The sequence below is a fragment of the Phocoena phocoena genome, chromosome 1 (genome assembly GCF_963924675.1).
Source record: "Phocoena phocoena chromosome 1, mPhoPho1.1, whole genome shotgun sequence".
In the NCBI taxonomy this organism is placed as follows: domain Eukaryota; kingdom Metazoa; phylum Chordata; class Mammalia; order Artiodactyla; family Phocoenidae; genus Phocoena; species Phocoena phocoena.
This window is the reverse complement of record NC_089219.1, coordinates 103,637,575-103,709,207: the sequence shown is the minus strand read 5'-3', so window position 1 is coordinate 103,709,207 and position 71,633 is coordinate 103,637,575. Positions and strand designations below refer to the sequence as shown.

Sequence of the window (71,633 nt, the reverse complement as noted above, 5' to 3'; positions counted from 1 at the left end):
AGAGAGCTCAGAAATAAACCCACACAACTACAGTCAATTAATCTTCAACAAAGGAGGCAAGAATACACAATGGAAAAAAGTCTCTTCAGCAAGTGGTGTTGGGAAAGTTGGAGAGCCGCATGAAAATAATGAAGTTAGAACATACACCATATATAAAAATAAACTCAAAATGGCTTAAAGACTTAAAAATAAGATATGAAACCTTAAAACTCCTAGAAGAGATCATAGGCAAAATATTCTCCGACAAAAATCATACCAACGTTTTCTTAGGTCAGTCTCCCAAGGCAACAGAAATAAAAACAAAAATAAACAAATGAGACCTAGTCAAACTTATAAGCTTTTGCACAGCAAAGGAAACCATCAACAAAATGAAAAGACAACCTACGGAATGGGAGAAAACATTTGCAGATGATGCAACAGACAAGAGATTTCCAAATCTCTGTAATTTCCAAAGTATACAAACAGCTCATACAACTCAACAACAAAAAAAACCAAACAAAAGATGGGCAGAAGACCTAAATAAACATTTCTCCAAAGAAGAAATACAAATGGCCAATAGACACATGAAAAGATATTCAACACTGCTAATTATTAGAGAAACGCAAATCAAAACTACAATGAGGTACCACCTCACACTGGTCAGAATGGCCATTGTTAAAAAGTCTACAAATAACAAATGTTGAAGAGGGTGTGGAGAAAAGAGAACGCTCTTACACTGTTGGTGGAAATGTAAGTTGGTGCAGCCATTATAGAAAAACAGAATGGAGGTTCCTCAAAAAACTAAAAATAGAATTACCATATGATCCAGTAATCCTACTCCTGGGCATATATCCAGACAAAACTATAATGCAAAAAGATACACACACCCCTATGTTCACAGCAGCACTATTCACAATAACCAAGCATGGAAACAACCTAAATGTCCACTGACAGATGAATGGATAAAGAAGATGCAGTACATGTATATAATACAATGGAATACTACTCAGCCATAAAAAAGAATGAAATAATGCCATTTGCAGCAACATGGATGGAACTAGAGATTATCATACTAAGTGAAGTAAGTCAGAGAGAGAAAGACAAATACCATATGATATCACTTATATGTGTAATCTAAAATATGACACAAATGAAACCTGTCTACGAAACACAAACAGACTCACAGACATAAAGAACAGACTTGTGGTTGCCAAGGGGGAGGATAGGTTGGGGAGGGATGGGGAGGGATGGAGTGGGAGGCTGAGGTTAGCAGATGTAAGCTATTATATACAGAATGGATAAACAACAAGGTCCTACTGTATAACACAGGGAACTATATTCAATATCCTGTGATAAACCATAATGGAAAAGAATGTATATACATGTATAACTGAATCACTTTGCTCTACAGCAGAAGTTAACACAACGTTGTAAAACAACTATACTTCAATTAAAAAAAAAGAAAAAGTCAATTAAAAAAAAGAAGTGGGAGGAATTGGGAGATGGGGATCGACATATATACACTAATGATACTATGTATAAAATAGATAACTAATGAGAACCTACTGTACAGCACACGGAACTCTACTCGATGCTCTGTGGTGACCTAAATGGGAAAGCCGAAAAAGAGGGGATATACGTATAAGTATAGCTGATTCACTTTGCTGTACAGTAGAAACTAACACAACACTGTAAAGCAACTATACTCCAATAAAAATTAATTTAAAAAAAAAGAAAAAGAGAAGGTGTGTTTAAATAATAAAGGTGGAAGAATTCTGAAGACAAAATTGGATAAGGCCAAGAAGTGTTCTTGGCAATGTTTAGGTAAACTAAAAGGCAAGTTTTATGGATCTATTAAGGAATCCAGATTTTATCCTATGGGGATTGGGAGCTACTGAAGCTTTTAGAATGAAGACTGATTTGTATCATATTTTTACAATTAATTTGGAAAAACTGTATAAATTCAACTGAGTAAAAATGGAGGGCAGGAATAATTCAGAGACTAGTCTAATACTTGAAGTAAGGGTGATAATGTCCTTATCATCAGAAAATTCTACACAGTAAGGTATTGGCAGTGGGGATGGAAAAGGTATCTGCCTGGATATGGAAAAAGAGAAAGGAGGCCAAGAGCACTATAAGGTTTCAAGCTGGAGGGAAGGGAGAAGGATGATATCCTTGAGAGAATAAAATTGGAAAATTCAAAGAGCACAGTTTGGTGAATAAAGAAGCTCAATGAAGTTTAAGATATGCAGGGCTTAAGGTGATGGGGCCACATTTGAGCACAGGTTTATAACAGATGGCTGTGACCAAAGCTCAGGAGAGAGGTCAGTACTGAAAAGTGTGAATCTGAGGATCATCTGTATAAGAAGAAAAGGTAAAGTGGAGGAAGGGGAACTAGTGAGGAAGAACGTGAGAAGCAGTCCAGGAGACAAGAAGGCCAGGAGAGTATTTCAGAAGGCAAGGGGGAAAGCAAGTTTTAAGGATGAAGAAGTACATACAATGGTGAATACTAAAGAGACTGTAGTGAGAAAAGGCCAGTGACATGGTCACTTGTGATCCACAAGAGAAGTCTCAACAGGAAAGAGCAGTTAGTTTATTTGGGGGAGGAAAAAAATGGGTGGCGATGGTGATAATGAGAAGACCATGATGAAAGCAGAAAGTGAGATTACTCTTCTGAAATGTAGTGGTGAGAGTCACAAAGGTCAGTAAGTTGACAGGCAGCCTAGTCAAGGGAGGATTTGGTAGAAGAACACACTAGTAAAGGACTGACTGAAAATGTAGGAATAGCAAGGTTTTGAGAAGGCAGGAAAGGTTGGAATCAAGAGCAAAAGTCCTGGGGGGTTAAACTTGGAAGAGAAGAAAAGCAGTCAGGAGAGGTCTGAAAGGAGGTGTGATGAATCATAGATTTTTTTAGTAAAAAGTGAGGGAAATGGAATATTACTCAGCCATAAAAAGAAACGAAATTGAACTATTTGTAATGAGGTGGATAGACCTAGAGTCTGTCATACAGGGTGAAGTAAGTCAGAAAGAGAAAGACAAATACCGTATGCTAACACATATATATGGAATTTAAGGGAAAAAATGTCATGAAGAACCTAGGAGTAAGACAGGAATAAAGACACAGACCTACTAGAGAATGGACTTGAGGATATGGGGAGGGGGAAGGGTAAGCTGTGACAAAGCGACAGAGAGGCATGGACATATATACACTACCAAACGTAAGGTAGATAGCTAGTGGGAAGCAGCCGCATAGCACAGGGAGATCAGCTCGGTGCTTTGTGACAGCCTGGAGGGGTGGGATAGGGAGGGTGGGAGGGAGGGAGACGCAAGAGAGAAGAGATATGGGAACATATGTATATGTACAACTGATTCACTTTGTTATAAAGCAGAAACTAACACACCATTGTAAAGCAATTATACCCCAATAAAGATGTTAAAAAAAAAAAGTGAAGGAGTTGCTTTTCTTACTCAATTAAAGGCAGTTACCTGCTGAGTATATAAAGGATTCAACGCTTAAGAAGCTGGGAAAAGAAAGGGTAAGAGAGGTGGTTGGGCTAGAATCTTAAACGTGGCGTCATGAGACAGAGTTCAAGTCTCAGATGTGTTACCTTGGGCTGGCCACCAAACTTGAGACTTTTCTCAGAGAGTTGTTAAAAGATTAAGTAAGATAATAAACATGTAAATTATAAAGCACTTCTTAAACAAGAGAAGCTTGGAACATCTACCATGGGAAATATGATAGAGCATAAATAAGAGATGAAGCAAAGCATGACCAGGCATCAGGGAGGGTTGAGATGGAGTTCAGAGCAAGAATATATAGCAAACCCAAGTCTGCACAGTTTTTGTGACTCACCCCAGCATACTGGAGAGGAGAAAGCAGATTCTGAGCCAGTAGGTATGGAGAAGGACAAGAAGCTGAAGAAATCTAGGTAAGGACTATTTTAAGACCTTTGTAGGCATGCGTACTTTGGGAAATAACATGTAATTTACATATAAAAGCGGCATTTGACTCACTGACATGTTATATTTTGGATATGGCCAAACATTTCAATTTTTATTTTATAGTTTCTTTTCCTATTTCAGAGTCAAGTTTTTGTTCGTTTGTTTCAGATTCCATTATTTCTCAAAGCTTAGGCTGCAGGCTCTGTGTCTACAGCACGAAATGGATAATGAAGACATCAATGAGACAGTTGCCCATTGGGTCCAAATCAAGTAGGGAAAGTCATTAACAAAGCAAGCAGTGAGACAGATAATCAGACATCCTACACGTGGTTAAGATAAGGAGAACAAGTGGAGGGTAAGGAGCCAGAGTGTTACCGTTTCTGTAATTCTAGAGATACAGGTCCTAGATCCCAGGTGTAGCAAATCCCCCATAAGGCCAAATCAGGAGACTCCTCGTAAGGACACTATAAGAAGACAAAGAAACTGTGAAGGAAAGAGTGCCTGGTGTGTTCATCTTCCCATTAGTTTGTGAGCCCACAAAGGACTTATCCCTCTTTGACATCTTCCACTATCCCACTGCGACCGGTCACGGGCCGCCCCTGATTGATAAAAACAGCGGACAAACTTGCCCTGCTTCTCTTACACAAACTGTAGAATTCTGGACGAAAAACAACCCCTTAGTCATCTGCACCTCTGGCCCCGACGGACGAAACAACGGCTTCTCCAGCCCCAGGGAATCTGGAGTCGAGCTCCCGGGCGCTGGCCTAACGAAGGCAACGCTAGACCTGGGTCCAACGGTCTCCCTGACGCGTCCTCAGAACCAGTCTGGCCCGGAAAATGCCAGGAGCCGGCAAGCCGCTTCTAGAAGCTCTGGTAACCAGCACGCTAGGCCTCGAGGACTCCTTAACTAAAATAAGCTGGGAGGCCCAAAGGGGAACTCGCAGGCTCTCAGCCGCGCCGAGGGAAAAACGCCAGTCGCTGGGCCCGAGGGCTCGGGAACCAGGAACTCTCCTCCTGCTTCAACTCCCAGCAAGCCCTAGGGCAGAGCTCGGGACCACATGACAGCGCCACCCACCAATGAGAGGGCGCAGGCTGGGTTGGTGGGACCAATCCGAGGGCGCAAAGGAGGCCGTACCCGTGGCACATCAGCGCGGCTTTTTAAGTGGTACTCTAGCTTCTCTGGTAGCCACAGCCGTAGAGAGGGAGACAGTCGCCGTGAAATGGTGACTATGGCTATACTATGCCGCTCACTCCCAGCTTTACTCTTTTTCTCCTCCGAGCCCCAAGCCCTCAGGCCGCCCCGCCTCCCGCCCTTAGTTTGATCCCGCCCCTCCCCGGAGAGGACAAGCGAAGATGTGCAATTTCCAAAGCTTATTGGATGCAGATGGTGTTACTCTGGAGGGTGGCGGGGCCTGCAGCGGCAAGGGCCGCCCCTCTCGGACGGTGATTGGGCTCGCCTGAGTAGCCCCGGGCTGGGATTGGTGCGAGGAGGGGCCAGGGTCGTCGGGCAACTTGGACCTAAGGGTGGGGAGGCGGTGGCAACCGAGGAGCCGGTGGGGTCTCGTAGGTCCCTCGTCCGCCGCGTGCCTTCCGCGGAGGGCCCAGTCGAGGGAAGGAGTGGGAGGCGCCCCTACCTCATCACGCGGGGGCGGGGGTGGCACTTGTCGTGTGTCGGGCGCGGGACTAGTGGGGCGGGCGGTGGGAGGGGGCTGGTAGTGGAGGGTAATGGAGGTGCAGGGGTTCTCGACAGCAGGACTAGCTGGAGACCTAAATCTGTAAGCGCTTCCGGGGAGGAGGACTTGGGGAGACAGAGGAGGGCGTGGGCGTGTCTGGTATGGGATGCCTTGCAAAGGAGGGGGCCTTGCTGAGATCTGTGGGTGGTTCCTTTGAGGAATCCTTTTCTTCCTTTTTGCCCTTTGATTTGCCAAAGGGAGAGTCCCCGTGGCCTCCGTTCAAGTTTTGGAAACTTTCACTTTGGGTGGGCCTAATCACATACTACTTCATTATAGAAGTGCCCAGAGCCTTTTCTGATACTGAGCACAAACGTAGGGAATATGGCAGAAAAAAGGAAGCCGCTGCTGGGCTTCGTGGGCAAACTCCCCAGTGGGACCACACCTGGAAACTCAGGCAAGACTCGCTGCCCTTTGTGCATGGGGCTTTTCAAAGCCCCCAGGCTCTTGCCTTGTTTGCACACAGTTTGCACCACCTGTCTGGAGCAGCTGGAACCCTTCTCAGTAGTGGACATCCGAGGGGGAGACTCTGACACAAGCTCTGAGGGGTCAGTATTCCAGGAACTCAAGCCACGCACTCTGCAGCCGCAAATTGGCATCCTCTGTCCGGTATGTGATGCTCAGGTGGACCTGCCCATGGGTGGAGTGAAGGCTTTAACCATAGACCACCTGGCCATGAATGATGTGATGCTGGAGAGTCTGCGTGGGGAAGGCCAGGGCCTGGTGTGTGACCTGTGCAGCGACAGGGAAGTGGAGAAGAGGTGTCAGACCTGCAAAGCCAATCTCTGCCACTTCTGCTGCCAGGCTCATAGGTAAAGATGGGATACCCCACCTGGTGTGGCTTAAGAACGGAGTACAAAGAGGTGTCAAGACAGAGAAATAACCTTGGTGAGCAGATGGCAAAGAAAGCTTGAATTCCATGGAAGGTCAGAGAGCAATATACAGTGTGATTCCAGATATTCCAGAACAGTAGTTAACTCCTGCAGCCTTTATATAATACCCATGATAATTATAGCATCAAAGGTTTGCAGAGTCCTTTTCAGTTTACAAAGCACATTTACCCTTTCCTTGGATCATCAATCATTTGTATAGTGAATAATTGTACTGGGTGCTAGAGAAAGTGAATGAGTATAATGACAAAGCCCCTGCCCTCGATCTCATTGGATCCTTGCAACTCATAGAAAAGCAGGCAATGTTTTCATCCCTATTTATTATTTGAGGAAACTGAAGCTCAGTAGCATGTGATTTGCCAAGGTCCCATAGCTGGTAAGTAGTGTCTAACAGAACTGAATTTAAAATCCAGATCTTCCGACTGCCTTCTATGCTCTCGCTACTAATTTCTGCTGCCTTCCCAGTATAAGGTGCTGGTTAGTGGGGCACAACCTCAGCCTTTGCCTTGTACCCTAGTGTTACTCTGGAACTTGGTGAGGTGGGCTGGTAGGTGCGTATTGGGGTGCAGATTATGTCTTTTAGGGTGTGTGGTGAACAGTTTGTCACATAAATCACTTTGTCCCCTTCAGACCCCCTTCCCCCATTCCAGAACATCACAGTGTAAGATGGCCAAGGTTTTAGGATTAGCCTACCGTGGTTTTTAAGTTCTGCCTTCCATGTGTTTTCTTGGCCTCACCAACAGAACAAGTTAGTAGTCTTCGGTCTTTCTATTTTTAACTTGTATTTTGACTACTTTGCTGCCTGCTAAACAGCTGGCCCTATTTTGTCTACAACCACTCTTCTGGTGCCGGAATAGGCATGTAAGCTTGATGTTGCTATAATGCTAACGGGGAAAATCTGAACAGTTACCATGGTTTCTAGGGATTTCCCTGAATCTCTAGAGGGCTACAGAAAAGGGGAATTAGAGGTTTGATTTTACTGACCACTGACCACTCTCTCTAATAATGTTGATGACTCTTGTTGAGGAAGATTCTAGCTTGCTGCTTTGGGTGATGTAGGCGCTAGTCAAAGGAAATGCTTTACCAGAGTGTTAGGTGGAAGCTGAGGGAGACCGTCGTTGCCAGCTAGCTGCTTTTTAATTGCCTGAGGCTTATTGCTGTGCCATCTGGCACAGGTCTGGTCTCTTGCTGCTGGGTCTCCACTGTGCTCTCCCCTCTAGCTTGCTGCAGGAGTAGGCTGAGGGTCTTGCCTAAACTTGACAAATTAATTCTTTGGGGAAAGTTCCAGGATGTAGCCTTAGCATTGGAACCTCTGGCAAAGTCAGGTGCCCAGTCAGAGAGCCCTAGCCTACTGTCATTTAATCCTATACAACAGCCCTTTCAGGTAGGTATTATCCCCAGGGTACGGAAGAGGAACTGGAATCCTAGAGGGTCATGTGGTTAGTAAGAGGTTAGAATGAGGAACCGAACCCAGATTTGCTGGACTTCAGAGCCCGTGCTCTTAAAACTGCCGGACTGTTTCCCAAGTAGAGTTGTCCCCTCATTTCCCGTCCCTGACTCTGTTTGCCCCTAGGCGGCAGAAGAAGACGACTTACCACACCATGGTGGACCTGAAAGACTTGAAAGGCTACAGCCAGATTGGGAAACCCATTCTGTGTCCCGCTCACCCTGCGGAGGAGCTGAGGCTGTTCTGTGAGCTCTGCGACCAGCCCGTGTGCAGGGAATGCATGGTGGGGGGGCACCGGGAGCACCCCTGCGACCTCGTCAGCAACGTTGTCCACAAGCACGGGGACTCCATGCGGGAGCTCCTCAAAGGCACCCAGCCCCACGTGGAGGCCCTGGAGAAGGCGCTGGCACAGATCAAAGGGACCAACCGCGCCCTGCAGGAACGGGTGGAGGCCGTGGCCGCCGACGTCCGCGGCTTCTCCGAGGGCTACATCAAGGCCATCGAGGAGCATCGGGACAAGCTGCTGAAGCAGCTGGAAGCCATCCGGATCCAGAAGGAGAACTCCCTGCAGCTGCAGAAGGCACAGCTGGAGCAGCTGCTGGCAGACATGCGGACCGGAGTGGAGTTCACCGAGCACTTGCTGACCAGTGGCTCCGACCTGGAGATCCTCATCACCAAAGGGGTGGTCATGGAACGGCTCACAAAGTTGAACAAAGTGGCATACAGTGCCCGTCCTGGAGTGAACGAGAAGATCACCTTCTCTCCTAAGGAGAAAGCGGGCCTGTGCCGTGGCTATGAAGTTTATGGGGCCATCAATACCAAAGAGGTTGATCCAGCCAAATGTGTCCTTCAAGGGGAAGGTAGGAAGGCATTTCCCACTGGCATTGAGAGGACAGTGGACAGGACATGGTGTTAAAGACATGTGGCTTTTTCAGCCATGGCCTTCATTTAGCTAGGGAGAGAGACATATGGGTCCGATGGATGGTCACCCCACCCTTGTCCTTTTCTTTCTGATTTGTTCTGGTCAGGGTACAGTTAAGATCCCTACAGGGGTGAAGCTTGACCCTTTTCCAGTGGAGAAAAGTAGTAACTACCAAGGAACTCAAGGATCATGCTGTTTCTCTCAGATGACAGGACAGAGGCAATGCCCATAGGAGATAACAGCATAGACCTCAGGGCAGGGCAGAATCCTGCCTGTTCAGAGAGGATGGCTTGGACCAAGTTCTGAAGAGAGTTTCTGAGGAGTGAGGATGACAGGATTATGGTTTGCTTTCTTCTATGCCCTTTTTGGTTCATGTAAGCCACATGTTGGCATTTGAAGGAAAACGGTAGGCATTTCAGTCAGTAGAGGGGAAAAACAATTTCTTTTGACCACATTGATCAAACATGTATTTCACAGATCAGTCCTCACAGGAAGACTCTACTGTAGAGTCATCCTAACTGGCACAGGAATTCTTACCTTTTCGGGGGTCACAGATCCCTTTGAGAATGATCTCTCCCCAAGAAACACCCATTAATTTGGGCATACAATTTCAGGAGATTCTTAGACCCTTCATAAGGCCTCATAGTAGTTCACGAACCCCAGGTTAAGAAGCCTGTTTCATCTGACTTCCGGACCAGAGGCTGTAGCTATTGAATATGCCCTCAACACCCTGGCACAGCTACCACGCTGTGGAGGACTTCACAGCATGAAGAGTCCCAGGTGGTCACCCTGTACCCCCTGCCTCTTCCAGCAGGATCTGCAGCTCAGAGAGGGTAGTTTGGGGTTACCAGCCTCTCTCACGGTGTCCAGAGGTTTTTTTCTCTGAATACATACATCAAACCTGAGTATTTTCAAAGCTTCCTTAAGGCTGAAATTAAGGTCCAGGATCCTATATGATCCAAGAGCAACTGCTGGCTGAGACAGAAGCAGGCTCACCGGGAGCGACTCCCAAGAGGTATGCCTGGGAGAAAAGAAAGGGAGGAAACTGGAAACACAACCTTTTGTTCTAAAGAGAAAAGGCAAGATGGTGTTTGATCTGGGGATACAGTCACAGCAGTTGGCCTTTGAGGTGAGGATGGAGTGTTTTTCTTCCGCAGATCTCCACAGAGCCCGCGAGAAACAGACCGCCTCTTTCACCGTCGTTTGTAAGGATGCAGCAGGAGAGAGCATGGGCAGGGGAGGAGAGAACATTCAAGTCGCAGTAGTCCCTAAAGATAAGAAAGACAGGTTTGTATTATACACTCAGGCGTCACAGGTAATGAGCGGTGATGCGACTGGAAACCCGAGGTCCTTTGCAGTAGTGGGGCTGTAACTGCAGTAGTTCCAGCCTACCTCCCCATGATGCCATTGAAAAGTGCAACAGGACCAAGTGGACCAGATGTGTTTCCTTGTGTGGGTTTTAGGCTTGTATTCAATTCTCTCCCAAAGGTCTGATCTGCCCCTCAGACTGTCTTCATCCCAAGCTTCAAATAGACTGAAAAATATTCCGTGTTAGACTGAATGGCGCCCTTCTCAAAATTCAGCCTCACTTTGCCACTAAACTGTTCTGGGAGCAAAGTTATACGTCTCTGGAATTAGAGGAGGGAGGAGGGAGGACGAAGGGCAGGAGGGTACAACAGAAGCTGAGGGGAGAGAACACAGTGACGCTTTCAAGGAATTCGTCAGAACATCAGATTAAATCAGCATTTATGTTGCTTACCTTCTGTTGTAAAATTAATTTCCGAGACAAGTAGAAGATACACCCTGCTTGGGGGACATTTAAAATTAATACTGGATTTATGGTGTAGAGCAGGGGTCTGCAGCCCCGTTAGGAACCGGGCCGCACAGCAGGAGGTGAGCGGCGGGTGAGCAAGCGAAACTTCATCTGCTGCTCCCCATCGCTCGCATTACCGCCCGAACCATCCCCCCATCCGTGGAAAAATTGTCTTCCACGAAACCAGTCCCTGGTGCCAAAAAGGTTGGGGACCGCTGGTGTAGAGTTTACATCCTAAAATAGTGGGCAACTGAAGCAGGCTTGTGAGAATGAGTGATATTTTTGAACTCTCACCTCCATCCAGTCCAGTCAAAACGATGGTCCACGATAACAAGGATGGGACATACTACGTTTCCTACTCCCCCAAGGAACCTGGCATCTATACTGTGTTCGTCTGTGTCAAGGAACAACACGTGCAGGTGAGTGAGACCTTACCTGTGCTTCCCTGACCTCCTTTCACCCTGGCCCCCCTGGGTTTTGTCATCTTAGGATGTGGAGACTTTTCTCACAGGATCAGCTGTATAGAGGCCTTGAACAGGATTCTCTTCTTTATTTCATCTCACTTTAGAAATGGCCCAGATTTTGCAGCTCTTATTCTTACGAGAGGATGCTGGTGACGATTAAGAACTCTCTATCCCTACTTTACCTCCCGGCAGTGGTGCTTGTATTTTATCATTCTCCCAGTTTGTTGGAATTCTTAATTTGGGAAAGCTGCCTTGATCAGAGGGGCCAATCTACCAGCGGACAAGCGTACACACGTTCGAGCGATATAATCTAGCTCAGGATATTCCAGCTTTTTCAGACTATGACCAGACATGGACTTACTGGAACACCATTGGGAGAGTTATGCCCTCTCTTCTTGACTGACCAGTCATCTCTCTGCCTAACCACCTGCCCAGATAATTCTCCACTCTGTTTATATGTATATGCTTGTCTGTTACCTCCACAGATACATGTAACACTTTCTGGTGTAGAGATTATGAATTTTTAAAAATTGGGTAATACTCAACACGTCCAGCAGAATCTCTGCTGACATTCGAGCTGTCAGATGTTTCCCCCAACCAGCAATCAACACTGACAAGGACAATAAAGCACCATAGAGCGTCACGATGTGTTAGGCTTGTGGGCTGTGCCCTAGGAAGACTCATATTCAATAGCCACTTGCTGCTTGCCTAATGACAGGATGTCAGACGGGTTAGGTGTTTTTTTTTTTTAATTTATTAATTGTTTATTTGTAAATTTATTTAATCTATTTATTTTGGCTGCATTGGGTCCTCATTGCTCCGCACGGTCTTTCTCTAGTTGTGGTGAGTGGGGGCTACCCCTCATTGTGGTACGCGGGCCTCTTATCGCAGTGGCTTCTCCCATTGCAGAGCATGGGCTCTAGGCACACGGGCTTTGATAGCCGTGGCGCGCAGGCTCAGTATTTGTGGTGCACGGACTCAGTAGTTGCGGCACATGGGCCCAGCCGCTGCACGGCATGTGAGATCCTCCCGGACCAGGGCTCGAACCCGTGTCCCCTGCATTGGCGGGTGGACTCCCAACCGCTGTGCCACCAGGGAAGCCCGGGTTAGGTGTTTTTACAAACACTATTTCACTTTTCCTCCAAATCACTGAGGCATAAGGATCATCATCCAACTGGACCGAGAAAACCAACTTGCCACAATACACAGTACCTGTGTGGCAAAATCATAATTTGAACCCATAGCTTTGAACTCCAGGTTGTTTTTAAGATAGATTGTAAACTCTTTAAAGGAAGAGAGATTTAACATTTGAAAGGCTTCTAAGGTGCCAGGCTCTCTGCTTTGTGCTTTTGCAGAACGTGTGGTTCTCATGCAGGGATAGGCACATAACAACAGTTATTAAATATTTACTGTTTAACATAGGGTAGAAATTGGAGAATGGAAGTTATCCTTGAAGGAAAAGAGGCAGGAGAGTTTCTAATCTGAGATTTTTATTTTATTTTATTTTATTTTTGCAATATGCGGGCCTCTCACTGCCGTGGCCTCTCCTATTGCAGAGCACAGGCCTCTCCTATTGCGGAGCACAGACTCTGACAGCTCGAATGTCAGCAGAGACATTGCGGAGCACAGGCTGTTGGCAGGCCCAACAGCCATGGCTCACGGGCCCAGCCGCTCCACGGCACGTGGGATCCTCCCAGACCGGGGCACAAACCCGCGTCCCCTGCATCAGCAGGCAGACTCCCAACCACTGTGCCACCAGGGAAGCCCGATCTGAGAATTATTAACCACAGGCTTTTAACCTTCCTCCCTTCCATCTATCTTCACCAACCCAGAGTAAAGGGGATGGAGGGATGGAAGGAGAGGAGCTGGCTCAGTGTGTGAGGGGAGGGTGTGTGTGGCCGAGACACTGGAGAAAGGACCACAGATGTCCTCACCTTGTGGTTGTGTGCTCTATAGTTACCCAAGCTTGCTCAGAAATGGAGGAGATAGAGACCAAGGTCAGTGACGTGAAAGCACAGTTGGGTTTCCTAGTGCATCAGGTGGTATGCATGCTGGGAGAGCAGCACGGATTCCTTGACTCCCCCTCTCACTGCATTTGTATCTGGCCCTGTCCAGCTCAGCGCCCAGCTGGTTGCCGTCCCCCAGTCGCTGTTTCCCTCCTGCTGTCCTCGTCTCTCCAGGGACAGGCCCTGCGACTTACACTCCGTTTAGTATGTGTGATGCTCAGCACACCCCTGTTGACTCACAAGGTGCTGTTCTTTGCTCTTGGTCTGAACATTGAAGGGCTCACCATTCACTGTGACCGTGAGGAAACGGCACCGCTCACACCCAGGCGTGTTTCACTGCTGCACGTTCTGCTCCAGCGGAGGCCAGAAGACTGCTCGCTGCGCATGTGGAGGCACCATGCCGGGTAAGGAGAACCAGTCGCTCCTGAAAGCCCTCGCTCTCCCTCTGCTGCTGTCTCCCGGCGGCGGGATCAACTACCACAGCGACCAGCTTCGGGGTGTTCAGACTTAGGCTTTGTTTCTAGAAATGCAGTCTGTGCCTATATCACAGTTCTAAAAGTTTCATTTAAAGCTTCTTGTTCTGGAAACTGAAATAGCAAGCTGCGCAGTTCTGAGTTTTTTAGTTTTGATACAGTTCACTAATCCTAGGAGCCCTGTGCTTCTCCTAGAATGCTCCATTTCAGCCTGTACCCTTTCCAACAGCCTGAGCAGTGTCAAAGATGTAAACCCGCTCCGTTCCTTTTAAAACCTTAGAGAAATTCCAAACAAGGCAGGGATGGGAGAACAGATGAATAAATTAACTGAACCAGGTCTGGCTCTTTTCTTGGGGGCAGGGTGGGTGGGCAAGAGGGTCAGCTCAGGCAAGAGATCTAATTATTTTCAGTATTCTGTGGTATCCATACTCCAATGGTGGGCCTTAAGATAGGCTCTTGTAAACTTTCATATAAACACTTCAGGATCTATTTTGTTTATTTCCACCACTCTGCACTTCCCTTTCATCTAGATTATGTTACAGTTAAAATCCAAACCAGTTCTTCTCCTTGAGTTAGCAGTGTTAAAATAACACTCTTCTTAGAACTTCAGCTAACCTTAATTGATTTGCTGTCATCAGTCTTGAGAGTTCTCCTGACTACAGAGGCACCGAATAGCTTGTTCCTCTCTCCGGGTTTTTATTAGACGTTTTCACGTCCATGAGTCTGAATGTCGCCAGGAGCATTAATTTCCGTGGTAACTGCTGGACTTTCCTCTAATGGTGGTTCTCCTCTCTCCTCTTTGAACCATGCAGGTGGGTACCTAGGCTGTGGCCACGGACACAAAGGCCACCCGGGGCGCCCCCACTGGTCGTGCTGTGGGAAGTTTACCGAGAAGTCAGAATGCGCATGGGCAGGTGGGCAGAGCGCAGCGAGGAGTGTACTGAGGACGGTGGCCCTCTGACGGCTTCCTGGGTCTGTGGTCATAGCTGCGGCCAGCAAGGCTTCAGATCACCAGAGAACCCCGACCTTAATTCTGAAGAAACTGACGGAATTAAAAACAAAGTGCCTTATGTTATACCCTCGAGTCCAAGTACCTTTTTGTGAGTTACTCACTGATTGTACGTCCAGGTGGTCGAGCACCAGAGACCACGCTACGTTTCTCTTCTTCGTGGCCTAAGGTCTCTGGGGGAGGGGAGGCAGTCAGCTGTCTGGTTAAAGTTAATACCAGATGGTGCCCCTCATTAGTGTCCTTTTAAAACATATATACTGTAGTCCAGTAGGAGAGCGACTGTACAAAATGGCTAAAATAGATTCGAGAATCATACAGTGTCTATCTTAGTTCATCTTCAAAAGCAGACAGATCTTTGAAACTAGCAGTTGTTAATCAAAGCTGGCTTTATAGGAGGAGTATAATGTATGCATTACTGTTTTAAAACAGTGTCAGTATGTGCATGCTTTTGTATGACTGAGCCCATTCATTGTAAGTCTAATAAACTTGTTAGAAAAACTGTACTCATGTAGACTAGCAATATAGTATGTAGATGTGATCTCAGTTGTAAACAGAAAAATCTAATTGAATAAACTTTGTATCACCCCCTCAAAAAAAAAAAAAAGTCCTTTCTGTACCAAGGAGGCTCCTTTCTGTTTTGTACAGACATGGAGGTACCCATGCCATTGGAATTTAGCGCTCACGGGGGTAATTTAGTTCCTCACTTTTTGAAGTATAACTTTCTTATTTCTCCCTGAGCTACGTGTTAGATATTTCCCTCAGAGAATAAAAACCTCCTTTCCTCGTATCCACTTGTTGCTAGCACACTTTAAATGGATTATAATGTGATATTGCTGTTTAGGTGGAGGTCCGCCACTTCCCCTCTACACCACGTTCATCTCGTAACCCCAGAGCCTAGAAGATTACTGTGTGGTCAGGGACAGACACGTAGTTGGTAAATAAAGGGGAATGCTGCTGAAATAGGACCTCATAAATTCATTGCAGATGTACTCATGCCAGGCGATCCAGATACCTTCCTCGTCCTCACATCTCTCACCCTCTTTGTCTTTTAAAGAACCGTCTTCAGTTTTGTCTGTATACCTAGGACGTTAACTAGAAGCTTTGACTCCTAGAGCATGCCTGCTTAACTGAAGAGGATTCTTGGGAGAGGAAGTACACAGCACTGGTGCCCCAGCCCTGCCATGGTCTTCACTGTATATAGTTTGTGTGTTCTTCTGGGACACTTGATTTCTTATATAGTAAAAACTCAGAATGTATTAAATATAATTATTGAAATCTGCAATGTAAGATCCATTAAGAAGTAACTCATTGGAATGGTGAATTGGGTCAGGCAAAGGAAGTGAAATAATTAGACAAAACACACTGTCAGGTCATCCTGGAAACATTTCCTCCTTAAGGCTGATAGACGTGAGCTACATTGTAGCTGTAAATATGAAGATATTTACTTATATTTTCTGGAAAGATTCCCTTCAGCCCTCTCTCTGACCAAAATCTGATATTCCCAGAAGACCCTGATGGCCCTGTAACCCTCTGAAATTATTATTTGCTCTTCCCCACTCCTCATAATCACTGGGCCCAGAGGTCAGGTAGGAGTCCTTTAGCTCAGCACTGCTGCTTATAAGATCAGTGGTTATCAACTGATGTGACTTTGTCCCCCAAGGATGTTTAGTAAAGTCTCAGGCATTTTTCCTTGCCACAGCTGGGGGCAGACTGCCACTAGCATCTCGTGGGTAGAAGTCAGAAATGCAGCTTATGCTCAGTTCTGGCCAGCTTCCCACAATGAAGAATTATTCAGTCCGAAGTGTTAAATAGCGCTGCTGTCGAGAAATCCCGTTCTAGACCATTATTCCGCCTCCTTTAAAAACGGCCAGCCTTGGGCTTCCCTGGTGGCGCAGTGGTTGAGAGTCCGCCTGCCGATGCAGGGGACACGGGTTCGTGCCCCGGTCTGGGAAGATCCCACATGCCGCGGAGCGGCTGGGCCCGTGAGCCATGGCCGCTGAGCCTGCGCGTCCGGAGCCTGTGCTCCGCAACGGGAGAGGCCACAGCAGTGAGAGGCCCGCGTACCGCAAAAAAAAAAAAAAAAAAAGGCCAGCCTTGAAGCTCAGGCCTTTATGCAAGCTGTTACCCCTACGTGGTTCAGCCATCCACAGAGCCCCGAGTCATTCCCCCTTTTTCCTTGAAGATTTTAGCACCTAACTTGCTGCTACTCCAGTACTACTCCTCATCAGTCTTAGAATAATTCAATATCCACGAAGACATCTTAACTCTAATGTTCTTTCTTCCCTCACGCAGCAGTCATACCCTAGACCTCGATTCCAGCTGCTCCCTCTGCATAATCTCAATTTCAAGCATCCTGCAACCACGACCTCCCATCTTTCCAGCTCACCCACCTGACTCTACTAATTCTCCTACCTCCCTAGAATCCCCAGTGCAGTGACCACCTTCCCACTATTACCCTCCTCAGCCTCATGTCCTTTCCTTCATCCTCACTCAGTTTAGACTCTACAGAGCACCATCACACTCTTGCATGTAGTCTCCCCCTGTCCTTTTTGCCTGGCAAAACCCCAGATTAGATCCAGATCTCCATCTAACCCAACTGAATGATCCTGGAGAAGAACACGAATGTACGATGACTAGTCTCCCTTTAAATCTATGACCACTGATCTTGATGGGCTCTTAGCATTGCCCGGTAGTCTGACATGTCTCTAGTCCATTTATTCTCCACTCTTCTAGGCAATTGTATTTCCTACTTTCTTCTCCTCAAATTGCAATTTGTACTGCACTTCCCCTCTCCACTTACGATCTTGCTTCCTATTTCACCAAGAAAACAGAAGAATTCAGAAGAGAATTTCCTGACCTTCCCACCATATCTACAAATCTACCTATATGCCTATCAAAAGCAAACTTTTATATGAGCTCTCATTCCATCTCTACAACCCAGGAACGTTGCTCCAGTAATTTCCCCCTCTACTGGATTGCTAATTTCAGAAAATAAACATGCTACAATATTCCCTATCTTAAAAAACAAATTTCCCTTGATTTTTGTATGAGACTTCTAGGGCTGCCATATAGAATACCACAGACTGGGTGGTTTGAACAACAGAAATTTCTTTTCTCACAGTTCTGAAGGCTGGAAGTCCAAGGTGCCAGCGGGGTTAGTTTCTCCTGAGGCCTCTCCCTGGCTTGCAGATGGCCACCTTCTCCTGTGTCACCACGTGGCCTTTTTTCTGCACATGCATCCCTGATGTCTCTCCCTCTTCTTATTGACACCAATCCTACTGAATTAGGGTTCACCCATATGATCTCATTTAACCTTAATTATCTCCTCTCTTCTTATTGACACCAATCCTACTGAATTAGGGTTCACCCATATGATCTCACTTAACCTGAATTATCTCCTTAAAGGCCCTGTCTCCAAATACAGTCACATTGGGGGCTAGGACTTCAATCTATGAGTTTGCAGGGAACACAGATCAGTTCATAAGAATTTTTTCATCCCCCTTTGACAGCTGCTCCGTTTTTCTGCTTCCCTTTAAAAAGACCTCAAAAAAAATTTGTTTGCTATCTCTACTTCCCCTCCTTGAATTCTCTTGGATCTAACCCAGTCTTTAATCCTCACCACTCCACTGAAACAGCTCTTGTAAAGGTCACCTGTAATATCCATGTTATGGAATCCAATGGTCAGTTCTTGATCTTTATCCTCTTTGACCTATCAACAGCATTTAACACAGGTGATCACTTTCCCCTCCAAGAAAGATCTTCTTTACTTGGTTTATCTGGCATCACTCTTCTTCGTTAAAAAATTTATTATTTATGTATGTATGTATGTATGTATGTATGGCTGCGTTGGGTCTTTGTTGCCGTGCACGGGCTTTCTCTAGTTGCGCAGAGCGGTGGCTACTCTTTGTTGCAGTGCGCGAGCTTCTCATTGCGGTGGCTTCTTTTGTTGTGGTTGTGGAGCACAGGTTCTAGGTGTGTGGGCTTCAGTAGTTGTGGCACAAGGGCTCAGTAGTTGTGGTTCGCGGGATCTAGAGCACAGGCTCAGTAGTTGTGGTGCACGGGCTTAGCTGCTCCGTGGCACGTGGGATCTTCCCAGACCAGGGATTGAACCTGTGTCCCCTGCACTGGCAGACAGATTCTTATTCACTGCAACACCAGGGAAGTCCCGCATCACTCTTTTTAATCACTTATCTCATTGACTTCCTTTCTCTAGTTCCTCATCTCTCCAGTCTCTACACATTTAAGAGCTCCAAGGATTAGTTCCTGCATTTTTATCTTCCCCCCCAACTTCCTAGGTGATTTCATCCTCTCATGAGTTTAAGTACCTTTTATATACCGATGACTCTTAAATTTATCTCCAGCTCCAAACTCCATATGATTATATCCAAGAGCTTACTTAACATCTCCACTTGGATGTATCATAGGCACCTCATCTTTAAGATGTCCAAAACAGAACTCTCAATTTCCAGTTCTCACTGCCCAACTGACCAACAGCACCAAAGTGTTTTTCCTGCAGTCTTCTCCATCTCTTTGAAAGGAATGTCCAAATCCACTCTTACAGGGGGTGGAGCCAGTCACCTTGGAAACATCCTTGACTCCCCTCTCAGGCATTAGGTCCAATCCACTGGCAAATCCTCTCTGCCATCCCTTCAAAATACATCTGCTGAGCACTGCTCTCTGCCTACACTGCTAACCACACCAGTCTGAGATACCATGACTTCTGCAATGGCCTTCTAACTAGTCTCTCTGCTCTCACTCTCAACTGTCTACAGTCTATTCTCCACCCAACAGTCCTTTTAAAATACATCAGATCGTGTCACTCGTCTTGCTCGACAACCTCCAAAGGCCTCCCATCTTACTCAGAACAGCCTTTACTTCAGCATGTAAGACCCTGCAGGACCTGGATCCTTGCTCTTCTCTCTTTCCTACCCATCCCCCCACCCCCATCACTCTATTCCAGCCAAACTGGCCTGCCTGGGGCCCCTCAAACTCTGTCTTGAAGCCTTTACAATCACTGCCCCTCCACATGGAATGCCCTTCTCACGGACACCTACATGATTCACTCTCTCATTTTCCTCAGGTTTCTGCTCCTTTGTCAAACACCATCTTATTGGAGAGGTCCCTAACTACCCTGTATAAAATAGCAACTCCCCACCCCAAGACTCCGTATCATCCTTAGTCTGCTTCATCACCATCTAACATATATATATTCTATTTCTTTATTGTCTGTCCTCTTATCCTAGACCATAAGGTCTATGAAGGCAGGGATTTGACATTTATTGACCACTATACTATCCCCATGGAAGACAGTTCCTGGCACATAGTAGAGGCTTAATCAATATTTTGTTGAATGAATAAAGATCTAATTGGTAGAATTTTTGGTTTGGATCCCCTTGGTATCTGTTTCTACAGGCCAGACTTCCCTTCCCTCAACCAAATACCACTTGGAAAAAAACCTCAGCCTTCTCTCAAAACTGTTGGATAAATTATATGCACCTTAGGGACCAGCCTTGAATTTTCCAATTACCTCAGACATCTAGGGAATTGCTTGCCATGAAGAAGCTTGTTGTTTTACATCATTTTGCCCCATGTGTCTTTTAATGAATCAGATTTCAGAACTGAGGATAAAAAGCTTCTCATTTATTTCAGTTGGAAAAAGCTTTTGGCAATTGGATAACTCTACTGTAGATGAAGTTCTATTGCAACAGAAAATATCTATAAGATACCTAGGTTCTGGCAAATGCCCTAGCCTTTAAGCAACATTAATGGTAACAGTTCCGCTACAGATATTTAAAGCTCGTGCGGGGGGTGGGGTGGGGGGTGGGTGGAGTGGGGCTCTTATTTGATCTGTGCTACAGTGGAGTGTAAACCTAGCTGAAAGACTTGGCAAAGCAAGACTGATCTGCAGAGCCCAAGATTCCAAGGTGACGACAAAAAGAAGTCTTAGGATTTAGGAACTGTCCCCAGCGTAACAAAGTGCTTCAGAAACCACCGCTGAGTTGTGAGCACTGAGGCATCAACGAGGTGCAGCAGCATGATGTAAGCTATACCTCTGGTGTTACAGGTAGGAGAAAACGGGCCGCAAATTACAGCCTCCGGCCCCTGGGATGTTGTAACTGGATAAACACCTGGGCCGTCTTGGATAACAAACATACACACACACCTGCCAGCCCACCCATTCTCTAATCTCTAAAATGCAGCAGTCACTCAGCTTTACTCCAGAGGATGTATACCTATGTGTTAGGCTTTTCTCAATTAAGAGGTGGTTGGGTGAAGTGAATGCTAATTAAAAGCAGAATATAGGAAGAGGTGTTTCACTCTTTGCCTTATTAGCTTCTACGTATTGATTTCAATTCCTTCAACACTTCCTCAGAGAAGTCCCCCTTAACTAGGTCAAATCCCTGTTCTAAGCCCTCCCAGCCACGCGGACTCCCCCGCCACCGTAGCACTCATCACAATGGTCACTCGCAGCCACACGTGATGATCTGATTAATGCCTGTCTCCCCTTCTAGGCTGGAAGCCTCAGGAGGACAGGGACTGTTTGGGGTTTTGCTTATCCTTACATTTTCAGTGCCCAGGAGTGCCCTGGCATGTTTAATATATGTTTTTAAATTAATGTATGAATAATTAAGCAGTAAAAGTATTCTTCCCATCCTTCCTTTCATATGTAATCTCTTCCTACGCTCAGATTTAGCTAAGCATTCTGGTAAAAAGGACTCAAGCTAGCGAAGATATCATCTTCCCTGTTCCCTGCTAAGGGTTAGGCCGTTCTTTCATTTCCATCCCCGTCCCCTGGCTACTCACTCCGGTGGTACTTTGTACTATAACTGACGCTAATTTCATTTTTACCTATGAAAACATTTTAATCGAGGTCATATGCCTACAAATTCTAAATTCTTATTGTAATTCTCTTTGTGCTTGAAGGAATGCCTTTTAATTCTTTCTGGCTTTCTCTAGGGCTAGATGCTACATAGCAAATAGCAGTACCATATCCCACTCTGTAAACCCAAATTCTCTCAAGGCATTATGGTAGATATCAAGATTTCAGAACACCAGAGGGGCCACACCGAGCACTGGCATTTCCATGACTATCTGTGCAGGATAATCTGGCCTCATCTTTCAGCCCTGCAGAAGCTACTTCATTGCACAAGACAATCAGAGAGAGGAAAGAGCCCAGTATTTATACGTAGCCATTCCAGATCACATACATGACTGCTAGAGGAAGGGGTCATGTCCCACAAAGACGTCATTCTACCTACTGTGTTCATAATAATTGGATGGCAACAGGAGTCCTTGGTAAGGCTTTAAAGGGCCCAGGTTCCATTCAGCCATGGCACGCACGATGCCCTTTTTTGATTAACACTGCCAAAGAGAAGTCAAACTATAAACCTTTCATGAAGGCAAGTCTGTCACATAAATACCTTGTAAACTGGGTGCTCAGCAACGTTGCACTTTGGTGACAGATGTTCACCATCTGGCTCTTTCGGTTGCACCCATGCTTCAATTTTATTCTCATATTCCAAGACCTGGTCCCACAGCAATAACACTAGCATTTGGACGGCACTTCACGGTTAACAAAGCATTTCTTGTTCTTGCCTAAGTCTGCTGAGATAGGCAGAGAGATGTAAAACGAAAATCTGACAGTTATGGTGTCACATAAAGGAAGGCTGGTTGACACTGGCAGAATTCATAGGGCAGCGCCTCAATTAGATCACTACATCGTGGGATGCTGCCCACTGCTGGAGGGTGCAGAGACCCACCTTGTCATGCCCTGACCTTAAGAAATGGACTCACAGTAACTAAAATGAACGTGAGCCTGAGACAGACACCAGAATGCTACTTATAATTCATGAGACATTTCCACCCCAGGGCGAGGACTGAAGGATGCATGTCTGGTATGACAGTGGTTCCAATTTTTGCTGTATCCGCCTCACATCGCTAGCATCTCCCTGTTATAGGAACACCTACCCAAGACAAGACTGAGTGGATTTGCTAGCTTAGAATCAGAATGAGGAACACTAGAGAAACTATTTAAGATACGAGAAGGAATATCAGAGTAGATTACATTGGCCAATGGGCTCTGAATACCTGAAGATGGTAGGTTATAATCCCTGCAACCATCTTCAGACTAAAAGCAAGAATACCTGAACCTCGAAGTTCACACTGCCTCTCTCCTAAACAGTACCTGGAAAGGACACTGACAGTGTTCACCTAACATGCCTTCTGACTGACATGACCCATCTGTCGATCTGGTCGAATGGGGTATGGTGTGTATGTGCGTTGCTAAATTGCCAGGGGAGCACAGTGAGCTGTATGCTAATCCTCACATCTTACAGATGAAGGAACTGAGGTGCCTGGGGAATCTGCAACTAGCTGAACACCAGACAGTCAGCAAACAGCAGAGGCAGGGTTTGTACGTTCTTGCTGGCCTGGGAGCCACTGCTTCTCAGGGGACACTCCCTTTGCCCTGGTGTGTTGCTCCTACAGCGTAACTCCCGAAGGGTAATCTTACATCCTCCATTTCCCGATTTTACCAGGGACTTCACTACAGCTGCCGAAGTTCTAAAAACAATGCCTACCACAAATGCGGAAACCGAAGTGTAGAGAAGTTAATGATTTTTTCAAGGCTACACCCCAGCTAAGGTGAACCTGGAAGTAGAGTTAAGTCAGAACTCTTCCTTCCAGGCCACCTGTCTTTGCCTCTGTGGGCCTTTAGACCATGTCCTCAGAGGGCACCTTTGCTTAAACAGGCCCCAGTGCCTCAGTGCATACTGTGACTGGCTTAACACAGGGCTTTGTCACCTAATCCTAACTCAAAGGAGGGCAACAGTTCTATCTAGGAAGAAATACAATTCTTTCTAGCAGAAATTAGCTGAGTAAGTGCCAACGGGAAGAAGGGAATCTGAATAGTTTCCCAAAGTAAGAAATTCTCAAGAGTTTGTATTAGTCAGGATACAAACTGCTATACAAACAAACACCCAAGTCTCATGGTTTTAAAAAAAATTATTTCTTGATCATGTCATAGTCCAATGTAGGTGAGCTAGGGTGAGAAGGGAGGCACACACAGGAAGCTTTGTTCCGACGTCGTTCAGGAACTGCGGCTTACCAGTCTGCCAAGGGGTCCGTGGCCAGCAGTAGGTTAAGAATCCCTGACCTAGTGGCTTCACAAGTCTCTAGGGCCCTGCAGTCATCCATCAGTTCCTTTGTATTCAGTGGGCCAACAAGAGAAGAAACAGCACAAAGAATCACTTGCAAGGTTTCAGAAAGGCAGATAAGAGATGACTTACATCACTTCTCTCCATATTCCACTGACTTAGAACTCAGTAATATGGACCCATGTAACTGCAGTGAAGACTAGGAAATGTAGTCTCTGGTGGCCAGGAGGAAAAGGAAATGGGGGTTAGTGAACACAAAGCATTATCTCTGCTACACTGTCAAACACATGTTTATTGGATTATGCCAATGATAATACAAGTACTAAATGACACAATAATACTAAATGAAACAATGATACTAAGTGCTACAAATACTGTAAATTTGTAAAAATACAAATACTAGAAAAATGATACAAAAATTAAAATTTATGACGCAAATACATGATATGATAGCAATATAAAATAATACTAAATGATATGATACCAAATTCTAAATGATACGATGATACAAATACTAACCATCTACATATTACGCAGAGACCTGCTTCTGCTCAGCCCATAAAGAGATGGTTATATGAGCAGCCTCACTGGCAGGAGATGAAGAGATGGGATGGAGCCTGTGTCAGAAAAGGCAGTAACATTGGGTCCCCACTAGCTGAGAAGAGAAAAGCAACAGAGGGCTTTTTGAGCTTTTACTGAAGCTTAGGTACAACTCTCCCAGGGCTGTTTTCCAAATTCTCTAACTCTAAAGCATTTTCTCTTATCTGAAGTCATTTATTGGTTTCTGTGTCACACATTAAATACGTTGATTGACTAACATGACTGGTTAACCAAGTGGTTAACATGGTAACTGATCCTCACTTTGAGGAGGGCTTGAAGGTGAAACTGAATGCCAACGAGAGCTCAAAGGACCAGGGTTAGGTCATTCTCCCCAGATCCTAATACAAACCAACAATGGCACTATTCTGAGCTCCATAAACAGGAAGTTAGATGCCAAAAAGGACTTTGAGATCGGCCAAGGTGAGCTTGGTGACAACTTCTCCAGTTCCTGATAGAATCTGTTTGGCCAAATCTCTCTTTTTTTCTTGGAGCTGCAAGATCTTCTCTTCCACTGTTCCCTCACAAACAAATCTGAAAAAGATAAGCAAATAATCAAAAACCCAAAGCAGCATATCTAATGACATATTCAAACGTCTATTTATGCTTTAGTTTTTTGGGTTTTCTTTTTGCGCTACGCGGGCCTCTCACTGTTGTGGCCTCTCCCGCTGCAGAGCACAGGCTCCGGACGCGCAGGCCCAGCAGCCATGGCTCACGGGCCCAGCAGCCCCGCGGCATGTGGGATCCTCCCGGACCGAGGCACGAACCCGTGTCCCCAGCATCGGCAGGCAGACTCTCAACCACTGCGCTACAAAGGAAGCCCTATGCTTTAGTTTTTAAATGAGATTTCTTCCTTTATTTTTTCTTAGGTTTGATTAAGAACTCTATGTTTAGGAGATCCAAACAACTTAGACTAAATATATATCCATTTAAAGTGATCTGACCTTGGACTTCCCTGGTGGCGCAGTGGTTAAGAATCTGCCTGCCCATGCAGGGGACACGGGTTCGACCCCTGGTCCAGGAAGATCCCACATGTCGTCGAGCAACTAAGCCCATGCGCCACAACTACTGAGCCTGAGAAGAGAGCTAAAGACAAAACAACTGACATAATCACTGTACTTGGTGAATTTTGGAATTCATTGGTGTCCCTTAGCAAGAGTAGCTTCAGTGGAGCGGCGGGAGTAAAAGCCAGTTTGTACAGGTTGAGGAATGAATGGGAAGTTAAGTAAAGATAGACAAGGATTTCTAATTATTCAGAAAACTTAGCCATGAAAAAGAAGGAGAAAAAGAGGTCCATAACTAGACTGTATTGTACAATTAAGGCAGGTTCTGTTGTTGTTTTTAAAGAGAAGAGGGTCTCAAGGACAGGGGCATTCTACAAAATAACTGGCCTGTGCACTTCAAAAATGTCACTGTCATAAAACACAAAGAAAGATTGAGGTGTTGTTCCAGTTAAAGGGGACAAAAGAGTCATGACAATCAAATGCTACACAGGACCTAGAATTTTCTTTGGCTGGGAAGGACATCACTGGGACAAGTGGCAAAATTGAATAAGGTCCATAGATCAGATATGAGTACTATATTGCTGTTAACATCCTGGTTTTGATAACTTTATTATAGTTATGTAAGAGAATGTCATTTTTAGGAAATGCATATTTCACTATTTAGAGGTAAAGGAGCATCATGTCTGCAACTTACTGTCAAATGGTCCAGAAAAAATCCACACACACACACACACACACACAAGTGTCACAGTGCACAGGAAGTTTTTGGTATTATTCTTGCAATCAAGAACTTTGGGGTATTCTTGTAAGAATTCTTACATTCTTCTCTATATGTCTGGAATTATGTCAAAATAAAAGTTAAAAGAACGAGAGAGAGAGAGAGAGGAAGAGAGGGAGGAGGGAGGAGAGTCCTTTCATGGGCGGCCTTGACTGCATTAAGGCTCAGCATTGTTCATATGCTTTTCTTCTTCTGCAGGACCAACTCCAAGGTTATCCACAAATTGCTTGTGTTCCCTTCCCGACTGCGAGTACCAAAAAGGATGTGCCCCACAAGCACCGTTAGTACAGTGATCACCAAATACTTCACACATTCTATTAAAACATTACCTGAGAAAAATTTTCATGAAAGGAGACCTTAGTCCTGGAGACCTTTACTTACTTACCTGTGTATGACTACATCTTTCTGCTGCCCTACTCGGTAAATTCGGTCACAAGCTTGATCTTCGAGTGACGGATTCCTGTTAGAAGACAAGTAAAGCTCAAAGGTAATGACATCCTAGACCAGGGGTGGGCAAATCCCATGGGCCAAATGCAGCCCACAGTCCGTTTCTGTATGGCTCTTGTGTTTAAAATGGTTGTTACATTTTTAAAGGTTTGCAAAACAAAACAAAACAAAACAAAAAAACCTACAACAAAGAATATGCAACAGAGACCTATGTAGCTGGCAAAGCCTAAAATATTTACTATCTGGCCTAAAATACTTATAGAAAAAATTTGTAGGTCTCTGTTCTAGTCCATGTGGGACTCAGAAAGCCCCAGATGTCTTCTTGCCCTCTCATGAGAAACCGGGATCAGATTGCTAATAGGAACTCTTAGCACCACCATCAGTTGGAAACTCTTAAGTAACAGAGGTTAAACCAATGCTCAAATCCTGTCACTAACTAGTCGAGTGACTTTGGGCAAGTCATCTAACCACAACCCTCCAGACTTCAGATGGCTACGTGGAAACCGGAGGGCTGGCAAATGCTCTCTAATGCCTTTTTCAACTTTAATATTCTAGATTCAACTAAGGAGACTTAATTGGTTTCATTCTTTCTAGGTTCTCGTTATCAATTCCAAACTAGTTTCTCATCTTACCTCTTTAAAATCTTGGATAACATCGCTCAATTCAGAAACCAGCATGATCCCCATTCTGCTTTCCTCACTCACGAGTATAGGGGAGTCCCAAATAACCTAACCACGTTCTCCAGGAAGATAGTAACAGGTTGGCCTGTTTGTGCCCATCTGGGCTGCCTGGAGAATTAACAAATGACAATCTCTGGCACCAGTGCCTGGTGCAGCGATCCCTGACTGGCATCACTGAAAACTCAAAACACGGACAAATTATGACGCTTTCTCCTAGCAATACATGAGTCATTCACTTCGTATCTAGGAAGGATGCTGCCATACTCCCGGTGTTGACACTATGTGCAGTGAGTCCAAGGCTATGTGTTAAGTGTGTGTCTAACATAATTAAAAAATTCCTTTGCCTTTTCCCTTTGGAGTAACAGCTCTCCCTCTTCACCAAGGCTGAGATTTCCTTGGACGTCAACAAGTGTGTCTGAAATACGGTGTTTTGAAGAGATAAAACTCTTCATTGAGTGAAGCAGCTCTTGGCCATAAGGAAAAGCACCCCCTACTCCGCTCTCAGTTTCCATGGAAACAGATGTTAGATTAACAATAAATAGTGAACAGACTATTTTAAATAGTCATTTGAAGCCTTGCTTGCTCAGGAATTCAGGGCCGGCAACTAACCCTACACCAATTTTTTTTCTCTCTCCTTTTTTTAAGTTATTTATTACTTTATTTATTTTTGGCTGTGTTGGGTCTTCGCTGCTGTGCGCGGGCTTTCTCTCTAGTTGCGGCGAGAGGGGACTACTCTTTGTTGCGGTGCGCAGGCTTCTCGTTGCAGGGGCTTCTCTGGTTGCGGAGCACGGGCTCTAGGCACGCGGGCTTCAGTAGTTGCGGCAGATGGGCTCAAGTAGTTGTGGCTCACGGGCTCTAGAGCGCAGGCTCAGTAGTTGTGGTGCATGGGCTTAGTTGCTCCGCGGCATGTGGGATCTTCCCGGACCAGGGATCGAACTTGTGTCCCCTGCACTGGCAGGCGGATTCTTAACCACTGGGCCACCAGGAAAGTCCCTAGCCCTACACCATTTTGATCTGTATCTTATACACATGGATGCACAGAGGCAGCTCCATAATATGAAAGGAACACACTCAATGTAAGAAGTCAGGCCTTACTGCCCCTCTGGTCTCCCTGCTATGCTGTGACAACTCAAGAAAAATCCAGAATCATTACCAGTGCATGTCCAGAAGAAAAAGATGGTTTCCTCCAGTCAGGTTTAGACCAACACCTCCAGCCAAGAGAGAGATTAGCATAACCTTCAAAAGGAAGCACACCATTAACTTTACACAGACTTGGTCTCATAAATCACCTCTCCTTAGCAACACACTCTTATCAAATTCCCTTCTGCTGTCATAAAGGCACTGTTTCCAAACTCTGAGATCCTATCTCCCATGCCTCACCTTTGAGAAAATTCTCATTTAACCTTTTTTTGGTGAGTCATTCTCAAAACATTAATTGTGCACCTGCCGGAATATATGAATACTACCATTTAGAGCACCGGGGGTGGTTAGCTCAATAAACTCTCCATCAACCCGATTCTGTCTGTTCCATCAGTCCTCCGATCCCTGCCATGATTCTCCTGCCATCACTCAACTAATGCTTTCCAAATTTGCATTATCCATAATTAGATGCCTTTGTTCTCCCACTTCCCTCCATCTTTCCTCATATCAAGATCCCACCCATCCTTCCAGGCTTGTCTCCTCCACAAAGAGTCTCTTGAACCTAACCAGCTATGTTCTTACTCTCTTTTTAGCCCTCATAGTTTATTCTCTTAGAGAATTTGCACACTTTGATATGTACCCCCCAATAAATGTCAAAGGAATCAAGAACACCTGGAGGGGTCAAAGCTATGAATATTTTTGAATCGAGCTATGTTAAAATTTTCTCTGTATAACTGGGAACAATTTGCTCTTGATTACAGAGCTCTGCTCTGATCAGCTTGTACCTGAGGGCCCCTGGATTTGTTAAATGCCTCCACCAAGTCCATTCTCTGTTTGGGGTTAACAGAGCCATCGATGGTGGAATAAGTCAGTCCATGCCTCTTAAGGTGCAAGGTTACAACCTTCAGCATGCTGGTCCACTGAGAGACAATGACACTGGAAGGAAGGATAAAACAGAAAACCAATGCCCCTGAATAGATGAAACAAACTCATCCGCAGGGCTTTAATGCCTGCTATTCGTACAACTCAGCTATCAATGTGGACGAGGAAAGGCCTTCTGCTACCTAAGCGTACACACTTCGGTGACACTATAAGATTACAATATTTCCAGCTATTTCTAGATCCAGTCTACAACTTATTTTGTGCAAAATGAAGTCAGAATGAAGTGGTGGCTAAGCTAAAGTACTGGCCGCAGCCTCTGATTATCTGGGGCCTAGTGCTTATCCACAGGAGGTCTGCACTCCTGCAAAGGGGTACAGGCCCCTCCCTTTGCCAGTCAGAACCATAAGCTGCTAGGGCTTCTCTGTTCCCCCCATGCTGTGCTTTAATTAGAGTTTTATGTGTTTAGATCAAAATATTTCCGATCTACAAATGCATTGAATAGCACACAGTAAAGTCAAACAACGAATGAACCTCCCATATCCACGTCCCCAGCTTAGGAATGTCCCCAGCACCATGGGGGCTCCCGGTCTGACCCCACTCTTCTCCCTCCCTCGCCCACCTATTACTCTCTTGCTTTTCTTGAGATGCTTCTTCTCTGCTCTTACTCAGTTTACTCGGACCCTTAGGGATTGCCCTTTCAACCAGTGCCACAAACATTTTAATTAGAAATCAAAGGGAATCTGTGCTGTAACCCGAGTGCTTGATTCAAGCATGACTCAAGGTCCTTGATATAAAAAGCGAAGATTTATAACTACCCACAATATTAAATTTTCTAGCGTAATTACAAGCAATGCTTGGATAATGAAATAACACATTTACCTCTTTTGGGACCCTGAATTTCTTCGGATTGCCTCCAATTCTGCCAACAGAGATGAAATCTGGGAAAAGATGGAATTAACATACAGAGGTTTAAGCAAATTTGCTTTTCTCCATGCTCTGAATTAAAGAACCGGTCTCCTCCAGAGCCTCTCGGCTTCTGGTCTTACTCCTCTCTAGTTCCCTTTCCTCTCTGCAGCCAGAGTGCTATTTCCAAAATGTCAGTTTCTCATTTTCCTCCTCTGGCTGAAGCCCCTGCAGTGGCTTCCCGCTGAGAATAAAGCCCAAGCTCCGTACAGTGGCCTCCCAGGTCCTTGCCACCTTGCCTTCCGCTCACATCTCCAGCTTCAACCCTCACTACGCGCTCTTCAAATGATGCTCGGGTGATACCAGCATTCTCCCTCCACTAAGCCATGCTTTGTCTCATCTTTGTCCATTCTGTTCCCTCTGCCTAGGACAGCCTTACGTGTCAGTTTCTTGGACGCCCTCTCCAATCCCAGGAGCCCACTGCCTACATGCTACGATGCCACCTTTTCTTTCTATTATCATGGTCTTTTTCATACTATATATTAATTGCTTGTTAGTCATCTCTTGCTTTCATGGACGGAGATGCTCCGAAGAGGCAGAGCCAGCGTACGTCTGGTTCATTTCTGCACCCTTAGCACTCGGCATATTGCTGGACCAGAGAAGATACCATCCTAACATTTGCAGAAGGAGAAAGTGAAAGAGCTTGACCCAGTTTGAGGCCTGCTGCAAACTGTGTTGAAGAAGAGAACCTGTCCAGACTGAGGAATACTTGCTCAAGCTTCACGACAATCTCTCTTTACCAAAATTGCTCAGGGCATATTCAAGTCTATGAGGGACCAGGCAATAAGAACACAGGGGCAGGACTCTGGAGAGCAGCTGGCCTCATTCTTCCTGACTGCTAATGTGAATGACCTTTCCAAAGGCTCTAAAGTTCATCCCAGAATGGAGGAAGAGGACGAAAATTAGACCAAGAAACAGGAGATGAAGAGAGTTCTTACTCTGCCATTACAGGGCTGGATCACCTTGGAACTCCCAGTTAAGAGCACAGCTTCCTCATCAGTAAAAAGGGGCTGAGCCAGAGGAACTGAGGTGCCCTTAGCTCTTCCATTCTACGCCGTCGTGGTGCTAGTGGCAACCTGTTGAGGCCCCCGCGTAAGGCTGCGCTCCCACCTGAACAAACCCGCTGATGCCTGGGCAGGAAGACAGTCACAGGACCGTACCATTTTGAATTAGTAGGAAGGAAAAAAGCAGGTACACGAAGTGCCTGGTGTCTTGCCAAGGTTGTGGAAAGTTCTCGAACTGCCTCAAGAAAAACCTGGCAATAGGTATTTTGAAAAAAAATGCAGTGGGAGAGCAGGATTCATGGGCTGTGAGCTGGGGCCAAATTCTAATAACGTTCTGTATGAGTTTAGGTTTGTGCTACCAAACAAAACTCCCTTCCTCACGTGAAACCACCTTAAGTGGTTTGAACTACGATTAATGGGTTCACATTAAGAACCTTGTGAACAATGACCTGAGTATCAGACAAGTTGTTAGGAAAACAAATTATTAGGAACATGAATTTTAACCCAATAGCTAACTGAGGGTGGGTGCTAGGGCCTGAAGTCCGGCCACATGTGGTGCCCTTATGTTTCTCTCGGTTACTGATGGTGAAGACCTAGGTAAATATTTTAAAAATCTAATTAAAAGTAATCCTTTGGTAAAACCATTCCCCTGGCAGTGACCTCCTTTCCAGTTACATCTTTTAAAGCCTTTGAAGAGAGGCTGAGGCAGCCTCAGAAAGCAGGAGAGAGGGAACCCAGCCCTCAGGGCAGGCGAGACAATGGGCAGGTTCCAAGTGAGCCAGTGGAGAGGCAGGACACACACCCCGGCCTTCCTCTGATAGAACCCTTCAGTTCTTAAAACATTCAATGAAAACAGAACAGTGACTAATGAGGAGAGGCTGGTAGGAAACAAACCCGGCAGATGGAAGCCTCTCAACAAAGCAAAGCAACTGGCGCTCAGACGTATTACACAGTCTCGAGGCTCAGGCCTTCGTTGTTTTCCCAAAACAAACTGCTCACTTGCTTGGGCCTTGTGACCGGCATACACCTGACAGGCTCCTTCCACAGGAATCCATGCCAGAAATCTGCCCTGATGTCAGGTCGGTCCAAGCCACTCTCTGAAAGCCCACTATGTAATAAGACTTCAGTTTTATTCATCAAATCAAACTAGAATTTAAGACTGGAGGGAGAATTTGACCAGCCAACATCTAACAGCTCCAGCTCTGCTGTCAAATGACTGGGCTGGCTTGGACAAATGTGGCGCTCTCACTCAGGGAAATGTATAAGGAGGCAAAGTCTTTCTACTACAATAGAGGTCATCATACTACCTTGGTGCTCTCTCTCCTGTCGTCAAAAAGCTCCACATTGAAGCATTTGCCGTTAAGGGAAATGGAGGCAGACGGCTCTGAGTTGTGGAATTCGGACAAAGTCAAGTCTCTGAGCTGCTCTTCCAGGGAAAGGACCAGGCCTTCACTCTTCAGCTCTTTCAGATCCAGGGCCTGAGCAGAATCAGACAGGGGAAAGAGCAGATGGGCGGTTGAGGCAGCAAGGCATATGACCTGCCAAAGTGCTAACTGTTTAACACAGCACATGGCAAAATGTCTCATAATCTACCATCAGTATCTCCTCGGGTAAACCCAGATTAAAATGTAATCTTGCAAGCTTTTTCACCAGATCAAAAATAAATCAAGGGACTTCCCTGGTGGCGCAGTGGTTAAGAATCCACCTGCCAATGCAGAGGACACGGGTTCAATCCCCGGTCCGGGAAGATCCCACATGCTGCGGAGCAACTAAGCCCATGCGCCACAACTACTGAAGCCCGCGTGAGCCTAGAGCCCGTGCTCCGCAGCAAGAGAAGCCACTGCAATGAGAAGCCCACGCACCGCAACGAAGAGTAGCCCCTGCTCGCCATAACTAGAGAAAGCCCATGCGGAGCAACGAAGACCCAACGCAATCAAAAATAATTTTAAAAAAAAGGAATCCATTTAATAAATCAATCAATCAAATGATGGAACTTCTTAGATAGTTGCCAGATTGCAAGATCTTTCTATTTTCCCCAGCTAGAACAGTACAGTTAATTAAGTTATTGATAATCAAGATGCAATTTGCTACCAAAAAAAAGATACATTACTATAGCACCTCAAAAGAATAACATACTTCAATAAAAGTTTTTTTAATAAAAGAAAAAATTTTCAAGTACCAGGAGTAGTCCTTTTTCTGTTCATAAAAATAACATATGCTCATTTTAGAAAATCTGGAAAAGTTCAGAAGAGTATAAAGAAAGTAAGAATCCTTGATAACCAAGGAGAAAATAAATTTTAACTGCCAAGAGAAAAAAAAAAGAATAACATATGCCCCCCTTTTTTTTTAAATTGAAGTATATTTACAATATTGTGTTAGTTTCTGGTGTACAGCAAAGTGATTCCCTTATACATAAATACTCACACACACCTATATATTCTCTTTCAGATTCTTTTCCATTAAAGGTTATTATAAGATTTTTTTAGGGGCTTCCCTGGTGGCGCAGTGGTTGAGAGTCCGCCTGCCGATACAGGGGACACGGGTTCGTGCCCCGGTCCGGGAGGATCCCACATGCCGCGGAGCGGCTGGGCCCGTGAGCTGTGGCCGCTGGGCCTGCATGTCCGGAGCCTGTGCTCCACAGCGGGAGAGGCCACAACAGTGAGAGGCCCGCGTACCGCAAAAATAAATAAATAACTAAAATAACATTTAAAAAAAAAAAAAGATTTTTTTATTTTGGCTGCACCACGTGGCTTGCAGGATCTTCGTTTCCCAACCAGAGATCAAACCCAGGCCCTGGAAGTGAAAGCACCAAGTCCTAACCACTGGAGCGCCAGGGAATTCCCAGGTTATTACAAGATATTGAGTTTAGTTCCCTGTGCTATACAGTAGGTCCCTGTTGTTTACCTATTCAACATATAGTATTGTGTATATGTTAATCCCAAACTCCTATTTATCCCTTCCTCACCACCCTCTGCTATCCCGTTTGGTAACCATAAGTTTGTTTTCTATGTTTGTGAGTCTATTTCTGTTTTGTAAATAAGGTCATTTGTATCATTTTTTTTAGATTCCACAAATAAGTGATAGCATATGATATTTGCCTTTGATTACTTAATATGATAATCCCTAGTCCCATCCATGTTGCTGCAAATGGCATTATTTCATTCTCTTTTTATGGCTGAGTAATATTCCATTATAAGTATATGTGTGTGTATACACACACACACACACACACACACACACACAAGCACCACATCTTCTTTATCCATCCATCTGTTGATAGACATTTAGGTTGCTTCCATGTCTTGGCTATTGTAGATAATGCTGTAATGAATATGAACATTAGAGTGCATATATCTTTTTGAATTAGTTTTCTCCAGATATGTGCCCAGGAGTGGGACTGCTGGATTATATGGTAACTCTATTTTTAGTTTTTTAAGGGTCCTCCATACTGTTCTCCAAGAGTGGCTGCACCCATTTAGACTCCCACCAACAGTGTAGGAGGGTTCCTTTTTCTCCACACCCTCTCCAGCATTTATTGTTGGTCAACTTTTTAATGATGGCCATTCTGACTGGTGTGAGGTGAGGACCTCATTATGGTTGTGATTTGCATTTCTCTAATAATTAGTGACACTGAGCATCTTTTCACGTGCCTCTTGGCCATCTATATGTCTTTGGTGAAATATCTATTTAGGTCTTCTGCCCATTTTTTGATTGGGTTGCTTGTTTTTTTGCTATTAAGCTGTATGAGCTGCTTGTGTATTTCGGAAATTAATCCCTTGTTGGTAGCATTGTTTGCAAATATTTTCTTCTGTTCTGTGGGTTGTCTTTTCGTTTTGTTTATGATTTCCTTTGCTGTGCAAAAGCTTTTAAGTTTAATTAGGTCCCATTTGTTAATTTTTGCTTTTATTTCCATTTCTCTAGGAGAGAGATACAAAAAAATATTGCTGCGATTTATGTCAGAGTGTTCTGCCTATGACATATTCCTCTTAATTACAGATGTGCCTCTATCCAATATCAAGACAACTTTAAATACTTGAGTTTTCATACCTAGACTTAACACTAGTAGTTAAATAAGCTTTATGACATCCTAAAATACCAAAGTATTCATATATGGCTTCCTTTTTAACAAGATGCCATTTTCTATTCTAAACTAAAGCTTATTTAAACAAACCAGGGACTTCCCTGGTGGTCCAGCGGTTAAGACTCCATGCTCCTAATGCAGGCGGCCCGGGTTTGATCCCTGGTCAGGGAACTAGATCCTGCATGCCGCAACTAAAGATCCCGAATGCTGCAACTAAAGATCCCCGCATGCCACAACTAAGAAGATCCCACACCCTGCAACGAAGATCCCACATGCCGCAAATAAGACCCAGTGCAGCCAATTAATTAGTTAATTAAAGAAAAATAATAAAACAAATAATAAAAACTGTTCTCAACATCATGGGAATTATCTCAAGGTCAATAAAGATTAATATAAAATAAAGTAAAATAAAGAGTCTTCTCCTTCCTATCCCACCAGAAAACAAAATACACTCAAACCCCATTTTCCTTGATCCAGCAGACTGGATCCCAGTTTCAGGAGACTGAGGTGGACTTCTCCACAGCCCCTCTGGGGTCCCACACAAGCGGCTTTGCTTACCGACTTCAGTAGAGAAAGATGACAACAACACTGGCGGAGTCTCAGCAACTGTGACAGTATGTGGGCGGTGCTAGATGTCTGCGAGTCTGCTGCCACGGAGAGCCCAGGCCCACTGGACCCAAACTCCTGGGCCACTTCCAAGAAGGAAAACAGACACAGGAAATAATACAGGGTTTAAAACAGAAATATGGGGAAGAACCATGAACTAAATGAGGAGATTTTAAACTTCTTTGATCGGAGGGTCAATCATATAGTTTTAGCTCACTTCTCTACCAATTAGAGAAGTACAAAATACTGGTTTTCTTTATAGACCTACTTGTATTTTAATCAAACAGATTTTGAAAATAACTAAAAAGAAGTTTAGATCACCAGGTCTGGTGCCTGCACGTCAGTGGATTTTACTTTGGTTTGAGATTCCAAGCTAAGGTCAAGTCTCTGCAATCAAGGATTCATGACCCCTCCCCCCCCATTTCTGTAAGTTTACCAGATCTGCATCCACATTCTCATGAGTTTTCTGTATTTGTTAAGTGTCCCACTGCTTACCTCTACTGAATGGATTATCAGGGCTTCTTCCAGATTGGCCGCCCCCACTTTCATGTCTTTTTAGATAGGATTGCAGAGCTGACCTGCCTCAGATTAAACGAAAATGCACATAAAATGGTCGTTAAGACCAAACAGGTTTGCAGGTTTACATTGTAAACCTGTAAACAGGTTTACAATGGTCAGTGTTTAACTGTGTTTGCGGTAGGACCTTGAAAAATTGTAAAAGCGAACTTGTTAAACGAAGGTAGGCTCACAGCAAGCATTGGGCAAAGGTAATAAAAAATAATTACTTTAAAAGCCAAACCACTTAAAAATGATTAATAAATATTAACGAAGATTAATATCAAATATTAGTATTATATTTAATATCAATTTAATATTAACATGTAATACAGTAACATATTATTTAGTATAAGTTAATATACTATTATAATATTTATTAATAAATATAAGGTATACAAAGAGAAAAAACGTATTTACATTGGAAGTGAGAGGTACCAAATAAATAGGAGAGTAGAAATCTGGAATTCAGGGAAGGATAAGAGCTTTAGAGCAAGTGCAAAGGACAGATGACAAGAAGGATTACTGGGCAGTTTTTTAAAAGTTCCAATGAGAGGCTGGGTAACAGGTCAAAGGTCAGAGATATACTTTCTTAATACAGCCCCATGAGGGACAGAAAGACCTGGTGTACAGTGCAAGGAAGCCAATGGAGAACAGGTTCAATGTGTATGTGAGACAAAGGTGAGCTGAGGAGAGGTGAGGAGAGAGAAAGGGAGGTTTTTTAAAAAAGGAACACAGATATCCAACTAGTCAATAATACCGTAATTACAGTTAGAGGAACCTTGACCCTCGACTCACTCCCAAGCAAGAACAAGAATAAAATAGATGTGAGAAGGTGCTTCTTCATGGCACACACCTTGATCTTGCAAAAAGGACACTATAAACATTTTCTTCATCTTCAGAAAGCTTTAAATGGTGCAACTGAAATTTACGCTGGGGGAGCACCACCTGGAAGAGTAAAAGAAAAAAGCAGCTGGGATGAAGTTATACAAATTAACTGAACATTAGGGAGGACACTCCCCAGAGTTGGCACCAGAAATCTAGTCAGGCTCTGGACAGCAGCTCCCACCCTTTCCTGAAAACAGGACTGCCCTAACACACTGCACACGGGACTGCTGTGACACGAGGGGCAGGACAGCAACCCGAGGGCCTCCTCCTAGGAAAATGGGAGACTCAGAGGCTCCTGAAGCAAAGCAGATGGCGGTTCAAGCCGAGTCAAGGACATGGTCGCCCTCCTTCCTGGCCTCCCCCAGGGACATGTGTCAATGCGATTACCAAGGGCTTGCCAGTGGGGTCCAGCTGGTCTTTTGTTCTCCTCAGCAAAAGGCTCTTGGTTAAAATATTTAACCGTTCTTCTCCTTTCTTTGAACCATTGTCAACCTGACTCCTCCACAGACTGAGTTCATCAAATGGAGAACAACGGAGAAATCTTTTTCATTGGAAAAGGAGGATAGAGAATAGGAAAGAAGCATGGGAGGATGGAGGAAAGATTCAAAGACAGACATAAGGTGAAAAGCAAATCAGATTTTACATGCCATCCAATCATTTGTAAAAGTCAATTTCATAGCAAAACTCTGCTAGACAGAGCAAAAGGATCCAAGTCAATAACCACATAATAAAAACGTGAATTTTCCCATTAACAACGTCTATATTGTCACAACGGGACATATAACCAATAGCTAGCATTCATTCCTAAAACTTCAAAGGCTAGTAAAGAAATTCTTTATCCTCTTATGAGCTGACTTGAATTAAAAAAAGTATCTTAAAATCAGCCTTCCTTTCTGTTTGCTTCAAATAAATTGTAGTCCTGTCCCCAGGCCATATGTTTTAAAGTAGAAGTAGCCCCAAACATTCCTGGGACTGAAGAAAGTTGACTGTTGTTTCGTTTAATTTAATTGGTCCCTTATTTTTCCATATATAGGGGCTGGATGTCATCAAAGTCCTATATCAGCCAATCAACAGATTATATCTCATAAATATTAATTCTTCTTCCCTTTAAAGGTTGACAGGCTTGCCACCTGCTACACAAGATAATCTGGTACACACTGGAGATATGAGATATGAAATAATTATGAAGTGTTACCGACAGGGTTCACATCTACATAATCCAAAGAGTTTTACTCACTTCAGCAGTGAATACATGTCCAACAAGTTGTTCTGAATGGGGGTTCCAGTGACAGCCCAACGGGCTTGGGCCTGGAGCTTACACACAGCCAAGGAAGTCTGCACTCGGGGATTCTTAACATTGTGAGCTTCATCCAATATGATTCGAGCCCAGACTACTCGAAGCAAAGGTGATGAGACACCCTGGAAGAAACACAGGTGAAATCCAATAAGAGTATGGGAAAACGTGCATGTCATCAAGAAGATAAGGGAAAATAACAAGTAGGTATCGAAGACCCGCTCTTACCTTCAAGTCTGAGGGCTTAGATCAGGTACACTGAAATAAGAATTAAGCTTAAGAAACCAAGAGTGGTTGGACAGCTACATATAAAAGAATGAAATTAGAACACTTTCTAACACCATACACAAAAATAAACTCAAAATGGATTAAAGTCATAAATGTAAGACTGGACACTATCAAACTCTTAGAGGAAAACATAGGCAGAACATTCTCTGACATAAATCTCAGCAAGCTCTTTTTTGATCCACCTCCTAGAGCCATGAAAAGAAAAGCAAAAATAAACAAATGGGACCTAATGACACTTAAAAAAGATTTCGCACAGCAAAGGAAACCATAGACAAAATGAAAAGACAACCCACAGAATGGGAGAAAATATTTACAAAGCGACTGACAAGGGATTAATCTCCAAAATATACAAACAGCTGGGGCAGCTCAATATCAAGAAAACAAACAACCCAATCAAACAATGGCTGGAAGATCTAAATAGACATTTCTCCAAAGAAGACATATAGATGGCCAAGAGGCACATGAAAAGATGCTCAACATCACTAATTATCAGAGAAATGCAAATCAAAATTACAATGAGGTATCACCTCACACCCGTCAGAATGGCCATCATCAAAAAGTCTACAAACAACAAATGCTGCAGAGGGTGTGGAGAAAAGGGAACCCTCCTACACTCTTGGTGGGAATGTAAATTGATACAGCCATTACGGAGAACAGTATGGAGGTTCCTTAAAAAACTAAAAATAGAGTTGCCATGATCCAACAATCCTACTCCTGGGCATATATCTGGAGAAAACCATAATTCAAAAAGATACATGCACCACAATGTCCAGTGCAGCACTATTTACAATAGCCAGGACATGGAAGCAGCCTAAGTGTCCATCAACAGAGGAATGGATAAAGAAGATGTGGTACATACATAAAAGTCTACTTTTATATATAAAATACTAAGCCAGACACAAAGAACATTTCCTACTCTCAAGGAGCTCACAATCTAGCAGGGGAGAAAAAATAAAACAAGCATAAAGATCATTACACACAATGTATATATAGTAAATCCCACTGGATAATTCAATACAGGACAGTAGGAATCTAGTTGGTCTTGTTCACTGCAGTACCCTTAATACCTGAAATACCATCTGGCATGGGGTAGCGTTACAACAAAAATAGAAATGAGGTTTTTCCTCTCCTGATAACAAGGAAAATAAAGGGAACAATGAACAGGGTGGAGAAGGAGCATCAACTGGCCTGAAAGAGTTAAGCAATCCTAGTTTTATTTTAACTGTTACTAATCTGCAGTGTCTGTAACTAGATTTATCCTTCACAAAGCTAACCCCTAACACTCTCTGACTGAATTACATCCTGCACCTAACACTCTCCATCTCCATGGGAATTACATCCTGCACCTGGTGTTCACACCCCCTACACTCCCTTGTAGCAAATCACCCCTTGTAGCGTTCTGCATTTCGGAAAGAAGGTTGCGGGTGGATAACCCAGAGATGAAGAACGGACCCAATTACCAGGTTGCCTGATGCCAGCTGTGACTGTTTTGAAATAATGCAGGAAGAAGAAAAATGCAAGACCTTCACTACTTTGATCCTTATCACCTACCCCAGACTGTGAGCCCCACCTGTAAGACTTCTCTTGATTCCCCAGGGATTGCGGGGGGGGGGGGGGGGGGGGGGGCGTTTTTGAGGTGCTGGCCTGCTGTGTTCCCTCTTTGCCTGGCAAAGAATAAGACTACCCTTTCTTTTCTCCTCCAAACTCTGTCTCCGTACTTCTATTCGACATCGGTGCACAGAGAGCCAAGATTTTGGCATCAGCAGATACTCAATATTTGGGGAATTAAAGGGGTGAGCGGTGACATAAGCAAGCACAGGGTGCTAGGAGATGCATTTAACCAGAGGGAGAGGCAAAGCATTCCATTCAGAGGGAGAACAAAGGCACAAGAGCAGGACAGATCTTTGGTACAGCTGAGCATGGGGTGCCACTGGGAGGGCTGGGGTGTGGGGGAAGAAGGCCACACAGGCAGGGCAAGACTGTAAAAGGCCTAATATATCATTTAAAGGGATGAGGGTTTTAGCCTCAAAGCTAAGAGGAATTACTGAGGAATCTGAAAAGTTAATCATCCAAGAGAAGGCAGAGTTGGTCATGAGACAGAGAAGCGTTCTAGATATCTCCCCAAATACAGAAAGCTGTGACTATCCTATTGTACTAAGAATAAAAGCATATGCAAAAGAGTAGTTCTTGGGGCAACACTGTATTTTCAGAGGGAAAAAGCCCACAATATCTATGCAATAAAGCCTCTACTCTATGTAACTGAGACTACCCTGGACACAGCAACAAACATTCAGGTTTTTTCCCCTGGTTATCATTTAGCCTCTGGCCCACTGTAGCCTTATTATTTGCAACTCCTTTTCCTAGAAAGTGGAGGAAGGCAGGGAATAATGGCTTCATATGAAAATACTAGTCCTAACACGAAATATAAAACACATCCTGAGAATATACCCCCAGAACTCTCAAATAAACACTGTAACAAGTGAAGTATATCACATTATTCATGTGTTATGACCACCACCTCAACTGCAATGTAGTTATTGTTTCTAAAACACAGCAAACTACTGCACCATCTCCACCTTTATTGCTGAGGAGGTTGTCTAGAGTTAAAAGAGAAGGGACAGAGGAAAGAACTCTCTGTTTCCACAGGTGAAACAGTTCGAATGTTCATGACCTTATGGGAGGGTACCTTTGCCATCTCTAATGCTGTGAAAAGACTCCTATTAAACGAGCCGCGGTTCCAACCCTACTTCCCTGGCAGCACCCACGTCTCACCTTCACACTGAGGTTTGCACCTGGCATCTCTCCCTCTTGCTTCTTTGTGGGAATCTCCTTGGCCAGAAGGCTGTAGGTAGTGACCACGATGTCATATGTGGAGAGGCTGCATAGATATAACAAAGAGCAAAAGTTAAACCATCCCGCCACGACTCTGACAATGTGAGACAGAACTGGTTCTTTCACAAAAATGCCTACGGCTGGAAGGACAGACAGCAGAACTCATTAATTTATGTCCTTAATTCACACACACATGACTCTGGAGAGGTAAATTTTATACACCTGACTTCCTTATTGCTTACCACTCGTCATTTTTACAGATTATTCGCTGTAACTAGAACAGCCTCCCTCTTCCCAGCCAAGTCAGAAAAGATCATCTCTGGTGGGGTCATATTATGCTTGAAGTGATCTGGCAAGAACAGAAAGCCGGGTAGGGTTGGAAGTTAATATTTAGTTAATTTGACATAGATGACACTAAAGTCCCAAGGAAGTAAGAAACCCTCGAAGTACTGTTCATCTTACAGCAATGGTGTTTTCTCCTCCTCATTCTGTAATGGATTTGTGAAAACCCATTAATCTAGCTTTGACATTTGGGCATAAAGATACATGTACACTTTCAGTTTACCTCACCTATACTCTTTACATGTAAAGATTCTTGATGAAAAGCGCAATTCTTTTTCCAAGGAAGCTTAATATTGTGTACCTGAGAGAACTGCAATAAATGCATGTAGGATCCGGGAAGATCCTACATGCCGTGGAGCGGCTGGGCCCGTGAGCCATAGCCACTGAGACTGCGCGTCCGGAGCCTGTGCTCCGCAACAGGAGAGGCCACAACAGTGAGAGGACTGCGTACCACAAAAAAAAAAAAAAAAAAAAAAGGCCCCCTGAGCCAAGATGCTGAGCACCTCATACTGACTGCAATATTTCTGCACTTACACTTTTGCACGTTGATCCCGGTTTGGCCCATGATACAGATAGACTCTTAGTTTGTTGCTGCTCACACGTTTCTCGACCTCACTTTTCCAATGATGGATCAGGGAAGCAGGACAGATGACTAGTGTTCCATGGGAAGTGAACTCAGAGGAGTCTTGAGAGGGGAAAAGAAAATCAACACCTCGTTACATTCATTAAATAGTTTTAACTTCTTAAAGGCATTACCTCTTTCCCTTGACTGACACTTATTCCTTCAATCAATATTTTTAACAACTGCTGCTTCTATTTCTACACATAGCTTATACCTTGGAGATACTGAGGGTCTGGATCTAGACCACAGCAATAAAGTGAGTATCACAATAAAGTGAGTCACACAAACTTTCTCGTTTCCCAGTGCATATAAAAGGTATGTTTACACTACACTATAGTCTGTTAAGTGTGAAATAGCATTACGTTTTTTTAAAAAGGTGCATAGCTTAATTTGAAAATACTTCATTGCTTAAAAATGCTAACATCATCTGAGCCTCCAGCAAGTCATAATCTTTTTACTGGTGGATGGTTTGAAGTATTGCAAGAATTACCAAAATGTGACATGGAGACGCGAAGTGAGCGAATGCTGTTGGAACAATGGCGCCAAAAGACTTGCTCAACACAGGGCTGACACAAACCCTCAATTTGTAAAAAACAGTATCTGTGAAGTGCAATAAAGTGAAGTACGCATGAAGTAGAACAGAAAACGGAAGAAGTAATCTTTTAACTCAAAACCATTATTTTCCCCTACAAAAGTGGAAGACAGAGAGGCTAAAGAGGGCGAGGAAAGTGGGTAGCACATGACTTCACTTTAAAAACCCAAAAAACCCCAGTGTGCTTTCACAGTGGCCAGAATGTAGAAGCTGGATCATTTCCTAACTCATCCTGAGTTGATTCATTACAAAGGAGTATTATTACTTTTCTCTGAAAAGCATAACTTAATTACATTCACATTAAAGTATAAGTACAAAATTCCCTAGGTCAAGCGAACATTACTTCGGAACCAGTTAGTATTTGTCGGAGTTAGTATTTGCCGGAGTATTTGTACCACTGCCCCCTATCCTTTGTGTGTGTGCAGGTACGCACATGCTGCTACTACACACAGGGACACAGGGTCCAGCTGCAACAGTGGTCACTAGAGGCCCTGAGAGCAGATGGCCACAGATTCCTTAACTATCTAACCAACTGAGAAATGTACATGTGTACATGGCAATTTACATGTGGTGTTGGCTCTACATAATATATGGGACCTTTAAGGTACTTATACAGTTATTACATTTTAAAAACAGAGGTTGAAATAAGAGAAATTGTCTAGAATCTGGAAACTTCTGGTAGTTCAGAAACATGGAAAACAGTGTCTGCTTTGGTGGCTAAAATCTGAACTTGTCACAGATCTTCTTTCAAAAAATAATATATTAACTAATTTGGATCTATCCTATAGTTATATCCTTAACATTAACAAAAATAATCATTAGGTTTAAACTAAGTTTTCTGGAGCCTTAGCTTTCTCCATGAAATTGTTCCTAATCACAGGTCAAGCTAACCTTATATTAAAAGGAAAAAATGATCACTTCTAGTTAGCGTATTCAGTGTCAGAAATGATACTACAGTAAAGTAGTCTAATGCTAGTTTTCCAATAAATTAAATATGACCAAAGGCATCCTTTCATAGCTGAAAAATTTCCACTCTCCACTGCCTCACGTGATGTAGGAAACAGCAGGTGTTTGAATACCATTTGTGGAAAGCCAAGCCAAAGCCGTGGTTTTGTCCTTTTCTTTGTTTTTCTCTTGATTCTTCTGGGTCAGGATGAGTGCAATCATTGTCAGGGTTTTTCCTAACCCCATATCATCCGCTGGAAAATAAAAACACAAATAGGAGAGGTAACTATTTAGGGCAAAGAAGCAGCTCAGCTTCAAGAGAAGCAGCCCCGGGCAGACACCAGCCCTGGGCCTCTCTGCTGTCAGTGCCATTCGAGTCACCATGCTTTGCCTCCTCTGTTGAAGCCTTTGTCTTTCTTATTAAAATGAACACTAACTCTTGCTATTTATTTTGCGATCTAGGTCAAAGACATTTACTAGGACTTTTGTAAAATTTTAAACTTATTATTTAGATCTTATTCGAGTCTCCATGTTATATTGTTGCTTATCCAATACACTCATTGATATCTCCCTCAGTTTGATGATGTTGCCTAGTCTTATTTATTTCCCTGCAAAAGCAAAAAGGTCCAGTAGATATAGCCTACCACCCACTTTACTACCACACTTTTGGAGTTAAGAGTTAACTCAAGACAGTCCTCCATCCCCTTAACTTATTCGTCAAAGAAGGTCATAAACTAGCAGTTCTTGGGTACCATCATTGTGCCGGTTACTGAGCTTATCCAATTTACTATTTATACCCTATACAATATTATTATTCCCTTTTTAACAGTTTAAATACTCATTCTGACGTAAGCAGAAGTAAAATGTCACAACATGGGCTCTGGTTCAAAGTCTGGTTCTGCCACGGTGCAGAGCTAACACAGCAGCTGACTACTCTCCTTTGGAAGGTCAGCTTACAAGGCTGGCCCTTGGCTGGCATCTGGGAACTTGGATTTCAGGAGGGGTCCCCCCCATACTAGTACAGTTTATGCTGAACACCTGCTTTCCTTCTGGAATCTGAAATTTCAGTACCTGCCAGGCTGAAGCTGCCTATGTGACCAGCCCCCAGTAAAAACCCTGGGTACCGAATCACTAACAAGCTTTCCTGGTTGGCAACATTTTACATGTGGAAGACTTAAGCACACACTGAGTGACTCCACTGGGACAGGCCTCTGGAACTTGAACCTGGTTTCCCTTGGACTTGGCCCCAAGTGCCTTCTTCCTTTGCTAATTTTGACCTATATCAAATCAAATCGCTCAATTATTATTCAATTTATTTGACTGTAATAAATTACAACCACGAATATGACTATATGTTGTGCATCCTAGCAAATCATCCAACCCGGAGGTGGTCTTGGAGACCCAGACGCAGCCACTTACTAGCCATAGTGGACATCTGTCATGCTTTCTGGAAGTTGAGCACCTTGGAAAACTTTAGCGTGACGAGTCTGCAAAGCAGAGCCTGGAACACTTAATTCCTGCCTCTTCTGCAGCTAAGGCACCAGCAGCATGACCTGGCTCTACAGAGCACTTACACTCACACCAGACTTCGATTCAGATGTGAGTAACTTTAGAAAAGAGGCTCCTCGTGAAATGCTTTCTACAGGGAAGGTTGGAGACGGCAGTGTTTGATTTTGGGGCGGCAGTGCTTTCTCCTACTGCTCGATGGCACAGAGCAGCCATGACAGATCTTACAGGACACTCCGTTGGCGACTCGACTTTGGCCATTGCTCCTAGAAGTCCAGCCCGGCCCTCCACATCTCCCAGAGAGTCTGTGGGCCACCACAGAATAAACCCTCCCTCTGCTTCATCAGCCACAGCCAAGCTCTACTGCCTGCAACCAAGACCTGACTGATCCTATGGCTGTGGACTCTGGAGCACGTGGCTTAAACTTCCCACACCACAGTCTCCTCATCTGTCAAATGGGGCATTAGAGTACCTACCCAGAGTTGAGAGGACTGAACGAAGCACTGCATTTGTTGGCTCTTAGCCTAACACCAGACTCACCCAGGATTCCTCCTCGTGGCTTCTGACCTTCCCGCCATAGCAGCCAGGCTAATGCCTGCTTCTGGTGCGGCAGCAAAGGGATCTGACAAAGGTAATAACCGAAAGTTAAGTACCAGTTCCTGATGAGAGGCTATGCAGCAGCCTGGCCACATGGACTCCATACTCTACTTGTTTATTTTCTCTAAGTGACCCTCCCAATATTCTAGTTGTCAGATCAGCCGCTCGTTTCGCCTTGAAGTCCTGGACTCCTCCCTCTCACCACACGTCCTGGTCTGCCCCGGACAGTTGTCACTGATGCCAGTTGTCCAGCATGTCTATCAAGAGCCGCCTCTCCCGCTCTCAAGTGAGAGTCCTGCTTTGTCTGCTTAATCAGCCCAAGTCAGTTTCTACTGTTTGCAGCCGAGACCTCTGACTGGCCACCCGACTTTTACCAGCCATTCCACTGGCCCTTCCTCATTATCTCTTAAATGTGCCTCTCCTCTCTGTGGGCAATGTCCCAGTCCGCACTGCTAGTCATAAACTGATAGCCCTTTAACTGGGGGCCCACCTTCTAGGCTTTCCTTCCTCCAGTTTATCCTGAACTCTGTGACATAAAAAACCTTCACAAAACATCCCTGCTCAAAATTCTACAGTGATTCCATAATATCTCTTGAGCCATTCCAGTCTAAGTTCCTTCACCAATGCCAGGCTCCACAGCAAGGGACTCTTCCTGCTTAGTTACATCACCTGCTGCTCCCAGCTCAGGCACTGATGTCACCTGATCATCACTTATTAATACCAATCTCTGTATCTTCCCTCTGAGCACCACTCCCTCTAACTGGAGTATTTGGTTTCTACCCTATCTCTAGGCTTGTGGTTTCTTTAAGGCACAAATAATACTGCTGACCTAGAGTAACTTTTCTTTTATTTCGAATCCCTTTGTACTTTGCATACAGTACATGACAATGCACGTTTTCTTACAGTCATTGTCTAGTTGTCTTACATAGGTTGTACGTGCACTTTCACCCCAACTAGTCCACTAAGAGCAGCAATTCCTTTGCAACCTTGTGGCACCTACTGAAGCTCAATAAATGGATCTGTTACTGCTACAGACATACATAACTGTATGACTTTAAGAAAAAAAAAAAAAAACTGCTGTTTTTTTCTTCCCACTGCTAAACAGAAAAAAAGAAAATACTGCAAGGGAAGCCACTTGAGCATTATCTGTAGAAAAGATATGTCAGAATGGCACTCTGATGGGCACTTTCACAGTAGTTGGTCCCCCTCCTCGTGGGCGCTGGGATACTGTTATGAGACACTCTGCCCTGTGGGCCTTCCTGGCTCACCTTCAACCCAGCTGGATCCTCTGCCACAGCTGTCTCGCCAGGACGTGACTCAAGTGATCGATGCAGCTCATCAATGGCTTCACTTGTGATTTGCCACACTGCGCGAAGGCGACCTTGGCTCATAGGGCCTGTGTACAAATGGAGGTTACCTAAAAGTGCTGCGAGTATTATGTTCTGGCCAGAGCTGCAAAAAGGCAGTTCATAATTTGCCAGATGATGGACCTGTATGGACTAAAAATTCTTGCCTCCAGATTCTCCTAGACTCACAGGCTTCATTATCCCTAGTCTCTGTTTGTCTGTTATTTTTTAAAATCACATTATCAAGTGTTCTAATAGAGGACAAAATAAAGTATAATAAAAAATAAGATAACCCATAATATTTTTTTCTCTTTCAGCTTTGAAGAGGTGGCAGGGAAGAAGGTAATACCATGAGAATTTTCGAAAAAAAAGACCCCTGGGGCTGGACGCAAAGAAGAAAAGCCAGCAATAGAAGAGGTTGAGCAACAGGGAGTCTGCCGAAGTTTAGGCAGACAGGGAGAGACAGCCCCTACAGTGTGCGTCCCACGCTGCCTGCACAGCACCGAGAATATAATACTTGAGTGCTGGAGCCCACTCATTCTACACAGAGAACTTCTACTGAAGTTCATTAATAAACACAAGCACCTTAGCTGGTTGCAAGTTTAGGGATGAAGTATCCAAATAAGAGATTTCTAAGACAAACAAAAATTAATTATTGACTTAAATGTTAAAATGTTTTTAAATGAAAAGGTATTTTCATGGAATTCTTTCCTAAACATATTACATAACTTCTTACCTTAATAATCCACCATAACTTAATTTCTCTAGGCAACTCCATCACCACGGTGATTACTGAATGACGCTGTCACACAGCAATGTTCTTCAAACAGTCTGGAGCATAGCTATGCTGTGCCACTGGACCAAGTACTTTTTTTCTTTTTTTTTTTAATGGAAGTATAGTTAATTTACAATGTTGTGTTCGTTTCAAGTGTACAGCAAAGTGATTCAGTTACATACACACATATTCTTTATATATTGTTCTTTTTCAGATTCTTTTCCATTATAGGTTATTACAAGATATTGAGTATAGTTCCCTGTGCTATACAGTAGGTCCCTGTTGTTTATCTATTTCATACATGTAAGTATGTTTTCTCTGTGCCCTTTTAAAGAGACCTTTGCTTCATCTGGCACCCCATCTATTCCTCACCCGCTTGTTGACTACTGCCCTCCAACCTTTCTCCCCTCCTTTCCTCCTGTTTTCTTTTTTCTCTCCTTTTCCCTCCCTATATCTCGAGCAGTTCTCAGCTGGGGGAAAACTGGCTTTAGCTTTTCTCCTCGCTGCCAGCCCACTCGAGGTCCTGTGTCCTGGTCAGCAAACCAACCAATCATATTACATAGTTGAGGCTCTACCTGGGCTCTTCATTCTGCGGGTGCTTCTGGATTCATTGTCTTCTGCAGAGTTCAGGATGGAAACACTCATTTAAATCGGGTGGTGCTGCTCTCTGAGTGTACTGGTCACGGTCGCATAGGCCCCTGCTCTACCTCAGTGCGCACGCACACGCACACACACAGGACTAGAAACATATCCACTGGCCTGCCTCCCTCATCATGATACGAGTTCAAGTTTTCATTCACAAACATCTACTGGATGACTCCCATACGCCGACCACCGGGCCGACCGATCAAGGACCGTGAACAAGGTCACTGAACAGGGCAGACAGTCTCTGCCCTCACAAAGATCTAAATTACGCCGTGTATAAACTTAGCTGAGCATCACGAGCTCTACCACACAGGCAACTCAGAATGGTTTCTCCCTTTTCATGGTTACAAAGGTATCTACGAGGCAGCATTTAACTCGTAGGTGTAGCAGTTCCCACCAGGGCCAGGCCCTCGGATCTCACCTCCACAGCACCGATCAGACCCTCCAGCAGCCTCCTGGTGGGCAGCCGTCAGTCCTAGATAACCCAGAGGCTGGAGATCCCGGCCCTGCAGGGGTTTGGGAGGCACCAAGTGGGGAGGATCAGTGGTCGTTTTGGTGAAGTTACTCTGCTGTGGTACTTGAGTGTTACTCTTCTCATTAGTGCCTGCTCAAAAAACAAGGGAAGAACAGATTACACTTCAGAAAAGTGAAGGAATTCTACGCATGAGGTGAGGTCAAGAGAGGGGATCGCCATGAGCTGGGGAAGACTTCTGAGAGAGCACAGCATTTAAACCATTTCTTAAACAATGGGAAAAAGACTTGAGTCCACAGGAAATAGGAGGAAGTTTTTATAAATCACAGGTATAACTTATAAAGGAAGCTCAGTGACAGATAACAAGATGAGCAAGTGAATGAGTCAACCTATTCTTTATTGAAACGCCTCTCGAACGTCTCCTGAAGTTCATGCAAACTGCGGGACTGGGGGCAGAACCCCTTTTACCTTGCTCTGGGGAGAGGGCCAGGGCACTCAGCGCATCCTCCAGCTCCTGAAGTTGCTTGAACAACTTCTGACCCTTGTCTGGAAGAGCCTGGATGTTCACAGATGCCAATGTGCTCTGGAAAACAGATCCTATAACATGGGTCACTCCTCTCAAGTCATTAGAAAGATAGCTTCAGATTAAAATAGCCTAAAATGCTAAAACTCTGAAATCACGGTCTTTTAACTATATGTGTGAAAACCAGAAACTTTTTTCTTTCTAAACCCACGTGACTTACCAAGCCTGAAAATATAAACATAGCAAAAGGCAGAAACTAAACATTCACCACTAAAACCTTTCTCACGTTAATATATTTAACTTGTTTGTGGTGTCCCTTATCTGCCCACAGCAAGCAATGCTCCAAACTTACAAACAAAACACAGGTCAGTAGTACCTTCTTTTGTTTCAGCTGTGTTGTGAGGTACACACGTTGGGCTTCTGGGTCTGAAGATTCTCCCTTCTTGGAAACGCCTGAGTCAGGAGAAATTTTTCTTTGCACACTCTGACCAGGGAATTGAAGGTTCTTCTGTGAGTCTAGAGTCAAGTCAAAGAGCAAGGGGCTCCCTGGCTTAGAGGAAACAAAAACAACATCATCTTCCTCACTGTCACCACTGCTTGTATCGGCGTCTCGCATCTCTCCCTGGGGGTGCCCTGCAGCCAGCGGTGCAGGCTGAGCAGCCGGTCCCTTTGGAGCGGGCGTGCCCCGGGTCTCCGGCTGTGCCTGCAAATGGCCCTGGAGCAGACTTTTATGGAGGGTCTGCGTGCTTGTGTCATTCTTTGCCTTTGTTTCTCTAGCCTCCCAGCTCTTGGGGTGCTCCTTGCTGAGGTGTCCCCCTTTCAGGGACTGGCTTATTGGGTGTTGACTGTGAACAATTCGAGGCAAAGGCTGAGTTTCCTTTTCCCTTGGAGGTTCTGATTCTTTTTGGAGAGAATGCCTCTCACCATTTGACCTCTCCTGAGATGCAGATGGTTCTCTCAGCTCATTCCCACGGACCTGTTTGGATTTCGTCTCAGAAAGGTTTCTTTTGTGCACCCCTTCAACCTCCTTTGCAGCACTATGAAACTCTGTCTTCTCCCCTTGCTGCGTCTCTTGAACAGCCGATTGTTTTTCCTTTACCACCAGGCCAGATGAGAGATCTTTCTCCATCCAGCACTTAGATTCAGGCTTCTGTTCCTTCTTTTGATCCAGGAGTGGATCTCTCTTTTCCCTTTGCTTCTTATCAGCTGTCCTTTCCTCATCTTCACCTTTGATGAACTGCTTCCGGAGGGATGGTTCTTGACTCTTGTCAATTAACTTGAACGGGTTTCTCTGCTGGCTGGAAGGATAACGAGATATCTCAGAGGCATGCTGAGACTTACTGGTTACAGAATGTTCTTCGGAATTAGGATCCTAAAAGCAAAGGAAATAATCTTAATATAAAATATTGAAGCAACCTTAACATCTAGAATACCTTTTTTCAGCGGAAATGGAAACACAGTAAAAGCAGTCCAATTTTTCTGAATGTTCCTAGGATCATTTCTCCCTCTAGAAAGGACTGCCAAACTCACAAAGAATTCGTTTCTTAACAGTACTTTCAATGCTTGGTTCCTTCTCTGTCCGTGATCACTGCTTTTCCAGGCCTCAAGGAACAGTAGTGACCAAGTCAAAGTGTTTTAATGATAGCAATAGCCACAATGTATACTTTTCATGAAAAACTATTCTCTCAAGATGAACTTTTCCCAAAACTTAAACAGTACCCTATATGTGCTTTGATTTTGGCTCTAGGAAGGTTTCACGGTGCAAATCCAGAATCTTAAGTCCAAGCTATCTCCCTACAAAAACAAGTTTCATGACCTTGTACAGTCTAGCTCCTCATGTACTGGATTTCTGTAGGGTCTCTCCTAATTCTCACATTCTAGAAGCTTATGAATTATACTCAGCTTATACCAACATCAAATAGATATCAGTCTATAAAAACATGCTGAAGTTAGTCAAGTAAATTTAATTTTTTCCCTAAATAGCAGGATACTAACTATATTTAAGACCCAAATGGTCCTTTGAATTAAGAGTCCCAACAAGGTCTACCATGCTTAAAGAAAAGAACTGTCTTTCAGAGATAGTACAATGAAAACCAGTTTATACTGGACTTCAGGGTCTTTTCAGGCGATCCCACAGATTAAACAATCTTAATAGTCAGGTTTGAAAACAGATGAATAATTCCTACCTGCCATGGGATATTTCCACACCATTGCTTCCCCTCTGCCTTACTTCTAACACATCGGAAGAATAACCTAATGAAGTATAAAACAGAAATAATCAAATTTGTGAAAATACATTAAAACAAGAGATAAATTTGTTTTTAACCCAAGAAAACATCTTACGATTATTTGATACCAGCTTCCAAAGGTCACTTGAAACCAATTACTCTTATATGTACGACAGTTAAAAGTTCTTTATCTCACAGGATATTTATAAGAGCTGAGAACTGAAAGGATACAGATGTCATGGTAACCAGAGGGTATTCATAGATTTATTCTTTTAACTCTACAGAATAACTGACATGGGAACACTGATCAGCAAGGACTGCTAAAATCAGAAAAAAGGAGATAAACAGACATTATGTGTCCCTAATGGGAAGCCATAATACTTCCCATAAAGTAAAAACAAACAAAAAAACCAAGCCACGGACTTCCCTGGTGGCGCAGTGGTTAAGAATCTGCCTGCCAAGGCAGGGGACATGGGTTCAAGCCCTAGTCCGGGAAGATCCCACATGCCGTGGAGCAACGAAGCCTGTGCGCCACAACTACGGAGCCTGCGCTCTAGAGCCTGCAAGCCACAACTACTGAGCCCACGTGCCACAATTACTGAAGTCTGCATGCCTAGATCTTGTGCTCCACAACAAGAGAAGCCACTGCAATGAAGAGTAGCCCCCGCTCTCCACAACTAGAGAAAGCCTGCACGCAGCAACGAAGACCCAACACAGCCAAAAATAAATTTAAAAAAAAAAACAAGCCAAACCAAAACAAACAAAAACTAACCTGAATCTGGTCAAACTTGGATCCAATTACCGATTTACAGGAAATACAAACAACAGAGGAACACATAAAACTAGACCAGGGGATGTAATCTGCAAACTCTTAACAGTGGGAAATGCTATTAAGATAAACAACTTGATTCCTTCAACAAGTAAATCACAAGGGAGAAAAAAAGATTGGGAGGAACCTACTTAAGAGACTTAAAAAACCTATCAATCAACTGCAATCTGTGGACCTTATTTAGATCTTGACTTAAGCAAATGAACAAAAACTACCAAAAAATAAACTATTTATAACATTTATGAATCTACTAGAAATCTGTACTCCACCTGGTTAAAAAAAAATAGTTCATATCTTTTAGAGCTACACACTGAAATATTTACAGAAGAAATGACATTATCTGGGATCTGTTTCCAAATATGGCAGGAGGTGGGGGGTGGAGTGGGTAGGGTATATATGGAACAAGATTAGCCATGAATTGGTGATTGTTGAAGCTCATGTGCTGTATTATTCTAATTTTGTATATTTTTTCAATTTTCCACTAAGAAAAAAAAGACTGAATACAGACTTACATCCCAGTGCAAGACAGTCCCTGCTCACACAAACACTACCTATACTCCAGCTATCCAGAAATAGCTACCCTGTCCCATCCTCAAACTAAGCCACGCACTCTCTATCCTACTGGACTTTGCATGTGTACCATCCTCCATCCAAAGGATGTCCTCCTTATCCCTATTTGCCCACCATTACCCCATCACCAGCTGTCATAGTCCTACAGGTCCCTCCACACCTAGTTCAAGACATACCTCCTTTGCAAGGTTTTCCCACGTCCCCTGCCCTGTTCATTCATTGTACTGCTTCTCTATTTTTGTTGTATATAGCTGTAGTACACTTGTATCTGCCTGTCTGCCCAACTATATTTTCAGCAACCAGAAGGCTATAACCATATATGATCTCTTCATTCGTAACTAAGCTTCGCCTTTTGTACATAATAGTTAAGTACTGCTGAATTAAACAGAACCTACTGATTTTTTCCTTACCCCAAATGACTTCTCAAAAACATGTAATCAGTTAAATAAGAGCTTTTAAAATAACATATTTTAATTGTTTAAATAGGTAATATACTCAATCAAAAAGTGTAAAATGGCAGTGAAAAGCACCCCCTCCTCATATGTTCCGTTCACATCCCTCCCAAGTAACCATTTTCATTAATTTTTTGTTTGCCTTTCCAGAGATGGTTTTAATGCATATTCAGATCAATATCTTATTTCTTCCTTCTCTACTCTCTACTAAATACCTTGCTTGCTTTTTTTTTTTTAAACTTAACAATGTCTTGGAGATTTTTCTATAAAAACATATACATAAAGGACTTCCATATATATATATTTTTTCTACAGCTGCACAGTTTTTTACACAGCTGCAGTTTTCCACTATAAGGATGTTCCATTATTTATTTAACCAGACCCTCTTGATGGGGCCAGTTTGGTTGTTTCCAAGTCTTTCCTATTAAAAGCAATATCACAACGAATAACCTTTTGTATATGTCATTTCACATGTGTTTTAATATATCCGTAAGGCAACTATCTATATCTCATACTGTGGATTAGAGCCTTCATTGTTTTTCTTCATCAATTAGCTTCTAGGTTTTATTTATTAGTTCTCTTTTTGCTGCTTTCTAACTCATTAAATTTGTTTTACCTGCACTAATTCCTTTTTTCTGCTTTCTTTCCGTTTAATTTCTTGTTCTTTTTCAAACTTCTTAAATTAGTACCGTGATATACAACAGTAATCACAACAGTCTGAGTCCTAACTCAAAAACAAACCCTGAGCAGGTCACGACCCCTCAACGCCATGCTTCACTTGGACATAGAAGCAAAGATAACAAGCCCCAAAATGGACAAGTATTCCATAAACGTCAAGTTAAAAAGAAAACAGGACCAGCCCCTCTCATACAAACTCACAGTTTTCCCATTCAAGCTCACAATTTTAAAAAACATGTATTGGTTTCTAATTTTTCTTACTGCAATAGGATACTATATTGAACATATAGTTCTGAAAATTTCTGAAATGCCTTGAATGCATGAAAATTCAAAGTACTGGCTACTATTAAGGAGTACTACTACTTATGAAAATAAGTCAAGAACAAATTCCTGCTGTTGTTGAAAGTGTATCAAGTACTTGAAACCTTTACTGAAAGAATATTTTATAGTATCTGTTTTAAAGCCCACGCCGCAAAGACTTTTAGGAGAAGGGCAAGATTTGGAGAAAGAGGGAAGAAAACAACACACACTGAGCATCAACTATGTGCTAGGCACAGTGCAAAAATGCTTCTACTTACATTTTTATTAAAATCAATCTGGGTGGGCTTCTCTGCTTTTAGGATAAAAAGTTTGTTACATTTATTAAATTGTAAATCAACAGAGAAAGCAGTGGAAATATATTCTCATAGAGAAAGCAAATACTGATTCCACTATGAAAAAAGAGCATAATTTCTACAGTATATTCATTAATTATTTTCCAGGACATAGGTTATGAACAATAATGATGAAGAAACCAGCAAGAGGTCATTCAAGGCCAAATCCAAGTCTCAGTTCCTCCACTTTCTCAGTAACCTTCATCAGCCTTAATCTCCTACTGTTAGTCTTACAGTCACAGAAGCATCTGGCACTTGAACACATCCAGTATAGCACTCTATGTGCAGATCGGACTGCTCACCAACCTCCATGTGCCTCTTATCCCAATTGTGTCACAGGGACCTTAGAAATATGGGTTCACATCTATATATGCAGCAACGGAGAAACATAAAGCTGGATTTCTACCTCATCCTTTTACACAAAAATTCAAGATGGAACAAAAAATGTAAAGAATGAAACTGTAGGACTTCCCTGGTGGCGCAGTGGTTAAGAATCCGCCTGCCAATACAGGGGACACAGGTTCGAGCCCTGGTCTTGGAAGATCCCACATGCCGCGGAGCAACTAAGCCCGTGCGCCACAACTACGGAGCCTGCGCTCTAGAGCCCGTGAGCCATAACTACTGAGCCCGTGTGCCACAACTACTCAATCCCGCACGCCTAGAGCCTGTGCGCCGCAACAAGAAGCCACCACAACGAGAAGCCTGAGCACCACAACGAAGAGTAGCCCCTGCTCACCACAACTAGAGAAAGCCGGCACGCAGCAACAAAAACCCAACGCAGCCAAAAATAAATAAGTAAACAAATTTATTTAAAAAAAAAAAAGAATGAAACTGTAAATGTTCTAGGAAAAAAATGGAGATGAATATTTTTGTAATCCTCAAGTGAAAAGGGAATGACAAAATCCTGCAGCTGAGAAAGGATTTAGTAATTTGACTACATAAAAGTATTAAACTTCCATATAGTAACAATACTGTAGGTGAAATTACAAGACAAAAGGCAAACTGAGGGGGCTTCCCTGGCGGCGCAGTGGTTGAGAGTCCGCCTGCCGATGCAGGGGACACGGGTTCGTGCCCCGGTCCTGGAGGATCCCACGTGCCGCGGAGCGGCTGGGCCCGTGAGTCATGGCCGCTGAACCTGCGCGTCCGGAGCCTGTGCTCCGCAACGGGAGAGGCCACAACGGTGAGAGGCCCGCGTACCGCAAAAAAAAAAAAAGGCTAACTGGCAAAAGTAATTTCTACACATATTACAAAGGGTTAATATCCTCTCCACACAAGGATTACTTCTATGATACAGCACAGTGCACGACACTCTACAGCACCTAGTAAAAGTCCTGGCTTTATTGAGTGGAGTTCTTCATGGGTTGCTGGGCCTGAGGTCCTTCTGCATGGGTCTGGTTCATGCCCAAATGCCTCTCCGTCATCAGCCTAGGTAATCATCACTGGGTTAAATAACCTGCATGTCAATTCTACCCAGTAACCAACCATACAAGGAGTTTCCTAGACATGCAAACATTCAAGTGGTATGAAAAATGAAGTATTTTGAACATCCCACTACAACCAGTTATTTAAAGAAATAAAATAACTGGTTGGTTTTACCCAACTACAGACAAAAGAATATTACCATCTATTTTGACCCCATATCCTTGAGAATGAAAGCTAAAAGAGAGAGAGAGAGGGGAGAGAACATGAACTCAGGAGCTGGATGACAATGCCCAACATCTGTATATCAACGTGTGCCATGTCATTAACGTCAAAGCAAGGGTTGTTCCCTCTGGTTCTACCGAGGGACTATCATAGTTTTCTTTAATGCCCAAAAACTGGGCATTAAAAATGCTCATGGCTGAGGGTCAGTCAAACGCTGGTGAGTGGTACCATCTGGTGTTTAGTTAGAGAACTACACACAAAAGTGGCTTTACTCCAAGGTAACAAAAATGGGCATCTTAGTCCTACTTTGGTTTATACCTCCCCTGCATTACTCTGCTACACCTGTCTCCTAGCTAGGTTAAGCGTTAAACATAATGGTATCAATTCAAGCATGTAAAGTACTTTAAGTTCCTGAAAAGAAAACCCAGTTTTGGGGAAGGAAAGGCTGTACTCCCTGACATCGTCCTCCAGAGTATAGGGGTTCTGGCTAAATGCCTTACTGTCTGCTAAGGAAGTCATCATCCATAGACACATTACCTATTTCTTTTTAAATTTCCAGCCTGTACCACCTATCAGGATACTTGTTGGATTTTTTGCTTTGTTTTTAATTTGTTGTAGAACTGTATTTTATTTGTCCTAAAACAAGCTTTTTAAAGCTCAAGTACCTCCTAATAAGTGTTCTAGATCTGGACTAAAAGAAATACATTCAAGCATTCTTTTTCTATTTTTAAAATAATGATCACCTCTCAGCCTCATCTACCTAGTGTGAAGAATATTAGAGACAAGTTCTCAAACTTCTGTCTTCAGCTTAGACCTTTCTTCGGAGCTGCCCACTCACTTTGCTAGCTGGTTTCATACATACATAAGACACAATGAGTCCAAAGCTGTATGTGTTAGCCATCCTCTACTGGTGTTACCTTTCCTTCCTTGTCTTGCTTAATGGTAAACTCATCATCCATAAACCCAACTAGGCAACCATTTCCTGAGCACTGACCACGTGCCGAATGCCAGACTAAGTGCACCACACACACGGCCTCAGTGAACCCTCACAACTGAGTGAAGTCGGGGCTACCATGACCACTGTCCCAGCTGAGTAAATGGAGGAAAGAACATGCTTAAACGTGCTTAAACACCCTACCAGGAAACGTGCCATATCCATTTCAGCAAGTGTTCTCCAGTCTAAGTGCACCCAACTCCACTGCCAAGGCTTCAATCCAAACCCATCTTTCACTTAGAGAAGGTGGGTGTGCCTGGAGTTGGTTAGACCTAGGCTTAAATCCCAGTGATGCCACATCGTAACCATGGCACCTCAGATTCCTTCTCTAACCTCTCTAAGTGTTTCCTCATCTGTCTATACAACAGGGATATTGAAACCTCTCACAGCAGATTCTATGAAGATAAGAGGTAAAGAACATGCCACGTAGTAGGCATTCAATAGCAACTATTAGTTCAGTGGGCTCCGTGCCTCCACTGCCTTCACTTCCTAATCTAACTTCCATAGTTCTTCTTTCAATGTAAATTGAATAAAGTTCTTTGGCGTCTTCCTACCACATAGAACAATATCTCTGTATGATTCAGGGCCCCCAGTAGTGTGTAAAGGAGAACATCCTAACTTCACGTACTAGAGGCTTACTGGCACCACTGTACTAGCAAAAAACAACAGAAAAGTGAATTTTTTAAAAATTCCATTTATAGGGAATTCCATGGCAGTCGAGTGGTTAGGACTCTGCACTTTCACTGCCAATGGCCAGGGTTCAATCTCTGGTTGGGGAACTAAGATCCCACAAACCGCATGGTGCAGCCAGAAAAAAAAAAAAATTCCATTTACAACAGTGTCAAAAAACATTAACACTGAGGACTAAATTTAACCAAAAGGGTAGAGTACTCTATAATGAGAACTATTCCATAATGCTGAAATTTTAAAAGTCATAAATAAATAATATACCATGCTCATAAACTGGAAGATCAATATTGATGTCAGTTCTCCCCAAACTCATCTACATAGGTTCAATGGAATCCCAACTGAGTTTTCTGAGGAAATTTTAAAAGTCGATTCTACATTTTATATGGAAATGTAAAGGACCTAGAATAGCCAATCTTGAAAAGGAAAGTTGGATTCACATGACTTTATCTGATCTTGTCAGGTTAGGCAAATAGATCAATGGAAGAGCTTAGCAAGTCCAAAAATAGACCCCCATGTGGTGGTCAACCGATTTTTCAACAAAGGTGCCAAGCGTTTCCATGGGGAAAGGAAAGTCTTCAAAAAATGGTGCTGAAACAATTGAATGACATTCATTCATTACTATATGAAAAATTAAATGAAGCTCAGTTTGAATCTCATGAGGTACCCCAAATTATTGATAATATGAGGTAGAGCATAGACTAAACAAAAAAGCCATTAAAAAAAAAAACTATAAAACTTCTAGAAGAAACCACTGGAGAACTTTATGATCTTGAGGTAGGCAAAGATTTCTCAGAGAACACAAAAAGCACAAACCATAACAAAATGATAAATTGGACCTCATAAAATGAAAAGCTTCTGCTCCTCAAAAGATAGTCAAGAAAATGAAAGCCACAGATTGGGAGAAAACATTCACAATCCATATATCCACCAAAGGACTTCTACAGAGAATACATAAAGAACTCTCTCAACTCAATAACAAAAGACAACTCAATTTTAAAAATAGGCAAAAATCCCCCAAAGTAATGCTGTATGATTCCATGTATGTAACATTTTGAAATGACAAAATTTTAGAGCTGTAGATCAGGTTCATGATTGGCAGGGGTGAACAGGGGGAAACGAGGAAGGTGGATGTGGTTATAAAAGGGCAACAAGAAGGATCCTCTGGTAATGGAACCACTCAATATCTTGACTGTTGCAGTGAATACACAAAACTACACTTGATAAAGTTGTATAGAACTAAATGTATATGTACACACACAAATTAGTACAAGTAAAACTATCTTTACAAATGAGATCAGTGGATTATCAACATAAATATCAATATCCTAGTTACGATATTATACTAAATTTTGCAAAATGTTACCATTAGGTAAAGTCTACAGAGGATCCCTCTGTACAATCAATATTTCTTTTAATTGCTTGTGACTCTACAATTATGTCATTTAAAAATTTCAATTTAAAAAAAAAAAATTTCAATTTAAAAAATGGGCAAAAATTTTAAACAGATACTCCATCAAAGAAGATATACAGAAATGGCAAAAAACCACATGAAACAAAATGGTCTTCATAAATGGTATTCAAAATGGTATTCATAAAATGGAATTCAACTGGGCAATAATAAAGAATGAATTACTGGGGACTTCCCTGGTGGCGCAGTGGTTAAGAATCCGCCTGCCAATGCAGGACACATGGGTTCGATCCCTGGTCTAGGAAGATCCCACATGCTGCAGAGCAACTAAGCCCATGTGCCACAACTGCTGAGCCTGTGCTGTAGAGCCCGCGAGCCACAACTACTGAGCCTGCATGCCACAACTACTGAAGCCTGCATGCCCTAGAGCCCGTGCTCTGCAACAAAGAGAAGCCACCGCAATGAGAAGCCCGCGCACCGCAACAAAGAGCAGCCTCCGCTCGCCACAGGTAGAGAAAGCCCGTGCGCAGCAACGAAGACCCAAAACAGCCAAAAAATAAATAAATTTATTTTAAAAAAATGAATTACTGATACACACAACCACATGGATGAATCTCACAGATACTGTTACATAAAAGCCAGATACAAAAGAATACATACAGTATGAATCAAAACAATGATTGGCTACAGTGGGTGGGGGGATTAACTAGAAGGGATCCAATGGCACTTAATGGGGTAACGGAAATAAATATTCTATATTTTGACTGGGATCTTGGTTATAAGGATGGGTATATACCTTTCTCAAAACTCAACCGGTTGAACACTTAAAAGAACTGTGCATCTTACTGCATGCATAACTCAGTTAAGAAATACAGTAGTACAGGCAGTTTTCAGTTATGTAAAAATTGTGACGATGGTACTTGAATGCCTATACTTGGGGGGAAAAATTGATCTAGAATATATAAATTCCAAACTGCACAGAATATCATATAAAAACATTACATCTGGCCCCTGCCTTCCTGGCCAGTCTTATCTTCTGAAGTCTCCACTCAAATATGTGCTAAACTACTACTGAACCAAATGCTTGCAATTACTTCATGCCCCTGTACACTAATGCAGGATACTGATTTGTTAAATATGACAATTTTGCCCCTAGCGAATTCCTACTTATTTTTCAATACTCATGACAAATATCTGCCACCTATATAGACTTCTCTGCCCTTTCTCTGAGTTCCCATAAAAGGGAAACTAGCGTTTATTGAGTACTTAACATACATTAGACATTTTTACACATTACCTCGTTGTACTACCAGAATGAGAAAGTTGATGAGTTAGCACAAGTTAATGACCATTGGTGGGCTGATGTTAAATTCGCTACTTGAGAGCTGGAGAGGGAGGGAGGTAGAGCAGTTTATCCAGAAATTAACCGGAAGTCAGGCTTCTCACATTAACCAGTAGCTCAGAAGTTAGGAAGTGACAGCCCAAAAGGTATTCGATATATATAGAAATACCGTTTGTTTTTTAATGACTTTTAAAGAATAGTCAATCCTAGGAAAACACCTGACTGTAACTCCACCAGGCCAAGCAAAACAAAAATACACTTAGCTGTTCCTTTTAGACACTTACCTGTATTCTTTCTTGCCCTGTGATAGAAACAGACCCTGAAGCTCTACTGCAAAGTCCTCATGCAATAAACAATGAGAAACAGGAATGCTAGAGGGAAAAAAAATTGAAATTTTGTTTTAGGAGGCAAAGAATAGAGGTCAATATCCTAAAATTAAATCCAGAATATGGGTTTTAAACTTAAGGGTCCATGTATGACCTCTACTGGGTTTGTAAATCCCCCACACTTTTATGTCTATGTGCATTCCTCTGGGGAAAGGGCCCACAGCTTTCATCTCTTCTCATGCCTCCAAATAAAATATGACAGTAAATATACCTATCTTTTTCCTGAGGACTCAAGTTTAAAATGATGCTGTGCTATGCGACCACTATAATGCAATACCTCCAAGCTGTGAATTTTCCCCAGGTTCTTCCATCATCCTTTTTCCTGATAACCTGTTAGCTGTCACTCAGTGTTGTTCACATGCCAACTCTGCAAACACACTCTACTAATTTGCTTCATGCTTGGTTGGCATAAGTTCAACTCCTCCCTTCCAACTTCTTACTATGAAAGAATTTATGTATAACATTTGAGAGTGAAGATCTAAAGTAGTCTCACATGACCTGTGGCATTTTCTTTGTCTTTTTGCTTATATTCTGGTTACTAGACATTCCAAAGAGGTCGAATTTATCAAATAACCGTCTTCATATCAAATATTATTGTACTAGTTTGTATAGCAATATGTTCTTATAAATGGTAAGCTATATAAGGACATTTTTCTCTTCACTTAAAACCAAATCTTATGCTTCTATTAATGTTTAACTCCTACAAATCTGAATGGGCTTTCATGTCTCATGAAACTTGAGCTAGGTACTGAACCTAAGAAGCTCCATATATATATCAGAAATTAAACAGTAAACTCTGCCATAATGATATGGTGTTGATAGCTTGAGTATTTTTGTTTGGTCCCTTCTATATTAAGATTTAACACTGATTTAAATAGAGTCACTTTGTATTTAATTAAATTGGATCCCAGTAATTTCTTTCAAATGTAAAAACTTACTGGAAGGCTAAGAAAATATTTTCTCTAAAAATTTATTTTCTAAATCTGAAAAAGGGTAAAAAATCTTCAACTTAGTTTCAAAGCATAACAAAAACACAAATCATCTAAATCATTTGGGGGAAACATGAGAAGTTAATGTATGTGTTGAAAAAATACTTTATTTTCTAGTATTGATATCCATTATGTGCCTTACATACGTAGAAAAATACCTTTTCTAAACCAAGTTAAGTAGAAAGCAGGAAAAATGCATAATGATGTGACAGTTTAAAATTTCACATAGAAACTATGGACACTTGGTACTGTGAAAACATTAACAACACTTTATGAGAACAGTATTAACTTTCCTCACTTCAAAGAAGATGCTTAATATTTCTGGGTCTCAGCTTTCACCTTTGTAAAAAAACTAGACTGCTGAATCAGATTTCTGATGTTTCTTTCAGCTTATATCCCTAAAGTAATTTGTTTCTTTGGAATATCAATCTCACCACTTAAATGCAGAGAATACTATTTTTAAAGGGGGCTGTTAATCTGACTACCAGAGTGTTCTAACTTCAAACATTTAAAAACCAGCTGGAGGGCCTCCCTGGTGGCGCAGTGGTTAAGAATCTGCCTGCCAATGCAGGGGACACCGGTTCGAGCCCTAGTCCGCCAAGATCCCACATCCTGCGGAGCAACTAAGCCCATGCACCACAAGTACTGAGCCTGTTGTGCTCTAGAGCCCATGAACCACAACTACTGAGTCTATGCGCCACAGCTACTGAGCCTATGCACCACAACTACTGAAGCCCGCGTGCCTAGAGCCTGTGCTCCACAACAAGAGAAGCCACCGCAATGAGAAGCCTGCACACCGCAACTAAGAGTAGCCCCCGTTCTGCCCAACTAGAGAAAGCCAGCGTGCAGCAACGAGGACCCAATGCAAACAAAACTAAATAAATAAATAAAAAATTTAAGATAAATAAATAAAAACCAGTTCGGCCTAAAACTAGTGCAAAGATGGCACCAGTTCATTTCTGCTATGCCTGTATGCCTCACTTAAATGGGAAGGGGGTAATGTTCAAGCAGGAGAAGGGAGGGTCAAGGCCTGACTGGTGAACAGAAACCCAGAACTGAAAAGGACCAGAAGGATCCAGATGTAGCCAATCCTCCATGTTATAAGTTAGGGAATTGGCGGCCCAGAGAGGGAAAGTAACCAGCCTTGGGTCACACAGGAAGCCGTGGCGGAGCGTGTCCCTAACATGCCACGCTTTCCTGGGATTACCAACTACTTAAAGGGCCCTGGCTCCGCAGACCAGGGGTCCCAGCTCTCCTAGTCCTTGTGGGAAGCGGGGAGCCGGAGACGACTCCTGGGAGGCCACGCGCAGTCGCAGGGAATCGTGCCCAGCTCGAGACCTACTCGGTGGCCTGCACGAAGCTGCATGTGTCCGCCCGGCACACGTAGAAGCTCTTTCCTTTATTCGGGCCATCTCGGACGCCGGTCTTCAGAAAACATAAGGTCCCTGAGGAGAGAAGGTCAACAATGATTACGCCACGCTAGGCTGACAGACCCCGAAGGACCCTACCACCCTGACCTCCTACCGTGCTGTGGACACCCAACTACTTCCATCCCACTGCTTCTTTCCTCTTCCCCGAAACCACCCCCACCCCCAACGCCTGCTTCCGCCTTTTACTCCGCCCTCCTCATTCAGGAACCAATCGTCACCCACCTCCTGTAGTCTTAACCCCCATAATTCACCGCCGCGGCCTTAGCCCCACCCACCCTAGCTACAATCAGACGGGAAGTGTGCTCACCTCCAACCTAGGCTCGCGGCGCGCCGAAATCAAAAATGAGGCGAGGGGGCGGAGGGGGGAACCAGGTCTGGTTGGTGGGGCGTGGCTGGTGCTAGAGGGAGGCTTGGGGGCTGGCAGGGCTTCCGGGCCGAGGGAAGCTTTGTTTTGCAGGTCTTGGAAGACGAAAGAACGGGACTGTGAGCGGGGCGACTCTAGCGTATATTCATTTAAGAGCTAGAGGCGGCCCTAGAGGAAGCAGACGTTACAAACTCCTCTGCAAAGAAAGCTGCCTTCTCCCGGAGGCCAAGAGCGCCTGGAGCTTCGCGGTCATCTGCGAGCCAGGGCCTGGCGTTAGTGGGCGCTCTGCCTCCGCGAGGGGAGGAGTCCCTGAGAAGCCTCCGCGGCCACCGCAGGAGGAGGCACTGGATTTGCAATTTAGGGGCGAGGGGCGGGGCGCGAGTGAGGGCTGATGGGGCGTCCTTTAAAGCTGCAGGGTGAACTGGCAAATCTATCATAAAGCAGGCATAAAGACTAGGGCTACACAACACAAAGCGCTAACCCATACATATCTCTCTTGACAACCTGGTGACATGCGCAGCATTTTAAGGACCCCCGACACTCATAGACGTTTGAGTGACTCACCCGAGGTCAGAGAATTAGCGAGTGGGCCGTCTGCCGACGGGTGCCCAGGGGACAGCGCAGCTGCCTCCTCTGTGTACTCAGTGTTCTCTAGGCGCTCGGTGTAGGAGACCTGAGTTAGAAATGTCAAAGTGGAAACAACAGGAGAAATAGATGGTCTTTGGTGAAAGGGAGTTTTATTTTGCACACTTTGTATTGTCAGACTTTTTCTACTAGTATGCTTTTTGTAATATTAAAAATCGAGGGTGAAGTTAAAAGAAAGGGGACTATTTGAAATCGTAATCAGATCTCTTAGTCAACAAAAAGGGAGAAATAGAAATCAGAGACTTATTGCAAGAAAGATGGCTTTGTCTTACAACTACTGAGGACCATATGTCCAGACATATGGTGTGTGCAACTGTACTTATGGAGACCGTAGGACAGGAAATCTGCAAATTCTAGGAAATCTGGGCTATATGATAAATGTAAATGTCCTAGGGGTTCCAGAGGAGGGGAGACAAACCTGAGGTATCATTTATTTATTTTTTTAATAGATTTTATTTATTTATTTATTTATTTATGGCTGCGTTGGGTCTTCGTTGCTGCACGCGGGCTTTCTCTAGTTTCGGCGAGCGGGGGCTTCTCTTCGTTGTGGTGCGCCAGCTCATTACAATGGCTTCTCTTGTTGCGGAGCACGGGCTCTAGAAGCGCAGACTCAGTAGTTGTGGCGCACGGGCTTACTTGCTCCATGGCATGTGGAATGTTCTTGGACCAGGGATCGAACCCATGTCCCCTGCACTGGCAGGCGGATTCTTAACCACTGCGCCACCAGGGAAGCCCCAAATTATCATTTATTAATTAAATGAGCCCTTATTAGCATTTTTTGTGCCCAATGTGGACCACGTGCTTGAGAAATATACAATTCATTTATTCATACACAAAGTTTAAGATGACTATTTTTTTCTTTTTTCTTTTTTTTTTTTGCGGTACGCGGGCCTCTCACTGTTGTGGCCTTTCCCGTTGCGGAGCACAGGCTCCGGACGCGCAGGCTCAGCGGCCATGGCTCACAGGCCCAGCTGCTCCACGGCACGTGAGATCCTCCCAGACCGGGGCACGAACCCGCGTCCTCTGCATCGGCAGGCAGACTCTCAACCACTGCACCACCAGGAAAGGCCTAAGATGACTATTCTAACCACAAAGAGCTTGTTCAGTATTTGGAGGAGACAGAACTAGCACATACTGAACACTTAAAACAATGTAAAATAGTATTTAAATGTCAAGGTGAGTGGAGTTAGCAGTAAACTCTGTAGGACTAGATAAAGATGTGTCTGGAAGCAAAGTAGAGTTAGTTTATACATAACTATCCCTTCTGAAACACCTATAGATAAACGTAGAGACAGGAAAGGAGCAAAAAACAAATAAATAAATAGAGGCATTTTCATTATTCCCAGATTGTAATTCTTGCATTGAGAGTTTTTTATGCACATTTTTAATAGATGCTGTATTAAGAGAAGAGGACCATGAATACTGGATTTGCAGGAAAAGGGGCATGATAATTTAATTATTTATTGAATAATGTCTTTTTGAAACAAATAAGACAAAATTGGGGCCTCTTAAATATCCCATTGAGGAAGAAGCTCTTCCTCTGCAAGTATTCAAGCCAGTATCAGGTCCAACCCCATGAAAGTGTGCACAGCCAAATCACAGAAAGGGGAAATATTTCTCCCATAAATTTGGGATACGCTAGAACAAAATGTTTAAGCTCTGGACAGTTTGTCCCACTTAATCATATTTATAAGAGTGAAAATACAAACAAATTTTTTTGTGAAAGGTGGCCATAATATTGGCATAAACTATAGTGAATTATACAATATACACTTTTCAAAATACATACATTAGTGTGTATATATTAACTTATTTTTAATTTATATCCGTAATTAGCCTGTAGACTCTTGGAGAGCCCTTTGGACACGATGTGCTTTATGGACCCCTATTTTGAGTAAAGTTGAGACTTTGAGTTTGTTTTTCTTTAAAACTTGATTGATTCAGAATGAATGGCTAGGCTAGGTCCTAGAGCTAGATAGTTTAAATCCACAGGTTAATGAGCCAATAAATTCTTTCTGTATGGGGCTGGTCAAACGTAAAGTATGTGATGGAACTGTTCTAAAACTGGATCGTCGTAATGGCTGCACGACTATATACATTTCTCAAGACTCAGGGCACTGTACACTTTAAATAGGTGAATTCGATGGTGTCTAAATTATCCTTCAATAAAGCTGTTAAAGACAAAGATACACTGTATAAGCAATGCCAAAACATCTGCCTGGAAAATAAAACCTAAGATCAATCACCTAGATGTTTTGACATCCTAAGGAAATTAATGGATGAAGGAGTAAATAGTAGAAACCCTTTAGTTTCAGATGGTATTAATCCTTAAGCAGAATGGTTCACTGACTTGTGGAATAAAATCCAGAGTGGAGCAAACACTCATTTTAATTCTTGCGGAAATGAAACAGTTGTATTTTATCTGGTCAGAATTGTGCTGGCTGGCATATATTAAACATGACAGGCATCCATAAGATACTGGTGGTGACAGTACCAGCTACAAGTCACCCCTTGACATCCCTGTCACTGTCTGGATTGTTTTAAAATAATCAGCAAGTCCAAATTTCAAGTTATTTGTAAAATGCCAAGTTCTATGCAACCTTTACTCATTATTTTAAAAAATGAAATTGTCCAAATATGTTTTTCCAATTAGCTGATAATCTAAGTATATTTTGAATTTATATCCTTCTGGGTTTTTGTTAATTGCTTTGGGGTGGGGAGTGGTAACTAATTTTAAACAGTAGATAAAGGATTTTTTGTCCTCGTGAGGCACATTATTACTATAGGGAAACATCACTGTAGCCTAACTTCTGAGGTATATTTTGAGATAAGTGCTTTTACACACATTCTTACATGTAGTTCTCACAGGTACCCTGGAAGTGGGTATTCTTCTATCCCCATTTTAAAAAATAGGACACCAAAGTTTAGAGTAGTTAAGGAGCTTGCCCGAAGGCCATGCTATTAGCCACTTCCTTACAGAGCCTCTCCTTGAACTTTGGAACCAGAAGATGAATCTATTCCTGGCTTAAAGTCAGAAAGCTGACACTGGACAGATCAGGGACTGGAAGCCATTTTGGGGGGACTCCCAATCCAGTTCTTGCCACTATAGTATTTTTAGGAAGCATAAATTATTCAGTGATTCATTTAGATATTTAACCTACACATAGCCAAGCATTCAGATATTTCTGTTATACAGACGTGGCTCAACAAATCCAAGACAAAAAAAAAAAAACCAAGTCCTGCTATTTTATAAATGATCACTAGGTAGCAGCATATTAACACAAAAGCCAAACACAAGGTCCACCTTTTCTGCTGTTTTCATTCTTTTTATTTAACGATATGTAATGGTAATTCGATTTCATTTTATTTTGTGCCTTTCAAATATATGACCATTTTAAACTTTGATAAAGGCACAGTCAGGATGAGAATATAGTAAAGACAAATCTGGTTAGAATTGGAAAATTGAAGAGATTTTACAACTTCTTTTGTTGTACCATATTTTGTATTACGTTCCAAATGTCACTGGTCTTAAAATATTATCCCCAGAATGGTTCAAATCAGGCCCTCCTTCATCCACTTTTCTTTTTTGGTAAGTGTACGATTCAATACTTTTTTAGTAAATTTATAAAGTTGTGCAACCATCACCACAATCTAGTTTTAGAACATTTCCATCACCCCCCAAAACTCCCCTCAAATCTGTATGTAGTCAGTTCCCACTAACACCCCCAGCACCAAGGCCACCACCTATCTGCTTTCTGTATTTATAAGTATGCCTTTTGGGACACTTCTTATAAATGGAGTACACAATATGTAGTCCATTGCCTCTGTCCCCTTTCATTTAGCATAATGTTTTGAGGTTCATCCGTGTTGTAGTGTATATCAGTGTTTCAATCATTTTATGGCTGAATGGTATTCCATTATACTTGGATTGTTTTCCCTTGGGGTTTATTAGGAATCATGTTGTTATGAACACTAACAAGTCTTTATATAGACTTTTTTTTTTTTTCATTTCTCTTGGATAGATACCTTAAGAGGAATTGCTGGTCAGGTGGTAAGTTTATGTGTCAATTTTTAAGGAGTTACCAGCTGTTTTCCAAAGTGACTGTACCATTTTACATTCCCAAGAGCAACATATAAAGGTTCCAGGTTCTCCACATCCTTACCAACACTTGTTATTGTCTGTCTTTTTTATTATAGTCATTCTAGCAGCTGTGAAGTGATATCTCAGCTTGGTTTTAATGTGCGTTTCCTAATGACTATTGATGTTGAGCTCCTCTTCATGCGCTTATTAGCCACCATCTTCCTCTTTCATAATGGCCTTGAAAGCCTTTTTCCTTTAAAGGTTTGTATGAAACTTAAACTAAAACCTAAGCAAAATTGACATTAATTGTTATTAACTCAAGGCGATCAAAGAAATATTAATGTATAATGTTAATGTTTGTAGAATGTTAAGTAATAGAATTGCATATATAATTATAGTCTTTTGAAAAATGTCTTTTTTTTTTTGCGGTACGCGGGCCTCTCACTGTTGTGGCCTCTCCCGTTGTGGAGCACAGGCTCCGGACGCGCAGGCTCAGAGGCCATGGCTCACGGGCCCAGCTGCTCCACGGCATGTGGGATCTTCCTGGACCGGGGCACAAACCCATGTCCCCTGCATCGGCAGGCGGACTCTCAACCACTGCGCCACCAGGGAAGCCCTGAAAAATGTTTTTAACAACAAACTGTTAACTCTTTTTAATTGAAGTATAGTTGATGTATAATAATATTATATAAATTACAGGTGTACAATATAGTGATTCACAATTTTTAAAGGTTATACTCTATTTATAGTAATTATAAAATATTGGCTATATTCCCCGTGTTGTACAATATATCCTTGTAGCTTATTTTGTACCTAATAGTTTGTACCTCTTACTCCCCTACCCCTATATTGCCCCTCCCCCCTTCCCTCTTTCCTAGTTTGTTCTCTATATCTGTGAGTCTGCTTCTTTTTTCTTTTTTTCGGGGATCGATTTTATTTGGGTTTCTCACAGTGGTTAGAGCCACCCTGTCTTCAGAACAATCACAGCACAGGAAATGCATCACCGAGACTGCCCAGAAAAGTCTGACCAGCTGAATCTTATTGCTTAAAATACATATTCGCAATAACTTGACAAAGGGTGATGTGCCTCACAGGGGAATGTGTTAGCATTTGCAAATCTTCCGACTGTAGCACCAAACCCTCGACCAACCCCTTTCTTCTCGTTCACCTGGAACACCAGACTCCCTCAAATCTCCCCGGCCCCCTCCCGAGTCCTTCAGCTCCCGACTTCCGTCTTTCATCACGCAGGGCAGCCTCATGTAGCAGGGACCAGACTGTGACGCTGGACTCGAGCCCAGCTCCAACGGCTGCGTTTTCTTCTTCTCGTGCCTTTCGCATTGGATGCTGCAGTAAACCCAGCAGTAAACACGTGGACCAGTTCCCCACTCTGACGAGAAGGAATCCTGAGAGGGCCAGAATCCATCCCTTCAACCAGTTAACTCAAGCAGGGTTCATTTTGGTAAAACTTGATCTCCTCTGAGACACTTCAGTGAGTTGTTTGGGATAAAAACAAACAAAAAAAAAGTGGCAGGAAAGGCATCTGAGGGCTGCTGGCACACTCCTGCCCACTCTCACCACATACCAGCCACGCGCTGGACCTCAGCAGAGGGAGGTAAGCCCTACGACACTATGGTGGCCACCAAACCCTCCTGGCAATTCTGCGCAGGGCTGACGTCTGGGCCACAGCCAGTCCGAGCTGGACACTAAAGATCCAGTCCAGCTTCTGTCTGAGGTTCCACCCTGGCCTTCTGTCCCGAGCGGTTGTGGACACCCCCGGGGGCTGCGGCCGAGGGCCAGGAGCAGCTGAGGGAGGCAGATAGGCTCAGAGTACGTTTCCGTTTACAGGGAGCAGAACACAGGCCGCCGAGTGTCCACGGAGCAATGTGCAAATTGCAGTGATGGGGAGAGTAAAACCTCTACTTGGAGCACAGGATCTCTGGCAAACGTGGGGACTGCCGCCGACAGCGCTGCTGAGTACACCCAAGTGCACAGACATTTGCTCAGCAAACAGTAAAT

At 43.4% G+C, this 71,633-nt stretch overlaps 2 protein-coding genes across 4 annotated transcripts; one reads left to right on the top strand and one right to left on the bottom strand.

Moving 5' to 3' along the window:
• The first annotated feature begins 5,367 nt into the window (after window positions 1-5,367).
• On the top strand, window positions 5,368-14,748 carry TRIM45 (tripartite motif containing 45). 2 transcript variants are annotated; one of them, XM_065886176.1, is made up of 6 exons: window positions 5,368-6,463; window positions 8,115-8,848; window positions 10,068-10,197; window positions 11,028-11,142; window positions 13,471-13,597; window positions 14,479-14,748. In XM_065886176.1, the coding sequence occupies exons 1-6, from the start codon at window positions 5,976-5,978 to the stop codon at window positions 14,625-14,627; spliced, it is 1,743 nt and encodes a 580-aa protein (XP_065742248.1). In that variant the 5' UTR covers window positions 5,368-5,975; the 3' UTR covers window positions 14,628-14,748. The 2 variants fall into 2 exon arrangements, with proteins under 2 accessions (XP_065742248.1, XP_065742255.1); XM_065886183.1 differs by having other exon boundaries at window positions 5,976-6,463; window positions 8,115-8,793; window positions 10,067-10,197; window positions 14,479-14,627.
• Window positions 14,749-24,590: 9,842 nt separating this feature from the next.
• Window positions 24,591-64,657, bottom strand: TTF2 (transcription termination factor 2). 2 transcript variants are annotated; one of them, XM_065881326.1, is made up of 24 exons: window positions 64,622-64,649; window positions 64,440-64,542; window positions 62,007-62,093; window positions 52,421-52,487; window positions 50,611-51,606; window positions 50,180-50,294; window positions 49,667-49,843; window positions 49,558-49,573; window positions 47,742-47,859; window positions 46,417-46,498; window positions 44,505-44,624; window positions 42,746-42,896; window positions 41,810-41,915; window positions 38,693-38,874; window positions 37,843-37,996; window positions 37,424-37,515; window positions 36,508-36,590; window positions 35,965-36,098; window positions 32,633-32,803; window positions 30,238-30,296; window positions 29,262-29,412; window positions 28,490-28,572; window positions 26,595-26,669; window positions 24,817-24,961 (listed from the first exon to the last, which is right to left on the bottom strand). In XM_065881326.1, the coding sequence occupies exons 1-24, from the start codon at window positions 64,647-64,649 to the stop codon at window positions 24,817-24,819; spliced, it is 3,495 nt and encodes a 1,164-aa protein (XP_065737398.1). The 2 variants fall into 2 exon arrangements, with proteins under 2 accessions (XP_065737406.1, XP_065737398.1); XM_065881334.1 differs by lacking the exon at window positions 49,558-49,573 and having other exon boundaries at window positions 24,591-24,961; window positions 26,591-26,669; window positions 47,742-47,869; window positions 49,661-49,843; window positions 64,622-64,657.
• Between the last annotated feature and the right edge of the window lie 6,976 nt (window positions 64,658-71,633).

Bases quoted from the DNA above. Each gene is read 5' to 3' on its own strand.
- TRIM45 (XM_065886176.1), top strand. From the start codon at position 5,976: ATGGCAGAAAAAAGGAAGCCGCTGCTGGGCTTCGTGGGCAAACTCCCC. The intron at 11,143-13,470 runs GTGAGTGAGACC...TGAACATTGAAG, and splicing joins TCAAGGAACAACACGTGCAG to GGCTCACCATTCACTGTGAC. The intron at 13,598-14,478 runs GTAAGGAGAACC...TGAACCATGCAG, and splicing joins ATGTGGAGGCACCATGCCGG to GTGGGTACCTAGGCTGTGGC.
- TTF2 (XM_065881326.1), bottom strand. From the start codon at position 64,649: ATGGAAGTAGTTGGGTGTCCACAGCACG. The intron at 36,591-37,423 runs GTGTGTGCCATG...AATCTGAGGCAG, and splicing joins GTCCTTTTTGCAAGATCAAG to GTCAGCTCTGCAATCCTATC. The intron at 32,804-35,964 runs GTAAGCAAAGCC...GATTCTGCTCAG, and splicing joins ATCTTTCTCTACTGAAGTCG to GCCCTGGATCTGAAAGAGCT.